The 72,089-nt window shown below is 42.9% G+C and overlaps 2 protein-coding genes across 6 annotated transcripts; one reads left to right on the top strand and one right to left on the bottom strand.

The window, feature by feature from the left end:
- The first annotated feature begins 24,167 nt into the window (after positions 1-24,167).
- Positions 24,168-51,152, top strand: LOC311266968 (uncharacterized protein). 5 transcript variants are annotated; one of them, XM_084369717.1, is made up of 7 exons: positions 24,168-24,216; positions 34,361-35,440; positions 36,305-36,519; positions 46,504-46,713; positions 47,092-47,648; positions 47,868-47,959; positions 50,349-51,152. In XM_084369717.1, exons 2-7 carry the CDS (start codon positions 34,490-34,492, stop codon positions 50,439-50,441), a joined length of 2,118 nt encoding a protein of 705 aa, XP_084225843.1. In that variant the 5' UTR covers positions 24,168-24,216; positions 34,361-34,489; the 3' UTR covers positions 50,442-51,152. The 5 variants fall into 5 exon arrangements, with proteins under 5 accessions (XP_084225843.1, XP_084225840.1, XP_084225841.1 ...); XM_084369714.1 differs by lacking the exon at positions 24,168-24,216 and adding an exon at positions 30,144-30,472 and having other exon boundaries at positions 50,319-50,400; XM_084369715.1 differs by lacking the exons at positions 24,168-24,216; positions 50,349-51,152 and adding exons at positions 30,144-30,472; positions 50,110-50,312.
- A 10,516-nt stretch (positions 51,153-61,668) lies between these two features.
- Positions 61,669-71,807, bottom strand: LOC311267148 (uncharacterized protein; the record flags this gene model as incomplete). Its single annotated transcript, XM_084370015.1, has 8 exons — positions 61,669-62,896; positions 65,506-65,666; positions 67,354-67,431; positions 67,527-67,551; positions 67,637-67,751; positions 67,866-67,975; positions 68,459-68,539; positions 71,763-71,807. 8 exons carry the CDS (start codon positions 71,805-71,807, stop codon positions 61,802-61,804), a joined length of 1,710 nt encoding a protein of 569 aa, XP_084226141.1. The 3' UTR covers positions 61,669-61,801.
- Positions 71,808-72,089: the final 282 nt, after the last annotated feature.

Raw genomic sequence — 72,089 nt, 5'->3', positions numbered from 1 at the left:
GGCTAGGAAAGATCAGCAAATTGTCCAACCCGAAGAGAAGCTGACTGTGTGCTTCAATACCACTGAGAAGGTAAACAGGGAAGGGACAACCGGGCCAGAGCTTACACAAGCAAGGGCCAAATCCAAGCTTAAACCTTACTGTCCATATTGTGACAGTCATGACCACTACCTTAACTCCTGTGAGGAATTCAAGAAGCTAAAACACCGACCAGGTCTTGCAGTGGCTCAAGGATGGCAAACGGTGTCGGAAATGTGGACACGATCACACTGAGGACCGGTGCACTCTTAAGCGCCCTTGCAAAACCTGTAAGGAAACGCACCTCACTGTTTTGCACGAGTCAGTCCACGAAACCAAGCAGAAGGTGTATACGGTCAGTTTACTTCCCACAAAGGTGTATCTGGACCGGCCCAACAGATCTCAAAGAGTAATGCTTAAAGTGGTCAAGGTCCTCCTCCATAACGGCAACCGAAGGATGGAGACTTATGCCGTACTCGATGACGGCTCAGAGAGGAGCATCGTCCTTCCTCAAGTGGTGCAACAGCTCAACCTCGTCTGCCATCCAGAGACTCTACCCCTGCAGACTGTGCACCAAAGCGTCAAGCAGCTCAATGGCGCATCAGTCTCCCTGGAGGTATCATCACCACTACGGCCATCCGAGAAGCACAAGATATCTCACGCCTTCACCGCAGAGGGACTGGCTTTCGCCGAACACACTTATCCAGTTGCCATGCTGCAGCAGAAATACAAACACCTCAGAGAGCTTCCCTTACCACCAGTGAACCATGCCCAACCTTTGCTCCTTATCGGGTCTGACATGCCTCACCTGATTACCCCAGTCCAACCGGTGCATGCAGGACCACCAGGTGGACCTGTTGCCATCTGCACTAAGCTGGGCTGGTCGCTTCAAGGGCCAGTTGATACTGTCCATCTTTCACCTGGGGTCCAGCAATGCTTGCATGTCGCCACCGCCTCAGCTTCCAGTGAGCTTCTCAGGAACGTGGAGCGCCTCTGGCAGATGGACACCTCGCCCTACAGTGACAAGGCTGCCACACGCTCAAAGGAGGACCAGCAAGCTCTTACTCTGCTCCAGACAGCCACCACTAGGGTAACAGTAGGTGGCATCTCACGCTATGCCACGCCTCTTCTGCGCCGTAGGGCCGACATGGCTCTCCATGCTCCTGTGGAAGCAGTACTCCCCAGGCTTCGCAGCACAGAGCGGAAGCTAGCTAGGAACCCCACACAAGCTGAGTCTTACTGCGCTGAGATCCGGAAGCTGGAAGAAGCTGGTTATGTATCAAGGGTCTCACCAGGAGAAGCCAGCCAGTCATCAGAGTCATGGCTGATACCACACCACATGGTCCACCACAACGGAAAGGATAGAGTTGTCTGCGACTGTTCTTTCCAATACCAAGGACAGTCACTGGATGAGCTACTGTTGCCTGGACCAACCTTAGGGCCTTCCCTACTTGGTGTCCTGCTGAGGTTTCATCAGCACTCGGTTGCTGTGAGCGGGGACATAAAGGCTATGTTCCATCAGATCCGCCTGCAGCCCATGGACACACCGGTGCTGAGGTTCATCTGGAGAGACATGCAGAGGGAGGAGGAGCCAACCATCTACTAATGGCAGGTGCTACCGTTCGGCACTACATGCAGCCCCTGTTGCGCTGTATATGCTCTCCAACGTCATGTTCGGGACAACTGTGGTGACAAGTCTAACTTGGTCGAGGTTGTGGAGCACTCTTTCTATGTGGACAATTGTCTACATAGCACCCGCACTACAGTTGAAGCCAAAGCTCTCATTGACGACCTGCGCCAGCTACTCCTGGAAGGAGGATTTGACCTCAGGCAGTGGGCGAGTAATGAGCCAGCAGTGGTCAAACATCTTCCCCCAGAAGCCAAATCGGAGCGCTGTGAGCTTTGGCTGTCTAAGGGTAGTAGCAAGAGTCAACCTTGGGCCTCCAGTGGAACTGTCTCCGCGACTCTCTAGGCTTTAAGCTCCGTCCAGCGGACCACCTTGAGCCAACCCTGAGGAACATTTATAAAGCCCTAGCCAGCCAGTATGATCCACTGGGCTTTATCATTCCTTTCACAACCAGGGCTAAAGTCCTCATCCAGGATATCTGGAAGCAAGACATTGGATGGGATGATCGGATCGAACCTCAGTCTCTGAGGGAGCAGTGGACAGCTTGGGTGGATGAGCTCTGTGATCTTATTCACATAGAATTCCCACGGACCTACGCACCTCTATGTGCAGACAAGCCTACTGCATCCAGGGAGCTTCACGTCTTCTGTGATGCATCGGAGCGAGCGTATGGTTCAGTGGCTTACCTACGCACAGTCGACGATCAAGGTCATGTCTACACCTCCTTCGTGCTAGCCAGATCGAGAGTGGCACCAAAGAAACGCCTGAGCGTGCCACGTCTGGAACTTAGTACAGCGCTCACTGGCGCTCAGCTCGCCAGGCTTATCCAGACAGAGCTGACCGTACCCATTGAGCAGACATTCTTCTGGTCAGACTCCACTACGGTGCTCCAATGGCTGAGATCAGAGTCGTGCCGTTACAAGATCTTCGTTGGCACTCGTGTAGCGGAGATTCAAACTCTTACCAATGCAGCAAGCTGGAGATATGTCGACTCTGTGAGAAATCCGGCGGATGACATAACACGAGGTCTGAGGCTATCAGATTTGGCACATCCTCACCGCTGGATTAGTGGTCCGGATTTCCTCCATCAGCCGCCAGACCAGTGGCCGACTATGCCCACACCAGCAGAGGCTGAGCCTGACTCTGCTGAACTCAGGAAGTCCACCCTCGTCTGTGCTACATCGGAGGCTCAGAACCCAGACCTTCCTGATCCGACTCAGTTCCACACATAGAAAGATCTAGTCCTGGCTACTGTCACTTCTCTTCATGGGGCGGCTGCCTCCGGCGATTGTCGGATTGCGGATGCGGCCACCCACATCTCAGCAGAGAGGCTACTCCTGGCTCAGGCTCAGGAGGAGTCTTTCTCTGGTGAGTTAAAGGCCCTCAAGGCCAGTCGACCCATTCCGGCCGACAGTCGTCTGCTCACATTTTCACCCGAATACGACGAAGCCACAGGACTACTTCGCATTGGAGGTAGACTAAGGCAAGCAAAAGATCTAGAAGCAGATGCTATCCATCCGATCATTCTGGATCCGGCGCACCAGATCACCAAACTACTGATCCAGGAGTTTGATCACAAGCTTCTCCATCCAGGACCAGAACGGGTGTTAGCGGAGATGCAACGTCAGTATTGGGTCCTGCGGGGCCGGGAAGCGATAAGGAGGCATCAGCGCAGCTGCAGGGACTGCCAGTTCTGGCGTGCAAAGCCAGATGTTCCCAAGATGGCAGATCTCCCACCTTCCAGGCTGTGCATCTACAAGCCGCCATTCTACTCCACAGGAGTTGACTGTTTTGGCCCGTTCATCGTGAAGATCGGCCGCAGGACTGAAAAGCGATGGGGGATCGTGTATAAATGCCTAACTACCAGGGGTGTTCACCTCGACCTGCTAGAGAGCCTTGACACCAATGCTTTCCTGCTGTCCTTGCGCCGATTCATCGCCAGACGTGGCACACCATTTGAACTCCTGTGTGATAATGGCACCAACTTTGTTGGAGGAGAACGGGAGTTACGGGAGGCCTTTGATGCCATGGCACCTGAGCTACAAGATCAGCTGGCAAAACAGAAGATCTCTTTCCAGTTCAATCCCCCAAGTGCTCCACATTTTGGCGGGGCCTGGGAGCGGGAGGTTCGATCATTGAAAACAGCGCTCAGAGTCATCCTCCGAGAGCAGTCAGTGCCAGAGCCGGTTCTGCACACCGTTCTCTCTGAAGTTGAGGGGATTTTGAATGCTAAACCACTCGGGTATGTCTCAGCTGACGCTGCAGACCCTTATCCCATTACGCCGCATGTCCTACTTATGGGACGTCGTGACTCTTCGCTGCCACAGGCCCTGTATGACTCCAGCAGTATTTTGGGGACACGACGATGGAGGCATAGTCAGGTGCTAGCAGACAACTTCTGGTCAACCTTCATCCGACGGTACCTGCCGAGCCTACAGGGAAGATCTAAATGGCAGACTGATGGAGACCAGCTTGCCGTGGACCAGGTGGTTCTGATAGTTGATCCACAACTCCCTCGAGCTCTCTGGCCAGTGGGCAAAGTGATCAAGGTCCACCCTGTAGCGGATGGATGCATCAGAACAGCCACTGTCAAGGTTAAGGACAAGACCTATGTCCGGCCTGTTGCTCGGCTCATCCAGCTACCCAAGATCAGTGACTCAGAGGATAACACCAACTGATGGACTTTCTCTGGGAGTTCAAATGTCCTCACGGCAGACATTTGGGGGTGGCTGTGTAAGAAAGCCCTATAGGTCAAGGTCCAACAGCACCCTCTACTGGTACAAGGACAACTGACATGTCCGGACATGCCCAGTCACACTGGAAGCAGCAGACCAGTCAGTGAGCAAATGTGTGAGGCTGCATGGACGTTCTGTGTTTCACTAATTACGTGTGCGTTCTTGAGGAGATGTAAGTTGTTTCTGCTTGTAATTATTGATAATTTGAGGACTGTTGCAGTTTTGTTATTTTACATGGGAAAGGTTGAATTGTTTACTGTGGTTAAAGTCAGTATTTAAATTTCCCTTGTTGTTTAGCATGCTTTGCCTCTGTTAATATTATGTTCATATAGCAGCTTATTTAGATATGTGTATTTGATTTAACTGCTAAATAACATGTAAAGCATTATTGTAATACAGTTTTATTCTTTCTTTACTTTCAGACCACACACACACACACACCCACCTACACACATACATACGTTGTATGTTACGAAAGGTCCACCAATCTCATTAAAGGAGTGAAATCAGATCTCTCTGTCCACGTGCCGTGATTCTCTGACCGGAATCACAGTCCATGATCTGCCGCCTCAACCAGCTAACTGTTTAAAGAGGTGTGCCCTCAAACAGTCCATCTCTCTGTTGGTTTGAAGGATTGCCTTGTCTTATATGTCTTATACACATATAATAAAACTTAGACAATATGGGTATTTGGTCTCCCTACAAGTGAATGCAGTCGTTGTAATAAGCCCATACATCCCGTATTGTTTCATCATTGTTTTTTGTTTTTTTTGTTGTCCCACTTTCAGTCTGTCTTTAATTAGTTTTTTTTAATTTTATAAATATACAAATATATGCAGGCTTTGTTCTCAGCAATTTCTTTTAACATTACACAATTATAATACAGTAACAGCTATGTTTTGATATGCTGATGTTTTCCTGCTGATTTTTTTTTTGACAATAACTTTGAACCAAGAAATCAATAACAGCTGTGTAATGTATTCTGTGAGGATAACAATAATAAAGAAAGAATTGAAAAAAAAAAGAAAAAGAAAAGTGCAAATGATACGAAAAGAACAGAGTTGTCTTCTCAGAATCTGGTTTCTGCTCTGTATCCCCCACTTTCAGGTCCTGTGCCTCAGTGTCTCAGAGTGGACTATGACCTCGACCGCGCACCTCCTGTCCAACCCCCAGCACCGCCGACATCACCACCGCCACTATGGTCTCCAGCACCACCGCCATACCCGGACCAACCAGAATCCGTCAACGTCTGCTCCCCAACAAGATATGAGTGCAGCTGGAGACAAACAAGGGGATGCAAAGCTCAGTGCCCAAACCCACAACCAAAAACCACAGCAACCCAAAACCCAGCTGTTGCTGCAAACTTTGGAGAACATTCCCCTCTTCGACCATACACTAGAAGCAAGGCCCACAAGGAAGAAAGCACAGGAGCCACCGGCACCTATCCTATGGTGGAGGTGGCAGGAGCCCAGGGCGTGCAAATGGTTTTCCGCCCCTGGTCTGATGCTGATGTAAAAGAGGCACCTGCCACTGCCGAGTACATGTGGAAAGAAATTTGCTGAGGAGTTAAAACTTTTCTGTCAAGAGTTCAGCCCGACTCTTCATGAACTGAAACGCCTGCTGGTCCTGAAAATGGGAGCAGCAGATTGGTCAAAGATCTCGGACAAGTTTCCAAGTGGCAACAAGCACTGCTTACACCATGACTGGGACGACGTGGACAATGTTGACTATCGAAATGCTATTACTATGCTGTATACAGTAATTACAGCTGCCTTCCCACCTCGCATGGACTCTGCTAAGATCTCTGATTGCATACAAGCGAAAGATGAAACTGTGTCTGCATATCACGTTCGTCTCGCTGACATTTTCAACATTTACAGTGGCCTCCAGCAACCAGAAGATCTTGGTGACACTGTCTCCACCTGGGAGGCTCACTTAAGAGACAGTTACGTGAAAGGCCTGCGCCCTGACATCCGTGCAGCAACTAAGCTCAGCTGTTTAGGCTGGCAGAACCAGAGATTTGAGGAAGTCCAAAGTCATGCTATGCACGCTGAAAGGTCATCGAAGAAGAAAAGGAGAAGAAGAAAGAAAAGACTGAGAAAGAGCTGCATATGGCAGCAATGACCATGTATCACTCTGCCCCAGCGAGAGGTCGAGGCCACTATAATGTCAAAAGACGAGGGCGAGGACGCGGTCACAGAGGGTACAGTGACTGGAGACCGGATGGGAGACATTCTTATTATGATCTAGAAGTGTGTCTCCAATGTGAACAAAAAGGACATTGGGCCAAGGACTGCACCAAGATCCTAGGTGCAAGGTCCAGCCAGGCGGACTGAGAAAGGGAAACGGGGGTGCGGCCGGACGGATCATTCTCTACTCTGACTCACCCGACTCATCTGGAGACTGGTAACACCCAAATCACACACACACACACACACACACACACACACTCACACAAATGGATGCATCATCACACACTACAGATTTGTAACAGAATTGAACAGAATTGTTATGAACAGAATTGTTATGTGATGCAATAACTTTCCTTGAAACAAAATGTTCATGTGAAATATGAAAACAATGCCTTTAAGAAAATGCCAACATATTCTCTCTCCATGAATGACAAAAGGGTTTCTTTCCTTGTTAAATCTGGTGCCACAAACTCATTGATCAAAGGCGAGGAGTTTCTGAGCTCTCCTAAAATGTCAGGCTGCTTTGTCAACTCTGCAAGTGCTTCTGGTATAGTAGTACGTGAACATTTTACTGTTCCTCTTAAATGTTCCGATGATAACAGCACAAACTTCAAACATGCATTTCTGTTGTCAGACTGCTGCCCTCTAAATGTATTGGGCAGAGATCTCATGTGCTTTTGTCTTGTCAGACAAAAGGTAACATTTTTGGGTCATGAGATTTCTAGCGACGGGAAATCACTTTCACCCAATCGTGTTGAGGCAATTCAGAACATTCCCAGGCCTAAAACCAAAAAACAAGTTCTTTCGTTCCTGGGAATGTGTTGATACTACAGAACGTTCATCCCTAACTATGCAGTGTCAGAAGCACTACTTGGTGCCACGGTGCATGGTAAAAGCCTACAATCACATGACTTAGTGACATGGACTCCAGAGGCTGAAAAGGCCTTCACAGACCTGAAACTGGCTCTACAGACCACACCTACTTTAGGACTACCTGACCATTCACACAGACTGTTGATGAGAGGAATGCATGTATGACATCAGTACTGCTCCAGGATCATGGGGGGAGACTTAGACCTGTGGCTTATTTTTCTGCTAAACTTGACCCTGTAGCTGCTGGATTGCCACGTTGTCTCCGGGCGGTAGCAGCAGCTGAGAAAGCTGTTATGGCTTCAAGGGATATTGTAGGTCATTCAGATCTGACTCTCCTTGTTCCTCATGCTGTTTCTCTAATTTTGCGTGAACAGAAAACCTCACATCTCTCCACAGCACGATGGCTAAGATACAATACTGTTTTGCTTGACATGCCTAACATCAAGGTCAAAAAATGCAATGTTCTTAACCCTGCTACATTGCTTCTCATTCAGGGTGAAGATCACAACCGTGTTGCTGTGTTGGATGAGGTGTGCACTCCTCGCACTGATTGTCTTTGCTTAACCCTGACTTTGTTTTATTTGTTGATGGCTCAGCATCCCATAACCCAGAAACAGGTAAAAAAAACAAAACAAAAAAAAAAACAGGTTGGTTATGCTATAGTCTCACTAGATGAGACTTTGAAATCAGATTGTTTGCCACCTCACTACTCTGCTCAAGCTGCAGAGTTAGTTGCTCTCACAGAGGCCTGTAAACTAGCAAAGGATAAATCAGCAACAATCTGAACTGACAGTCGTTATGCTTTTAGCATTTTGCATGATTTTGGTGCTCTATGGAAGCACAGGAAATTCATAAAATCTGATGGAAAGCCTATTTTGAATGGTGACACAGTTTCTGCATTAGTGGATGCTGTGTTGTTGCCCAGAGCCATTGCTGTGTGTAAATGTCAGGCTCACGCTAACAACAGTGATTCGGTTTCTACAGGAGATGCTGCTGCCAGAAAACAGGGAGTGAGACACACCCTGCTTCACTCTGACCCTGAAAGACACACAGACACTGGCGCTTCTGACTCTGACACACACACAGATGTTAGCGCTTCTCTCACAGACATGCAACAACTCTCTACTGCTGATGAAAAACGAATCTGGCGATCATACGACTGCACATACACTAAGGGCATCTGGCAAGGACCGGACGGCAAACCATGTTTACCAAAACACTCCTCCTTCTTCCCACATTTTGCAAAATTGACACGTGGTCAAGACCACGTGTCAAAAGGGGGAATGTTTGATCTGATAAAACAACATTGGTTCACAAAAGGCTTTACAGCCTATGCTCAAAAATCCTGTCACATCTGCACTACACATAATGCAAGTAAAACTACACGAGCCACAAGCAACACATCCACAACCAGTGGGACCTTTTGAACATGTAATGATGGATTTCATTGAACTAACCCCAAGTGAAGGCAAGAAATATTGCCTTGTGATGGTTGACATGTTTTAATATTGTTTAATATTGTGCTCTGAATTATATTATTTGTCTAAGTTACACATAACCGCATAGAGATACCAAAACTTTCCAGAATAGTGATTCAAGCGTGTAGTAAATAATGATACACATATGATGCATGTGAGATATGATTATGATCGTGAGTCCCCTGAGGTATGGATTCCCCCAGGTAATCCACCTGTGGAGGGGTTAACTGATGATGAAGACGTCTAAGGTGCGGTTAGTTGAAATAACACACGGAGACTAATAAAGTCACTGTGTGATATCATTCTCTACTTTTCTCAAGTTTATATTATTATGATGATTTCTAGTTAAAATTCTTTCCAATTTCATTAAAAAAGTTTTGATATTTAGTAACAAGTTCACTAATCATTTTTCTCTCATGTTTACAACTATACTTTTATGATTATTGTTTATTAATTTCTAGTCATAAAATATGTGATGAATAAAGATCAACTCAGGGATTTGCAGCAGAAGACGACATCATACTACCTTGTGATCGTGCTAGTAACCTCTCCAAGGTAGTGGCCCCCTCTACACGTGCAAAACGCAGGGGCTGAAGAGGAGCGAGCCTGCTTCCCTGCATGATAAATTGAATGAATAATATTCTTTAAGACACGTAGATGATTAAGATGTGTTGTATTAATCGGTGTTCGCTTTAGAATCAAATATATGCAGCGTTCTATATGAGTGTTGGTAATAATCACGACATGATCAGTAATTTCACAAGAATGCTAATGAAGAAGAATAATGATGATGATGATGAATACACGACTGAGTAAACATGTTTTTTGCCCCCTCCCAGCTTGCAATGAATACTAGGAATGTCTATGTTCCACAAAAACAGCTATCATTACTTTTCAACCATACAATATGTGATAACTTAAATTGAATCCTGAGGGAGACAAAGAGCCCTGCACTCTGATCAATTCTAGTATACAAACAAGTTATTTGTCAAAAAATTTTTCCAGCTCAGTGTGAAAAGTTGGATCAAGGGAGACATTTTGCCTCCCCTGGCTGATAGACCATGTGTGCTGTTATACTTACATTCAGATGAGTTTAACCAAGTTACTAGGTCTTATGTATTTTAAGAGAAAAGAGAAATGTTATTATTATAGTCTAAATGCTGATCCTCTTCTTGTTTTTGTTGTTTTTACTTTCAGCCTGCATAATTTAGGTGAAATACAATTTGACCGGGGCTTTAGGTTTTGTTGACCCGGATTATAAACACAGAGCCTGGAGATGTTGAGCCTCCTTCGTAGTAAAGCCCTGAGGTCTACTCTTCATGCAACAACTGCGCCACCTTGTGGCTAAACATCAACTGCACTGAAGTCATCATAACTTCATAAGTTCTCATTTTCAAATGATTATGAATACTATTATTTTCATTTGAAGCCGGGTTAGTCTTGACTGTGGGTGTTGAGGACCTCTGTGTCTGCTAGTGTCTATAATACAGTAATATTTTTGTCAACATTATCAAACGGAAGAATTTTTATTTTGAAGAGCACAGGGCAAGGAAGCACACTAGCCAATCAGGGGAGCCGCCCACTGACGGAAACAAAGTATTGAGTGGTAAATTCGTTTTGTAAGTAAGAACCAAAAAACGAGAAAACGAGCTGAACTTTTGATTTTCGTTTTTTGTCCAAAAACGAAAAAACGAAAGAAAAAAAAAAGGCTTATTTATGGGTTCTGCTTGTGTCAATTATTCCCAGAAAACAGACTGATAAAACGTACCTTGGTCCTGACAGGCTTTCTTTAGTGATGAAACGCTCAATAAAATAATCAAACAGCAATTTGACCTCATATTGACCAGCACCTTCAAAATATCATGCATGATGTCAACATCATCATTTTCTGCAATGTTGAAATATAGCCATGTATTCAGTATGCTATTTATCTTCATGCCAGAGGTAGAGGTTAATGTTGGATCATCTACCAAAGTAGAATAATGTGGATCATTCAGAACTTGTGATCTTCAGGTCAAATACGGGGCATCTTCTGAGAAAACTGACTGAGCTGATGATTTGTCAATTAAGCAAAATCAGAACAGAAGTACAGAAGTACTTTGCACTGAATGACTAAAAAAAAAAACAAGAGTAATATGAATACCCAAGTTATCACCAGTAACTCGTGCAACAGGGCCACGTACAGAACTCGGCAAATGGAACAGCAACCCCAGTAGTCTCTAATATTTTCAAGTCCTTTAATGAGAGTTTCAGTATTTCATCAACGCCGTATTTTAGCATCTTGTTCATGAAACAATGAAACCAGACGGCTGTTCATTAAGACAGAATTCACTCTTTGGGGAAGCCAACTTTATGTTTACCTTTTTGAACTGAGAGGATTAGCACACTAAAATTCCTCATAGTACAGTTGAATTGACCTGAAAACAGAGGATGATTTTTGAAGTAACTTCCATCACAGAAACCCTCATATTTTTCACACTTTTGTATCAGCTCACATATCAGAATCAGAATCAGAATCAGAATTCCTTTATTTGTCCCGCAAATGGGGAACAGCAGCCAAAGGATAGTGTCACACTTAAACAATAATAGAAAGTAAAAAATAAACAATATAATAAGAGAAAAGAAATAGAATTTAACTCGTGTATACATAGTATCTACAATATGAACTTGGTATTTACAATATGACATAGTATTTATAATATGGACAGTGTAAGTATAAACAGTTTGGTATTTTTATTTACAAACAATAAATAATAACTATGGGTATTAAGAATTGTCCAATTAGTGCAAACCAGAAAGTGTGTGGATACGTGTAGAGTTTTGTATTGCACAGTGCACAGTGAGGTCTACTGGGAGCAGTGCTGGTTGTAGAGTCTGACAGCAGCAGGAAGGAAGGACCTGCGATACCTCTCCTTCACACACTTTGGGTGTATCAGTCTGTCGCTGAAGGAGCTGCCCAGTGCGGTGATGGTGTCCTCTGCAGGGGGTGGGACTCCTTCACCAGCAGCAATGACAGCTTGTCCATCATCCTGCTGTCTCCCACCACCTGCACTGGATCAAGAGGGCATCCCAGGATGGAGCTGGCCTTCTTTTTTTTTTTTTTTTTAGGATTTAACCCTTTATTTCTCGCTTTGTCAGTACAGCATGAAACACATGAACACAGATGCCTACAAAAACTTACATCCCTGACAAATATAGCTCTTATTCTTTTTGTTTTTTAGAACTTACTCTCCACACATACACGCGAAAAAAAAACCAAAAAAAAAACACCAAAACAAAAACAGACGAAAAAGAACAAAAAACAAAAACAAACAAACAAAAAAAAAAACAAACAAAAAAAAAACCCCAGAAGGTTTACACAGTCAAAGTACCAAGGGGGATCAAACACAGCAATACGCCGACAGCACATCAAGCTCTAGGAATGCATCCCGAAACCTCAGTCCATGCCAGACCACAGAGGCCACTCCGGAGAGCCCGGGCCCCATCGTCTCCAATATGTTCCAGAAAGGGGTCCCAGATTTGAAAAAACTTAAATGGTTTATCATTAAGCCAGAAGCTTATAGCTTCTAGGGGGAGAAAATCCATAATACTCCGGATCCAGTGTGAGACTGTGGGGGCAGAGTCTGAAATCCACTGTAGAAGAATACATCTCCTTGCATTAAACAGCAGCACCTTGAGCAGCTTCAGTGAAGGGGGGCTGAGGTTCAAAGCTGCCGGTTGTACTCCCAAGATACAGGAAATAGGTTCCAGGGCTAGTTTCCTCTTGAAAATAATGTCAATTTCTTTACACACTTTGATCCAAAAGTCATTAATAAGAGGGCATTCAAAAATACAGTGGAAGTATGAACCTTCGATAATTTTACATTTATTACAGTATTTTGAAAGCAGAGGATTGAATTTGTTACGTTTCACAGGAGTAATTTGGAGCCTGTGTACAACCTTAAACTGCAACTCCCTAGCTTTGTTGGTAAACAGGCAGCCTGCGGAGCTCGACCAAACACTGTCCCACTCATCATCTGAAATAACCTCTCCAAAATCAGCTTCCCAGAGAGCCCTAACATGAGCCGTACATACGTTATTTGGGCTCGATAGGGCCCTATAAAACCTGGAAATAAGTTTTCTGGAGCCTGGGTCTTGGATGGCCTCCTCCACAGCCGAAAGAGAAAACCCATTAGGGTGTAGTTTAATAATAGAGGTGATAAAGCTATGTATTTGTAGGTATCTAAAATGATGGTTCTGTGGGAGGTTATATTTCTCTCTCAGCTGCGCAAAAGACATCACAACATCGTCTATCAACAAATCACCCACAGTCTCTATACCCTTACTGGACCATGAGGAGAAGGCGTGGTCTGTCAAGCCAGGGCGGAAGTCTGGATTTAAGCGGATAGGTACGAGGCGAGAAATAAAGCCCTCCTGGCCCTCAAGTTTTCTTGCCAGTCTCCAGACCCTCATAGTATTCTGTAGCAAAAAGTTGCCTTTTACATTAGGCTGTGTCCATTTCTTAGATACATATAAAATGTTACGGAGAGGAATAGGGGCCACTGGGGTAGCTTCTAGAGTGAGCCAAGTAGAATCAGGGTCACCTCTGAACCAATGCCAAAAATAACTACAAAGGCAAGCAATTTGGTAACGTTTAATATTCGGAACTGCCAGACCCCCTTCCTCGAAAGGGCGATGTAGGGTGGTCAGTTTCAGCCTAGCACGTTTATTTCTCCAGAGAAAGGAAGATAGAGAGCTATTTAAAACTGAAAGTGATTTCCTTGTTAAAAGAACCGGGATCATTTGAAAGGGGTATAACAACCGAGGAAGTATGTTCATTTTGAAGAGGTTTACTCTCCCCAAAAGAGACAGTGGAAGAGCCGTCCAGCGGGCTAAGTCTTCTTTAATCCTACGAATAAGGGGCACGAAGTTGGCTTTGTACAGGCCAGAGAGGGAGGGAGTAATATGTATGCCCAAGTAGACAAAACCTGATGGGGACCAACGAAAAGGGGCAGAGGAATTTGAAGACCACGACACATTAGGGGTCATTGGCATTGCCTCGGATTTAGAGTAATTAACCTTGTAGCCTGAGATTTTTCCGAAAGATCTAATTATCTCCACTGCTCTTACAATAGAAGCCTCAGGGTTACTCAAATAGAGAAGGACGTCGTCCGCATAAAGCGAAATTTTGTGCTGTAGAGGACCCACCTGTATACCAGTCACTAGTGGATCAGTTCTAATGGCCTCTGCCAAAGGCTCCATGGCGAGAGCAAACAAAAGAGGGGAGATTGGACAGCCCTGTCTAGTGCCCCGCCTCACTGTGAATGCAGGGGATCTCATGCCATTTGTAATAACCGAGGCACAAGGGGCAGCATATAGAAGCGATATCCATTTAATAAAATTATCACCCAAGTTAAATTTAGAGAGAACATGTAACAGGTAAGGCCATTCAATCCTGTCAAAGGCCTTCTCTGCGTCGAGGGAAATCACAAGAGATTTGACTTTTGACTGTGTGCCATGTTGTATAAGATTTAGGAGTCTCCTTACATTATTATAAGAGTTACGACCTAGAATAAAACCAGTCTGGTCTAATGAAATAATATCTGGGAGGATACTTTCAAGCCTTCTGGCCAGTATTTTAGCAAGTAATTTTCGGTCCACATCCAGCAGATGTGAAGATGCGATTTAAAATTGGGGTTTTTCAGAAGATGATTTGGGAACCGCCACTGTGCCTTGGGGCGTTGTACTTTACTGGACATGACTAAAAATACTGGTGAGTGATCGCTAATAATAATGTTACCTATTGAACAGGAGCGCACATTCTGCAGTGCAGATTTAGGGGTAAAAAAATAATCAATTCTAGAGGATGAATTGTGAACCTTAGAATAAAATGTATACTGCCTGTCAGTGGGATGGAGAGTCCTCCACGTATCTATAAAATGGATGTCGTTGCAGCAGCCAAGTAAAGACTGGCCCTGCCCTATATTAGATTGAACTTTTTTACTAGCTCTATCCAGCCGTGGATTTAGGTAACAATTAAAGTCGCCAGCAATGACAGAGGATTCAACAATCCAATCCGAGAACAAGGAAAACAAGGAAAACACTCCGGCACTCCCCATATAATGTCCCTTTAATCATAACATACCTGCCCGCACTATCAGCTCTAACCTCCACCCCTGTCAGGGGCAAGGACTTATGGACCAGGATGGCCACACCCCTGCTCCTAGTGGTAAAAGAAGAGGAATAAATCTGGCCCACCCATTCTCTCTTTAGTTTTGAATGTTCGCTGTCATCCAAATGAGTCTCTTGGATCAGAGCTATTTGAACATTTTCTCTCTTTAAATAGTTAAGTATTTTCTTGCGTTTAATAGGACCGTGAATCCCATGGACATTCCAGGAGCAAAGTCTAATTGTCCTGTTGTCAACCATAATCCCAATCGGCAGATACAATAAATGTTGCTGAAACCCCCGATATTATGTCAAGACTCTGTGGAGAAAACCTTCTGACCAGACAAAAAATAAGACATAAAAACAGTAAAAACAGTGTGGAGAAGAACAAAACCCCAGCCCACCCACCCTCTACACCCCAAACGCCTCCCCAAACGAAGCGTCTACTACACCTCACACCGTGCATCCTAACTGCACTAAACCAGTGCTCCAAACCTAACAATATATAGCACCAAAGTCTAGAGAAAAAGAAAAGAGAACTTGTCATGGACATTATCTGTATACATTTTCAAAATGAAATACTTTCAGCACTCATCACACTTAATCAAATAATATAATATATTAAATTGAATTGGCGGCTTTAAATGGGAAAACACAGTTTGAAACAGTTGTGAAACAGATTTAAGCCGTCCATATTGGATAGTCTGTGGGGCTGTCATGGGGGAAAAACAAACCATGAGCCCGTGAAGAGTCAGCCGTTGGGAGCGTCGGGGTGATGGTCTCCGCGTAAAATCTCTCTGCCTCATCCGGAGCAGCGAAGCTGTATCTCCCGCCGCCGAAGGTCACCTGCAGCCGAGCCGGGAACAGCAGGCCATATCGGATGTGGGCAGCCCGGAGCTTCTGCTTGACATTGTTAAAAGATGCCCTCCGTTTAGCGACTTCAGTAGTAAAGTCCGGGAAAATATGCACCGATTTTCCACGAAATGTGAGCGGGCCTTTCTCCCTGGCCAGCTGGAGGATTTGCTGCTTTACTCTGAAGTGGTGCACCTTCACGATCATCGGTCTGGGAGGAGTGTTGGAGCCCGCGCCGGGCCCCAAAGCGAGGCGGTGCGCCCGGTCCAGCATCTCCGGTCCCTCTGGAATATTCATGCCCAGCGTCTCAGCGAAGAAGTCGGTCATGAATGCCGTGACTCTAGGCCCCTCCATGTCCTCCGGGATACCGACCACGCGTAAATTCTGGCGGCGGCTCCTTGACTCGAGGTCCTCGGTTTTCGCCATTAGCAGCTTGTTGCACTTCTCCAAGGTCTCACACTTTGCCTCCAGTGTAGTAATCCTGTCATCACAATCCTGTAGCAAGGTTTCCACCGCCGTCATGCGTACCCCGAATGACTGTATAACAGACTGCAGAGTGCTCATCGAAGAGCGGGTTTCACCGCGGAAACTTTCAATAAGTTTGATAACCGCCGACAGGGACGGGTCCCCCTCCTCCTCCTCCTCATCGCCATGCTTGGGTGACGGCGGGTGGTTAGCCTTCTCGCTTACGTGCCGAGGTTGAGCTCGATTTGAGCATTCTAGGCGAGAGCTAGCTTTCCCAGCCATATCTGAATGTTTCATAAATCATCATAAAATTAAAAAACAACCAAAGTAGTAGAGTAAAATGACGTTTGGTGTACTATTAATGATTAAATATACAGGAGCTGGCAAAGACGTGTCTACACAGTGGCCATGTTGACACGCCCACCCAGAAGCCCTTACTTAATCGGAGCTGGCCTTCTTGATAAGTTTATCAAGTCTCTTCCTATCTGCTGCCGAGATGCTGCTGCTCCAGCAGACTACACCATAGAAAATGGCTGATGCCACCACAGAGTCATAGAAAGTTGTCAGGAGTACCCTCTGCACTCCAAAGGACCTGAGCTTCCTCAGCAGATGGAGTCTGCTCTGACCTTTCTTGTATATTGCTGTAGTGTGATGAGACCAGTCCAGTTTATTGTTCAGGTGAACTCCCAGGTACTTGTAAGACGTCACCATCTCAATGTCCGTTCCCAGGATGTTCACCTGAGTGCAGGGTTGTTTGCGCCTGCGGAAATCCACCACCAGCTCTTTGGTCTTCCTGGCGTTGAGCTGGAGGTGGTTCCGCTGGCACCAGTCCACAAAGTCCTGAATAAGTTCTCTGTAGGCTCCGTCGTCCCCGTCCCTGATGAGGCCGACGATAGCAGAGTCGTCAGAGAACTTTTGTAGATGGCTGTGGGGTGTTTGGTGGGAGAAGTCAGCAGTGTACAGGGTGAACAGGAAAGGGGCCAGGACTGTTCCGTGTGGGGCCCCTGTACTGCAGACGACCGTGTTCGACACACAGTCCCGAGTCCTCACATACTGTGGCCGGTTGGTGAGGTAATCGAGGATCCAGGACGTGAGGTGTTGGTCCACCCCCGTGAGCTCCAGCTTGTCCCCCAAAAGTGCAGGCTGTATGGTGTTGAAAGCACTGGAGAAATCAAAGAACATGATCCTCACAGTGCTTCCAGGCTTCTCCAGGTGAGACAGTGATCTGTCCAGGAGGAAGATGATGGCGTCGTCCACTCCGATACCAGGCTGGTACGCAAACTGGAGCGGGTCCATAAAAGAACCCACCAGAGGGCGGAGATGGACAAGGACCAGCCGCTCCAGGGTCTTCATCAGGTGTGAAGTTAGAGCAACTGGTCTGTAGCTGTTGAAGTCCTTAGGGTGAGGGATCTGTACCACGCAGGAGGTTTTCCACAGCAGCGGCACTTTTCCCAGCTTCAGGCTCATGTTGAAGATGTACTCCACAATCCTGCACAGCTGGTCTGCACAGGACTTGAGGAGCCTGGAGCTGATCCCGTCTGGACCCGTGGCCTTCTTTGCCTCCATCTTCCTCAGTTCATTCCTCACCTGGATAGTGGAGAGGGACAGATTGGAGCAGGGGGGCTGAGTGTCGGGTGGGGGAGGTGGGTGAATGTCAGGGGGGGCAGTGGGGGGAGTCTGCAACATGAAAGCAGTGGAGAGGGAGGTAGAGGTGAGAATGGGGCAGGAAACAGGGGGGATGGAAGAGGTAGTGGGGGGCAGCAGAGATGGGAGGGGTGGGTGTCTGGTCAAACCTATTGAAAAATAGGTTCAGGTCGTTCACCCACGTCTGATCCCCGGCAGCCTGGGAGTCTGGTTTCCTCTGCCCTGAGATTGTTTTAAGGCTTTTCCAGACTCCACTGATGTTACTCTGCTGCAGCTGGTCCTCCATCTTCCTCCTGTAGCTGTTCTTCCCCTCTCGGATCTTCCTTCTCAGCTCCTTCTGCACAGCCTTCAGCTCCTCCTTGTTTCCTGACCTAAAGGCCCTCTTCTTCTCCTTAAGGAGAGCCTTTATGTCAGGGTTGATCCAGGGTTTGCTATTTGAAAAACACCGTACAGTCCTGGTGGGTACAGTGTTTTCAACACAGAAGTTTATGCAGTCCGTTGTGCATCCTGTTAAGCTGTCAATGTCCTCCCCATGAGAAACACACAGTTCTTCCCCCAAAGTAGAGTCAAAGCAGTCCCTCAGAGCCTCTTCAGACTCCTCAGTCCATGCTTTAACTGTGCGGGTCTCCACTGGTTGCCTGTTTACGAGGGGCATGTACACAGGCAGGAGATGAACCAGGTTGTGGTCAGATCTTCCCAGAGGAGGGAGGGGGGATGAGTTGTATGCCTCCTTGCTGTTGGCTTAGAATAAGTCCAGTGTTTTATTGTTTCTGGTGTGGCAGGTGACATACTGTGTGAATGTGGGCAGCGTGGAGGACAGAGAGGCATGATTGAAATCCCCAGAGATGAGGAAGAGGGCCTGTGGGTGCTGTGTCTGCAGTGAGCTTGTGACTGAGTGGAGAAGGTCACAAACTGCATCAGCGTTAGCAGAGGGAGGGATATACACATCGATCATGATCACCTGTGTAAACTCCCTCGGGAGGTAGTACGGCCTCATGCTAACCGCTAAAAGTTCGATGTCCTTACTGCAGACCTGTTCTTTAACAGTGATGTGCCCAGAGTTACACCATCCGTCATTAACAAACACAGCCAGCCCTCCTCCTTTCCTCTTACCGCTCTCTGCCGTCCTGTCTGCCCGCCGCATTTGAAAACCGTCCAGATTAGCGTCCGTGTCCGGGGTCAGCGCTGTGAGCCACGTCTCAGTGAACACCATGATGCTGCTCTCACGGTAGTCCCTCTGGTGCCGGGTCAGCGCCGTTAGCTCGTCCATCTTGTTGGGGAGAGATCTTACATTCCCCATGATGACAGACGGGAGGACGGGTCTGTAGCGTCTCCTCCTGCTACGGCGAGCAGCTCCGGCACGGCACCCGCGTCTCCTCCTCTTCAGCTCGCGGGGGACATCGGGCCGCTCGAGCGGCGGCACCGCAGCGCTACTGAGGGCCAACAGCTGATCCCTATTGTAAACAATAGGGCCGCGTACAGGCTCCCCGGACACGGCGGAAAACAGCGAAAAAAGCAGAATTAAGACCAGAGCGATAAAAACAACTCGGGTCTCCATACTGCCCGGAGAAAGAGCTCCAAAAAGTACAAAAAGTTATATAGAAAGAAGAAAAAGCTCAGAGGTGAGCGAGAGCTGCTGTAACAAGCTGCCACTCACGCGGCGCCATCTTAATAATAAAAAAAAAAAAAATTATATATATATATATATATATATATATATATATATATATAAAATATATTTTCATTCCTAAAATGAACTGGAGTGTTTTCAGTATAGGAATATATATGAATGTGTCATTGATTGGAACTTGCTCATAGGTTCCAGTTTTGATATTTTGTCTGGTATCATACCTTACTCCATGGTGTAGTTCAACTGGCTGTACAGTACCCCATTTTCCCTGAAATATTTCTTCCATTTGCTATCCGAATTTAACTGGTTAAAAGGGTTGTCTATACTTATGAAACAATCCTCTATGGCTGTTCTGGAGGGATTGTCAGCTGGGAGTAAGTTTAACACTTGGTTCTGAATGATAAACTGCAAATCTCCCACAAATTCCTCTAAATTCTCAATCATAGAAAGAACTACAGTATTTGGCACATTGCTTCCTTAAAGTTTGTCTATAATGGAGGCACACATATCTTTGTTGTGAGTTGAAACTGAATAGCCTGCTTCAGTACTTTGGCATTGAGACGACTCAGACGGTGTTGCATTGTTTAAATACTGAGAATTATTCTGCTGTTGGGCGTCATCGTCTGATGGTTTCTCTTTAGGCTCACATGTGTTGTCAGCAGGAGCATGTGTCTTAACTAGATGTCTTCTAAATCCAAGATAACTTGAGAATTGCAAACAACAACCTGTTTGACACCGTTTTAGTCTCGACTTTTTCCCAGGATACAGTCCATGAATTAGTTTGAGTTGCCTGAACAAAGTACAGCCGTACCAAAGGATGAAGCGCAAAGGACACATCTCAACATTTTTGCTGTATAGGATAATTACTGTTTGTTCAACAGCCTTGCTCTCAACTCTTTGACTTTTGGAGTTTCTTATGTTGTACTGACATCAATATTGTACAGAATAGTCTGCAAAAATGTGTACAGGCTGGACAGAGTATCATCATATTTCACACTGAAAACAAAGTGGGACTTGAATAGCCTGTCAAATGCTCCCAATGATGCACATGACTGACACGGAAGAAGCTTTCTATCCAAGACAATGTAGAAGCTGGAAACTGTGCTTTTGTCCCTGTGGCCAGAAGATATGGTTGGGCATTTCCTTTAGTTGTACTGAAGTGATCCTCCAGGCTCTGACAGGACTGAAAAACAATGAAAAGTATATCTATATAAGCAATGAGTTTAAAAAAAATGTAGCATGATCCATATTATTTGGAATTGGATCACAATGTCTTTGCAAATCTTGTGAAACTTCACCAGATGATCTGTCGCCTTCCCCACACTGACCTTCTTGGGTCGCTTCCTTCCAGTTGTGGAGTGAGAAGATGCAGAAAACAAGTAGAGAAGTTATGTCGCTGTCCCGTTCATCCCACAGTGTAAATGACACAACTTAGGTATGTAGGCTACTTTCATTTGATAGAATAGCACAGCCATAAAAACACAGTGTCTTGAGTTTGAATTAATTCACAGAGTAGAAATATCATAGAGCCTCAATGATGAGCTGCAACAACAAAATACACAGGATACAGGATGTAGATAATACTGTTTGACAGGATTGTCAAATTCAAATTGCCATTCAAAATCTGAATCTTTGAATGGCAGAATTAACACTGTGCTATCTGGGGCAACAGATATCAAGTTAAGTTGCCTACAGCTCAGTGCAGTCAGAACAAAACTAAAGTGTTGGTCACTGGTACTGAAGCCCATAGAGCCAGACTGAAAGTGAAACTGCAAGCACGGCATTAAATCTCTCTCAACAAGTTAAACACTTGTTCTGAGCTTTGAGCCTCACATGAGAACAGACCCGGCTGCAGAAAACAATTTAAGGGGGGGCATTACATTTTTTCAGGGGGGCAAACTTTTTCAACCTACATTTTATTTGCTTCAGGCTGAACAATGGCTCTGTGACCACTCCTACAGTGCGGAGAAATAATTTTCCTCTTACTAAAAAGGGGCAGTTCATCCCAAAATATAAAAAACAAACAAACAAAATAGTGTAGTGCTGTGTCCATGCGTAACGCATGGATTAAAACAAAAAAAAAATCTTTTGACTGAAATGTTTTTTCGAGCTGTAGCCAAGTCATATTCCAATTTGTAATTTGTGAAACATGTTACAGGGCATTTTACTTGACACGTGCTAAAAAAATAAGATAAGATTTACAGCCTCACCCCACACCATGTTCTCTAATGCAGACATCAAGTTTAAATATTTGACCAAGTGTTTTACAGGAGGATGATCTGAACAGCTGTTCTATTCACACTTACATTTTTCTTTGTCTTTTCAATGTAATTTTCAATCTATGAAATCAATCTGTGCCTTTTTTTGCCAAGCTTCTCTCAAGTTTTACTCTTTCAAATAATCAACCATCTACAGAACTTGTCAGTACGCTATTTTTCTACTTCTTCTCATCATCATCATTATCATTAATTATTATTATTAATAATATTGTTTAAAGTGAGCATCTTATCGTTTAACAGAAAAATACATCATACAAGCAGCAACTTTTGCAGCCTTGTCAGTCTGATGGCGAGTTCTCACTTTCTGTCATCACTAACATGTTAATAATCAAAGAAGCTCTGAGGCTTTGTTCTATATGTTATAATACAAGATTTCAGCATTGAGCTACAATCAGGCTACATTCATGACTCTGTACAGTCAAACTAACCAAAAACTTATTATTGATCATCAGTATAAAGTTTCAGGGCTGTAACCATGGTAACTCACGGTGCCAGAGGGGAGGGAGAGACGCTGAATGAAGCCGTTTACACAGACACACTGCAGACAAAGTCCAGACTATAGTTGTTATTTCACACATGTAGCACACAACAGGAGACTCTCCGTGTCAGACGAGTTCTCACGTGCTGACTAAACTCAGCTGATAACGTAGCAGCGCGACGAGTCCTTGCTAGCTAAGCAGCTAAACTTTAGCGCCGCTCCGTGTTGAGATCCCGCCCTGTGTGGGTCACTGCATTGTCATTGGTCAGGCGAGCACACTGTTAACGATACCATTGGCTGTAGAGTGTGGCAATCTGTCAATAAACATCAGCCAACAGTTTTCCTCAGATCTACATTGATCTCACAAGTCGCCTCTGTTAAGTTTGAATGACGGAAGTCCGTCGTAGCGACGGAGAACTTTAATCCATGCGAACGCCACAGCTAACTAGCGAGTCTATGAGCAACTGCGACCATGAACGTCAAGTACTAACAGCGTTACCCTCTCATGAGTATGACTCAGTGACCCGCCCCCCCAGCACCTGTAATTGGCCAGCACGTTTCCTTCGTTCGTTGGTTGAATTGTATGATCGACAAACCGAGATAGGAATAATAGAGCGTTGGCCACTCCGAGGTAATAAACAAAACCCAAATAAAATAAACAGCTTCCAGCCCAGGGCGGGCACGGCTGACTCTGTGGGCGGGCACGGCCCGCCAATGCCCGCCCATGCCGCCGGGACTGCATGAGAAACATAACTAAGACGGCATTTTATCATCTGCAGAACATTGGGTTTGTCTCTCAAGCCGACACAGAGACATTAATGCAAGCTTTTATTACATGCTCTACTCTCTGCTCTCCCTACAGAGAATATTACTCAGCTTCAGTTACTTCAGAACTCAGCTTCACGTGTCGACGAGGACTAGAGAGAGAGAGAGAGCACACAGCATTAAAATCTGTGCACTGGCGTCCTGTGAGCTCCAGAATTGATTTTGAGATCCTTTTACTCGTTTATAAAGCTCTTTATGATCATGGTCCTGACTATTTACGTGACAAGTAATGTCATGTGATGTCCCCAAGGCTCATGTTGTTCAGTATTGTCTTGTTATCTGCAACTGTTCTGTCAAAATACTACAGCGGTGTGACATCAGATTATAGCTGCATCAGTACATTACATAACAGTCTTACCCCCACACGACATTGCATGCAAATCAGTATGATATCACAGATCACAGCTTTTCCATGCCTCATACGAAACACAAGACTTTTACACTGCAAACACATCACACACAAAATCACAGTGATGCTACAAGGATCGCAGATAGACAACCAGTGCATACAGCAGATTATCAAGTTGAGTTTCAATGCCAAAAAAATAAAACACTAATCCTCTGAAAGGTTGGATAAGACGGTTGCAGATGACAGATGTGTTTCAATTGTGTGTGTGTGTGTGTGTGTGTGTGTGTGTGTGTGTGTGACAGAGAGAGAGAGAGAGAGAGAGAGAGTATTGTGAATGCCTATATCCGTCCTATAATAAGTGTGTCAATGTGAGCCTGCACATGTGTGTGTTGCAAATATGGCTAAAGCTGCTGTTTTATGATTGGCTGCTGCCCACACACACTCAATATGCACCCTGCTGGCACTGAGATGTGAGGGAGAGCGAGGGAGGGAGAGAGTCGGGGATATAAAGGGGGATGACAGAAATAAAAAGGAGGAGAGAACCACAGTGCTATAGGAACAATTATTCACTTTTCATAGCAGAGCAACCAGCTAACATCACACCACTCTGACAGCTGCAGCAGCAGGTAAGACACCACTTTCCTTATGTTTGCTGTGCATTGAAAGTTTTGTGCAGGCTGTGAAATACATTGACCAGGACTAATAACTGTGAGAAGTATTTCAACAGGAGATTGTTTGTGGTTTTCTGTGCAGTCTATACATTCAGAAAGAGATCCATCAGGGTGTTCTGTTGTACAGTTTGCTGATGCAACCTGAAAGATAACACAATCTAGTGTGTATTTCATGCAAACTCATATATTAATCTTGTCCAGGTGTGTTTTATTTTCATTATGGAAGCCTGAAGCCAAATCAAACCAAAGATAAAGCTTTTAGTAAGCATGTACACAAAGTTCCTGCAGAATATTGACATGCAGCTCAAGACTGTCTGTAAAGACTCGGAGTAAACATGATATGACAAATGATAGACAGACATGCATTTATATATAAATAGTGCTTTTCCAGTCTACTGACTACTTAAAGTGCTTTACAACACTTGTCACATTCACCCATTCACACCCATTCACACACTGATGGTAGAGGCTGCCATGCAAGGTGCAGGCCTGCTCTTCAGGAGCAGCGCAGAGATAATACATGTTTTTACATTTTAAATCAAACCCATCCCACTGTCAGACTTTCACAACTGGTCAAGAAATAAATCGTTGTCAATCAAGCACAAGTTTGGAATTCTTTGTTCCACCAATGTTTATTCCCCTCTGAAAAATGTCTTTTTCAAAGGGGTTCTGGTCAAAACAGCAGCACACTTATAAGAACAAACAGACTAAAAGCAAGCAGCAAATGACATGAAGACATGAAGATTTACCAGTGTTCAGTAGCAGGGTGTGTGCAGTCAGCAGTCAGGTTGTCATCAGTCCTATTTTTATAATCTTCCATACTTATCACATCAGCAAGTTTAAGGTGTCCCTGCAGTCCAAGATGAAGCTACAAAAGCCTTCACCAAAGACAGTGTGGGTTCGAAGGTGTGACGTGACGTGACGTGACGTGACGTGACGTGACGTGACGTGACGTGACGGGAGGCAGGTCGTGCAATGTGGTCACATGTATATTCACGTCACTATACATGTGAAAAAAAGACTGTTTAACTGATTGCTTTTGTCTCTTCACCCGAGGGCTAAATTCATGCCTTATTTCGTCCCATGGCTCCATCGATCTGTGAGTGTGGAGTACAGGAAACACTGATGATGTTAATACACAGTGAAAGAAAGAGGAAGGGTGTTTGTGTGTGTGTGTGTGTGTGTGTGTGTGTGTGTGTGTGTGTGTGTGTGTGTGTGACAGCTGGCAGCACAGTGTCATCTAGATGTGACCTTGTCTTTTATCTGCTAGCTAAAGGGAAAAGCATGTAATGATTTACATGGTTGAGCAGTACAATGACTCTAAAGCCGTTCTGATATATCACACACACATAGGATTACCCTCCTATATGGGACAGCTTGATTAAAAGTGGAACTTGATGCAGTCAGTGAGCTCTGAAATGACAATGGTGACAAATCAAAGTCAAAACTGTTGAGATGAACAGCATTGTTCCCAAAGACAGTTGGTGTTGTGAAAATGGTCAAACAGTATTTGTCATTTTCAGTGTCTGACTGTAACGTACATTTACTCAAACAAACTGAACGGAGCGGACGGGTTGAGCAAGCATAGTGACAAGTGCAGCACATCTGGCAGGGCTGTTTGCACATGCTCACTCCTGCCCCCTTTTTTTGCCATATTTTATTAAAGAAAATGCAGCAGGGCAGTGTACAAAACAAGGGTAAGGCATGGAACATAAGGCATTCTCAGTTTTTTTCCTCCATTTTCTACCCCATGGTCCTCCTGCCCCTTTTTAATGGGAGAAATCAGTAATTGGTAGCACAGCGAGAGAAAGGGTTAAAACAGGGAGACTCCCACGACAGTCAGGAGTGTTGGCAGGTATCCGATCAGATAATCGGCCTGTCTGATCATCTGATCATTTACTTTTATTAAATACTTCACTTATTTAGTTATTTATTGCCAGAAAATTATTTAATATCAGATATTTCATACTTTTACTCAAATACGAGTACTGAATTAATATCTTAACATGATATCTTTACTTTTACTCCAGCATGACTTTTTACAACAGTTGTAATTTTGTAATTTTCAGCCTGAATTTTTAATTATGTTGCAGTTCTGACGGCCTGTAATCAACAAACACCTGCTGTGGCATCACTGACTGAGCTGACATGTGGCAGCTAGCAACAGATTTACTTAACTGAGGAGATTGAACAGGCTGTGTCTGACACAAAGTACCAGCCATCAGCAACTATAATCCTCAGCCTTTACCATATAACACATATGGATTTCATATTGATGATTTCAAATGAAAACATTGAGGCAGGCATGAAGAAGATACTTGGTCCTGATCCTGGCACAGCCTTGTCTTCTTTAAAACACTTAGGGACTATAGTGAGAATTCACCCAACATAATAACAACCTATTATGTAATCTGAATTACTCCTGTGTACATTTAATCTATGCTGCATTTAACAATAGTCTCAGAACTGCCCAGTTCTCCCTAGTTTGTATTTACTGTGAGGCTTTCAGAGCAGATTGTCACCAGATTAAAACCAAAGCCAGTTCAATAATCATTTTGGAGCTGAAGGTCGAATCTGAGATTTGCTTCCAATAGTGATGCCAGACCACTCATCTGTCTCTCTTCCTGTCTGTCTCCATCTTTTGCTATTCATCTGTCTGTCAGTCTGTATCCCTCTCCCTAATCTGTTGTCCTTATTAAGGGTGGCTGGCACCCAGTCCTTTGTTTTGTGTGTGTGTGTGTGTGTGTGTGTGTGTGTGTGAGTGTTTGCTCTGTTCAGCCAGATGTGATCTGATGTCCAGACCCTGGAGCCTTACCTCAGCTCACCTATCTCACAAACTCACTCTCACACATACAGACATAACAGTCTTTCAGTCCATGTTAAAGGTCATGAAGTGACCAGCAGGGTCATTGAATCTCATCAATCACTTCTCCTGTGACTGCAACAAAGGCACAAAGGTTTGGATATATTTTGTACATAGCTCCTTTACGTATGATGTAAGGAATGATGTACATGAAGAAAGAGGAACTACAAATGAAAGGCTGTAGGGAAGGAAGGAAGGAAGGAAGGAAGGAAGGAAGGAAGGGACTTTGAGAAGGGGTAAAAGAGGGAGGCATGAAGGAAGTACCTGACCAATCACATTAATATGTCGTAGCTTTGTGACCCATGTTGGTGTTGTTCCTACTTCAAAAGGCAATGAAGTTGCAGCAGACTGAGGGATTTGTATCCCACTGGAACACTGTTCACTTATTTTTACACTAAATTCAGCTGTTATTATTGGTTTCTTTCAGCTTTCTGTCCGTGTTTGGTTAGGTTTAGGGTTAGCCACAAACAAGGCTTAAAATCTTCTGACTTCCTGTAAAAAGGGTTAGGGTTAGGGTTTTTTGTTGCAACAGACATGGTTGGAAGATGTCCCCATGTGTCCTTTAAAATGTCCTGCTTCGAAATGTTGCAACGCTGTGGTCCTTTGTCCAAAATATCTAGTGGTGTCACACTTACAAATGTTGAAACACAGTCTTGAACTGCGGTCACTGGCTTGGCAGCCTTCCCAGGTGAACCTCCTCCACCCTCCATCCTGTCATCAACATGATTCATCCCCATTATAATATATTACAAATGAAAAGAGGCAAATAATAAGGCGGGATGTTGCCCCCGTTATTGGTAAAATGACCAGAATGCATCACCCATCCCCCAGTTGTTCAGTTCAATATGTTGGTCTAGTCTTCCTGACTCATTGATCCTTTATCTGACTGAGGTTAGTGACAGTCAGAATCTGTGGCCCCGACCAGGGTTGGGCCAATACATGATTCCATCGTCCATCGCTGATGGCTGACAGTCATCGACTACTGAGCCCTGTACCATCATGACATTGTGATTTAAAAGGCCCCCCACCAGGTAGCAAAAAAAGTAGTGTGTCCTCTCAGAGCTGCCGTAAGGCACGAGTTATTGACGTTTGTGACATGTGGAAAGGAAATTTGCTTTAGAACGTAACGGCCTCTTTATTACTTTCTAATTAAACCTGCCCAGTTTGGCAAAGCCAAGATGCTCAGTTACATAGGTAGCCATAGTAGTGTAATGCAGGAGTCATGCCCCGGCTGCATGCCAAAGAATCCTTGAGCAAGATATTGAACCCCAAACTGCTCCTGACGAGCAGTTGGCACCCTGCACGGCTCCTCTGCACCAGTGTGTGAATGTGACAGTGTTGTAGAGGCTCTGAGCGTCAGTAGACTGGACCAGGGCCGGCCCTAGGCATAGGCGATATAGGCGGTCGCCTAGAGCGCCATCTGCTGGAGGGGCGCTGCCAGTCACCCTCGAGGGAGAAAAAAAAAACAATAATAATTTTAGATTGCCATTGGCACCCTCCCTTCGTGTTCTGTCTTGAAAATAATAAATACAATTACAATTACATGTTTCTCACTTGTGGTGCTGAGTCACGTGACGTGTAGTCATTGGCTGCGCACCTCAGAGAGTCAGATAGGTGTCACGTCAAGTGACAGACAGGTTGTTTTATTATTTTGCGAGATGAAACAGCCGTCAAAGCCCTCAGGTGCGCGATACCAAAAGAGAAGAAAAGAGGAGGAGAAGTCCCAATATAAAGGTAACATTATGTCATCTTTTTTTAAATGCCGTTTTGTGTGAAGACGTTTCATTTGTATTAGCTTGCTAGCTAGGTTGAAATAAAGCAACGCTGGCTTAGTACGCTAGACAATGACACTGATAGCTACTACGAAGGATAAATGTCTCATGAATCAAAGTAGAGGCCGCAGGTTGTACTCTGTGTTGTTTACTGTGAAATAGTAGTGAATCTTTTATTATAAGGTAATTATAAATGTTATGTTGAACACACCACTAATGCAAATAACTGCTGCAAGCTGCAACAGTTGTTTGTCCTATTCTGTCTGCTGTAGTTTTTTGTTGTTTGTACTGTAATAAGTGAATCTACTCTATATCTGTCTAGATGCGCTCAAAAATTATTTCCAGACGCCCCTAACAGCTGCCGGAGAGGGGCCTTCTGATGCAACATCCACACCACTCTCTGAAGCATAAGTTTAGCCAATTGTTTGTGGTCTCTGATGCACTGCTATGTTGTTGTTGTTATGATTATTATTATCATTATTGTTGTTGTTGTGACTGAATGGTACAATTTTGTCAGCAATTACAGTAAATTTAGGTTTTAGGCAAATAAAATGAAGTTTATTTGTACAGTACCTACTTTATCAAGCCTTAATTAATGTATTAAATGAAGTAGAATGACACAAAAAAACTTAACAGTATGGATGTACTCTATGTTTGAATAGAGCTACAAGTCAGGCATCATGCAGCAGCAGCGCTACCACATCAACACACCACTCACCTCTGAAAGTCACCTTGAAGCAGTGAGTTATGTAATTGGATGTTACAGCTGCAGTCACATTACTGAACAATACTATGGTTATTCATAATTTATGCTTCAGATGTGTTTATTGCCTGATGTGCTGTTATTTGTAAATTAGTTGAAACACATGCTGGAAAGAGTGACTTGAAAGTTCATTGTTGTTGTTCAAATAAAACTGTTGTGAGCATTCAGATGGTTCAGATGTTTTCATTTGTTCTTTTGTTGGGGGTGGGCTAGGGCACCAAATGGGCTAGAGCCGGCCCTGGACTGGACCATCCATCTACCTACTTTACTGAATGTTGTTGTACTAAGAGTGTACCAAATCGTGACATCATCACATCTCCTCCAATCAGAGCGTGTATTCTGTGAATGTTACATCCCTATAGGCTTAGCCCACTTGTAAGGATGGCTATCTTCTACAGTGTGGGAGCCTGGAGGGCCCGCCGGATGCAGCACGCGCGTGCAGGTGGAGGGATGACGGATGGGGTGAACGAGGCAGAGCTACAGTTAAGAGAGAGAGAGAGAGAGAGAGAGAGAGAGAGAGAGAGAGAGAGATGTACAACAGTCTGCCAATACAGATTTATCTCTTCTGCTCTGATTCACATCGCTCAGGTCGATGCTTCCTCTCTCTCTCTCTCCTCACTCCCTGCCTCTCTCCACCACACACACACACACACACACACACACACACACGCCACAGCCTGCATGCGTCCCTCCTCGCGCCAGCGGGTGGCCGCCTGGCTGCTCGCGCTGCCGTTGGGGAGAGGTGGAGAGGAATGCGCGCGCCGCGGCCGCCTGGAGATGATCTCGTTTTGGCTGCTGTGCTGGAAGCTGTTGGTAGGTAAATGAACCAATCACTGACACGCGTTAATGAGAAGTCTTTTCCCGGGATCTATGACCTCCTCCGCGTGCGGCGGAGATTTGGGGACGTTTTGACTGACAGCACGTAGCCTTTGCGCGAGGTGTCTGCGCGAGGCTTTGGCTTAGCTTGAGCTACTATCTAAACGCGGTTTCTTTGCTTTTGTTTGTGCGCTTATCTGTCACGATTTTGTTGCTTTGCCCGATGTGAGGATGTCTTATATAACACAGTTAGCTCAGCGGTCATCTGACTGAACAGAGCAGAATATTATCATGACAGTGTTCAGACAGACTATAAGACAGCAGAATATTATCATGACAGTGTTCGGACAGACTATAAGACAGCAGAATATTATCATGACAGTGTTCAGACAGACTATAAAACAGCAGAATATTATCATGACAGTGTTCGGACGGACTATAAGACAACAGAATATTATCATGACAGTGTTTGGACAGACTATAAGAGAGCAGAATATTATCATGACGGTGTTCAGACAGACAATAAGAGAGCAGAATATTATCATGACAGTGTTCAGATAGAATATAAGACAACAGAATATTATCATGACAGTGTTCAGATAGACTATAAGAGAGCAGAATATTATCATGACAGTGTTCAGATAGAATATAAGAGAGCAGAATATTATCATGACAGTGTTCAGATAGAATATAAGACAACAGAATATTATCATGACAGTGTTCAGACAGACTAAGACAGCAGAATACTATCATGACAGTGTTCAGACAGACTATAAGACAACAGAATATTATCATGACAGTGTTCAGATAGAATATAAGACAACAGAATATTATCATGACAGTGTTCAGATAGACTATAAGAGAGCAGAATATTATCATGACAGTGTTCAGATAGACTATAAGACAACAGAATATTATCATGACAGTGTTCAGACAGACTATAAGACAGCAGAGTGACAGATTTGACTAACCACTGAACAGAATCATCGATCTGTGAATGGTTATTGACGAGGCAACATGCCTTCACTTATTCTCATCTTTGATAAAACACATGATGCCTGAACCTGCCCTGACCCCCCCCCCCCCCCCCCCCACACACACACACACACTCAGAGGTGTCTGATTAAAGGATGGTGATGATGTTGTCTCCAGCTGTTGGTGCAGGACAAACAGAGTTTTGAGATGAGAACTGATTCCGTGTAGAAACTGGCCTTCATATGAATCTGAAGTTCAAAGTGCAGTTGCGTAATGACAGAGGTCAGAGTGGTCTGCCAGTAATCCAAAAGGACGCTGGTTCAATTCCAGGCAGGCAGTGATCGGAAGCATGGATTAAAGCTGGGAGCTGCTGTCCAATCCTCCCCCAGATGTTCCCTGAGAGCTGAAGAGTCGAGAATAAATTGATTGAAGCACCTAAGCACTGTAATTAAATCTCCTTCATACATCCTCTGATGAAAAAGTGAAGGTTTCATGTGTGATGCACAGTCTGTGCACTCACTAATCACGTGTGCAGCAGTACATTTAAACTCATCTCGTCTTTTTTTACTTGTTACAGCCCAGCAAGTGCAGATTTCATCCAATCAGCTGTCGCAAGTGTTAATGCTGATGCACAAGAAATGAAGAGACCTCTTCATCATCAGCTGTGATGTACTTGAGATGAAGCCTTGCTGTCACAGTTAGCTGAGGGTTTCAATGATGACGAAATATTGTCTCAAATGATGTTCTGAAAGAATGACACATGAGTTGAATTATTATTATTATTAAACTAGTCAGACTCTGCATAAAAAATGCGTCACTCAGTTTTCCCCTGGAGGCTCTAAAAACTGTGCATGGAGAACCTAAGATGCTGGCATGTTAAATTAGAGTCAGTCAAAAGAAACATTCAGGATTTCTGTTGACTCTTATCATCACTAATCTTTTTTTCTGAAATGGTCTAATGTAATCTTCTCAGTATGCTCTGTGCAGTCATTTAGCTCTCATGTTTGTCTGTAAATATTTTCAGCTTACGGGGCATGGATAGAGGTTTTGGCACCTTTCATAATAAACTTGTGTACATCTGTTCACATCAGTACATCATCAACTATGACACAGCTCCAGAGGTGCCTGTAAGATAACTGAGAAGCGTTGCTGTTTAATCTGTGATCGCTCTCCTCACATTGTGATTAAACTGAAAGAGAAATGACTTCAGCAGCTTGCCTGCCTCTGCATCTATACTTAGTGTTACCATAGCAACACCTCCCATCTGTCACCAGCACATGCCTGGAACGACAGACCATAATAATCTGCTAACCCACTCACAGCCAACGCATTGCCACCATGGAAACGATATGAAGGCTTTAGTTTAGCTCATCAAACACTAACAAGGCGTATACACTGCTCTCATCTACAGTGTGTGTACAGCTGTACTGTATGTGTGAGTGTGAGTGTAGAACTGCGTGTGTATCAGGTGTGTCTGATGATTCAATTCAGTATCATGCCCATTATCAGGACTTAATGGATGACGTGGAGGCATGAACTGACTGAGCAACAGGAGATAAACTAGTCCGCTCAGCTCATTTAACCCTTCAGTTCAGCTGTTAGCCAGATAGCTAATGCTATGCTAGCAAGATTCAAAGTAAATAACATTGCGTACGACAAACAGTAAATCTAATTTCACAGCATTGTGAAACAAAAAGGCTCGCTAGCTAACAGCCAAGTCATTGTCCACAAATCAATACAAATGTTTAGCACAAATGAAGATCCGGCTGCAGCCTGAAGTAGAGAGTTAAATGTGGGAGGATCTTTGATACAGGAGGGATGGGGGGGGGGGGGGGGGGGGGGGAATGCACATAAAGACAGTTTACCAGCTTTTTAAAAATCAAACACGTGGAGGCTTCTTGTCACACCCTGTGGTGTTCAGAGGATGATGCACTGAAGGACTTCACTTCTTGTTGTAAATATTATAATATATTATTATATCATATATATATTTAGACTTGTCTTTTTTATGTGATTTATTTCGAGCGTCGAGGTGTCTGCAGCCAGCTGATACCACTCATTGTAGACACAGGATATAGAGTGTTAATTTAGAACAGTAAACAGGAAGTTTCGACAACTACTACAGTAGTACTACAACTACTTGAGGACTTCACACCTTCCAGCCAATCAGAATGGAGAATTCATCCAGACCATGGTACAAATATATATAATGAATGATTAGAATGATTAGGTTAATTGTTTAGGACAGTGCACTTTATGAAACAACCAGAGTTGGCCCTGCTGTGTTTGATGAACTGATGATTGTGATTGGTGTTTTGCTCTTTATGTCACTCAAAGGCAACAAACTGTCATCAATCCAAGAACCATTCAGTGTGAAACAGACAGACGTCCTCTGCCTCTTTGTAAATTAGAGTTTGCAAAGGTCTTGTTTGAAGTGTCATGAGATAATTGTAGCTTTACTTCTGACATTGCAGGTTCTGCGATGTGACTATTAACATGCCCACACTGCGATCTCAATGCTGAAAAAATATATTATGCAGCCCTAATTCTAGCAATTTTTATTTTATAAGTGAAACAGTTGATTTCAATTATCTAAGAGTTTGATTTAATAAATCAAAATGATATGATAAGTGTAGCGTAATTTTGACGTAAAATCCTCATTTAAATCAACATTTTTAGGGTTTTGTTTTATCCAATGAAATGTTCTAATAATGAAAACCTTTTGATTTAAAATGTTGTCTTAGTACCTCAGAATTAGTAATTAGAGTAATTAATTACTCTAACTACTAAAAGTAATTAGAGTAATTACTTAGAGTAACTAAAAGTCTATATTTGTGTACAAATGCTGTTTGAAGAGCCACGAAACGTTTGTATAGTGATCAGGTTCTAATGAAGTGTTTGTGTCCACAGAGAGCCACCGCTGGGCTCAGGAGGGCAACACCTGAGCTAACGGATGGTAACCAGGACGACGGCAGGTCCAGCGACAATAACCCTGTCAACGACTCTCTTACCCCAATACAGCCAACAGAACCAGTTACCATGGCAATTAGCTCATCGCCGCCGCTAACAGAGCTGGAAAGAGAACATTTGGTTAGCTGGAACAGCCGAGAAATAGAGGAACTCAATTACCCAGAGGTCCATGGGATGCAGCAGCCAAGCAGGAAGGAGCAGGAGGTCGAAGAGCCTGCAGAGGGAGACGATGGAAAAACAGATGGAGATAAGTGTGACTATCTTGTCTTTGAGATTGGACAGAAGGGAGGAGAAGAAGTAGGCAGAGGAAATGGATGTGAAGCAGAAACAAGGAGTGAAGATTTAGCAGGAAGAGGAGCTGAGGGAGGAGTTGAAGGGAGAATAAAAATAGAAGGTGAGGATGAAGTGATTGGAGAAAGAGAGAGAGAAGACACTAAAGAAGAGGATGGGTGGATAGGAATAACGGTGGGAGAGATGAAAGACGATGCTCCGGCAGAGCCGCTCTTCATCTCTGACAGTTCAGTCTGTCCTTCATCATCAGAGCCCCTGGGTGTCACATCCCATCCTTCAGAGCAGCCTGTGATGGCAGCCATGTTGCAGGAGGCCTGGGGTCATGACCTTGGCAACAGAGATGACCTAAGCGACGGTCACCTTAGCGACTGCCTCCAAGCTGAGCTGGCTATCGTGTACTCGGACAGCGACGCAGGGGAGGACCAATGGGCAGCTCTCGCGCCCTGTGATGTCACCAGCCAGGAAGAAGCAGGTGGAGAGAATCATGATAGCCTCTGTGATATGGACAGCAAGGAAGAAGAGAGAGAAGAGAATAAGGAGAGAGGGGAGGAGGAGGATGAGTCAGTAGAGACTAGAGCAGAGGAGCAGAGAGAGGAGGAAGTAGAGAAGGAGGAGAGGAGGGGAGGCGGGGATGATGATGACGAAGAGCAGATGAAGACGAGGAGAGATGTTTTCCTGCGCTCTCCCTCTGTCAGCTCCACAGCCAGCTCCACAGACCCTGACAGGAAGGTAAGACCACCTCCTCTGTAGCTCGGAGCGCAACTCTGGTTTGAGACATACATTTTAGACTTGATCCCTCACAGGACATGTGATGTTGACCGATCAGGTGTTTTTTACTATGCCACATTTTCAGTAAGAAAGTGAAATTCCCCCCAGAGCCAGTGTATGGTTTGAACTACTGTAGAAACAAGTTGTTGCATCGTGGCAGACTCCATAGAAGATGACCTGCTCCTTGCATCTGTCTGTCTTGGAGACTGTTCAGTCCCAGTCTGGTGTCCACAACTGTTCACTCTCACTCTGCTGAACCTGTCTGAGTGAGTGAGGCACCATTGCCCGAGGTGACTCCCCCCCGTGATCCAAGGTCCTGGACCTGGCAAACTCTAGAGCTCGGGCTACATGGCTAACTGAGCCATGAGCTAATTAGCTAATGCTAGCTAACTACAACCAAGGATAGCTTGCAAAGAGCAGCAGTTGATGGTTGATCTGGTGATATGCTGCCCCCTGTGTTTTTGAAGCTATCCTTGAATTCTGGCCATATTTTACAAATGACACCATTACAATTCCTCAAAGTGCCTGTGAAATTAAACGCATCTGTTCCTTTTCAGTTCCATTAGGTGTTGTTGCCCCCTGTGGGCCACTGTAGATAAGACTCCTCCAATACTTGAGTTGTATTTTCATATTCTGCTTTGTTCTTTGGAATCTTCTTGTGAAGGTCTGAGTCTTGTAGCACACCTGAGATTTAAGTGGGTCTCTGTTCAATTCTAAAGATGTATGTGAATTAAAATGCTTTTCTACGTTGGGTTTCTTTAAATGTGTATTTTAAGACTGAAAACATCTTCTATTTGTAATCTAATCCAGAACCTTTCCCATCAGGTTCCTGTAGATTTCTGTGTCCACCAAGACACCCTCAGTGAAAATGTCTCCACTGAGCATGTAGACTTTCTGTTGGCTCGCAAGCAGTGGAAGAAGATGGAGGAGGAGGTCAAAGGTCAGCCAATCCCCAAACCAGGGCTCAGAGCTCAGGGGAGCTTCCAGGGCACCCACACTTCACTGTACCCCCCGACTCGCAGCCCCCGCCTCAAACAAAGGTAGGAAATACCAGAGCTACTCACACAATTGCTTGTTTTTGATTGAGCTTTCTCAGGCAGATTTTTTTCTGCATACACTAATTCTAAAATCAAACTCAACTTCAATTAATTAATTTATGGTTGGTAATAAGCAAGAGAGAAGAGATCGGTTTTTAGCCTGGATTTAAAAATCTCAACAGAGCTGGCCTCCCTAATCATGGCTGGGAGTTTGTTCCATAAATGGGAAGCACAGTGAGAAAAGGCTCTGTTGCCTGCAAGTTTCTTAGTAGCCGAGGAGTTTTTAGAAGGCCAGCATTTTGGGATCGGAGAGTAGCTCCATTCAAACTGCCCTTTGAGTGCGGGGATCCTGCACCAATTCTCCGCATCCTCCTCTGTGTGAAAGTCTCAGATGCAGAGACGGTGAAATTTCACTGCGCTTCTCATGCGCATCCGGAAGTAGTGTCAGAGGTAGTATCAGCGGTAGTGTCAGAAGTAGTGTCAGAGGTAGTATCAGAGGTAGTGTCAGAGGAAGTACCTCTCATGCGCCTCCGGAGGTAGTATCAAAGGTAGTATCAGAGGTAGTGTCAGATGTAGAATCAGAGGTAGTGTCAGAGGTACTGTCAGAGGTAGTATCAGAGGTAGTGTCAGAGGTAATATCAGAGGTAGTGTCAGATGTAGTATCAGAGATAGTATCAGAGGTAGTGTCAGAGGTAGTATCAGAGGTAGTATCAGAGGTAGTGTCAGAGGTAGTATCAGAGGTAGTGTCAGAGGGGGGTCGCGCAAGATGGCGACTGTAGCAGACGTGTTGTGCTAAGCTCTGCAGCATTACATGAGTATCTGATGGTAATTTGACGAGGCCAACGATTTGAACGGCTTGTTAAACAGCTAGACGTCAACCAAACAAGGATAGAAGAGTTTCAATGACAGTTTGAAGTCTTTGACGACGACCTACGGACATTAACTCTTCGACACGTGCGACAACTAAGTTACGAGCTAGCCTGCGAAGCTAACATCAACACTGCACCAGTGATCCGAAATGACAAAAAGAGACGCAAAAAAGGTCACAAAAGGAAGTCTAGTGATGAACATGGAGCCAGAGGAGAGCTTCTAAGGCTTGTGTTCTCCTCTTCCCAAGACTCCCAGCCAAAGTCCAAATCCGAAGAAACTGTGCGGAGACAACAAGGAGAAGGACACGGTTTCTAACTCCGACATCCTCCAAGCCATATGTGAGTTAAAGCAGAGTTTTTCCGCCTTTGAGCAGCAAATGAATCAAAATACTGCGGACATTAAAGAGGCAAAAGAAGTGATGAAAGGACTTAGATTTCAAGCTAAAGAAACGGAGGATTAAGTGATAATGCTGGATAAAAGAGTGGACGAACTGAAAGAAAAAACGAAGAAGGGGAAAGATATAGCAGAAGATGGAATCTGCGTCTCATCAACCTCCCAGAAAAAGAAAACGAAGATGTGAGGCAAGAAGTCCTCAAAATATTGAGCCAGATTGCACCGGATGAAAAAAGTAAGCTGGGATTCCTGGTTGACACGGTACATAGAGTGGGACGCCCGAGGGATGACAACAAACCGCGTCCAGTCATCATCCAGTTCAACATGCGGACCTTCAGGATCAAGATCTGGAGAGAGTCACGCAACGCTGACATCCTGAAGAAGATGAACCTCCGTATCGCCGAGGACCTAACCCGCTCGAGAAAGACTGCAGGAACAAACTGTGGCCTTTGGTCGAACAGGCACGTAAGGAGGGAAAGAAAACCAGATGGCAAGGGCCGATCGTCTTCATCGATGGGGTAAAATTCACTGCGTGAGAAGCCAGCTTCAAAGACTATGATACCTGTTAAAGTTTAAGAAAGTTTATTACAAGCAAAGTTATGGCCTCAAAACTGTTAATTTATACGCCAGATACTCATAATGTTCAGAGCATTTCTAACCTTTTCCAAAGGTAAAGAGCTTCAATAAGCTCTTTTCTTGTTGTTGTTATTGTTGATTGTTCTAGTTAGTCAGCATCCAGATTTGTATTTTTTCTATGGCAACCAATAATTTCATTAATCTTAAAGTACTCTCTCTTAAAGGATAAGTACCGTTTTTTACAACCTGGACCTTATTTCTGGCAAAACATATGGTCATTTACTCACCCAGATAACTTTGGTGTCATTCGGCGTCGTTCGGACGAAATTAGATCCAGTGTAGCGGCGATATATCCATATAATGGGAGAGACGGGGCAGCGACACACAGCCTCTATAACGCATTATCTGCCACGAAACTAGTTAATTTCATCAATATTTTGTTATGAAATGCTAGCGCTATTCCCCTCTGAGTCCGGGCTCGTCCGTTATCAACATCCGGGGTCAAACTAGCAGTAGCAGCTACAGGTAAACAAGCCGCGCTGTCGCGGGTGCGCGCGCAGCTCAGAGACGACATCTTCCAGGTCAGAGGTAGTAGATCAGCCTACAGACCCCGGATGTTGACAATAGACGAGCCCGGACTCAGAGGCTAATAGCGCTAGCATTTCATAACAAAATATTGGTGAAATTAACTAGTTTCGTGGCAGATAATGCGTTATATAGAGGCTGTGTGTCGCTGCCCCGTCTCTCCCATTATATGGATATATCGGCGCTACACTGGATCTAATTTCGTCCGAACGACGCCGAATGACACCAAAGTTATCTGGGTGAGTAAATGACCATATGTTTTGCCAGAAATAAGGTCCAGGTTGTAAAAAACGGTACTTATCCTTTAATGTCAATGGTATACGCAATATTACCAAAAGAAAGGCAATTTCTCTGCTTTGTAGAAGGTCTAATGCAGATTTATTTTTTTTACAAGAGACACACTCGTGTGATGATGATTGTAAGTTCTGGAAAAGTCAATGGGGAGACCAAATTTATTTAAGTCATGCCTCTAATAACTCAGCAGGAGTAGCTATACTGTTTAATAAATTCAAAGGAGATGTTATAGAATCTCACTTATCTGAAGATGGTAGATGGATTATTTTGCTGCTTAGAGTAAACAACGTGATTCTGGTGGTGAATAATATTTATGGTCATAATAATAATGCTCTAGCAAAAAATATGTTTGTCCAATTGACAGCAAAGCTTATAAAGCTCAAAGAGAAATATAAAAAGGCTCATTTAATTATTGGCGGTGACCTAAATGATGCAGCTGATGACTTAATGGACAGATTGCCAACAAGAATGCCTTCAAATTTGAGATTTAAAGTGATATCATACTTATGTGAGCAACTTAATGTTATAGACGCCTGGCGATACTTTCACCCTTACCAAAAAGAGTATACATGGATTGACGCTAGTGGTTCTTTACAGTCTCGAATAGACATGTGGTTAGTATCTTCTTACACTATGCAATATGTTTCCGGAACATCACACAGTTATGCCCCATTTTCAGATCACAAAATGATAGTCATCTCCTTTGCTAATCCTCTAGAACAAAAAGCAACATTACGTGGTTATTGGAAATTAAATTGTAATTTACTGAAAGATGAAGATTTCTGTAACTCAGTCAAAGCAATTGCTGGGAATATTTTTAATGGAAAAGAACTTAGTAATGTACAAAAATGGGAATTCTTTAAATTTAAAATCAGAGAATCAGCCATTAGACACAGTAAAGAATTGAAAAAACGCAGCAATCTTAAAGAATCTGAAATTATGAAAGAACTAAATATCCTAGTAAACAAAAGTTCCCCTACTCTAGAGGAAGAAATTAAACTGATAAAATTGAAGGACGATTTAGATCGCTTATATATTAATATGACCAAGGGAGCCTTTGTACGCTCCGGAGCTAAATGGTTAGAGGAAGGTGAGAAGAATACAAGCTATTTTTTCGCCCTAGAAAAAAGGAATTACAAGAGAAATAACATCACTTCTCTAAAAATAGACAACTCTGTAACCTCCAATCCAACTGATTTAGCAAACCACACTTTTCATTTCTACTCTGATCTATATAGCTCTAATTATAACTCAATAAAAGGTGAAGAATTCATTAATAATGTTAAAGAATTTACTCCTCAAATATCGAACAATTTTAAATTGGATTGCGAAAAACCAATCTCTAAAACTGAAATTCTTGAAGCTGTAAACAAAATGAAAAAAGGTAAATCTCCAGGAATGGACGGTCTTCCTGTCGAATTTTACCAATGCTTTTGGAATATAATTGAAAGCCCTCTTTTTGAAATGCTGAAAGAATGTACAAACAATGAAGAAATGACCACAACCATGAAACAAGGTATAATAACATTGCTTCCCAAGCCAGACAAAGACCACCTTCTATTGGATAACTGGAGAACCATAACATTGCTAAATGTTGACTATAAATTACTCTCACTAATTTTCGCCAGGCGTTTAAGAAAAGGTTTAAGTGAAATCATAAATGAAACTCAAACTGGTTTTATGAATAATCGTCACATAAGCTGCAACATTAGGTTTATCCTGGATTTAATAGATTACTCTGAATATGTTGATTCAGACGCTTTAATTTTATTCTTAGATTTCTATAAGGCATTCGACAGTGTAGAGCATCAATTTCTATTCAAATCACTTCAAACCTTCGGTTTTGGTGAAAGGTTTGTCTCCTATATAAGAATGCTCTATAAAGATATCAGTAGTTGTGTCATGCTATTCCCCAATACTACAAAAAGATTTTCAGTTTGTAGGTCGGTCCGTCAAGGCTGTCCCTGCTCTCCGTTTCTCTTTCTTATAGTTGTTGAATTGCTTTCAATACAAATTCGGCAGAGCAATGCATTTCAAGGTGTAAAGATATTTGAGAGAGAGATTAGGATAACTCAACTAGCAGATGATACAGTCTTATTTTTGGAAAATAAACAACAAATAGAGACAGCACTTAGGATAATAGACACTTTTTCTAATGCATCAGGTTTAAAACTTAATTTAACAAAATGTGAAATATTATGTCTCTACAATACAAATGAAACACTAATATGTAAGATACAAGTTAAAGAAAGTGTTAAATATCTCGGAATTCATATTTCAAAAAATCTTACTGAGCGTCAAACAAAAAACTTTAAACCCAAAATACAAAAAACTAAAAGTATATTCAATATGTGGCTTCAAAGAGATTTGTCTCTATTAGGAAGAGTTCTTCTAAGTAAAGCAGATGGTATCTCTAGATTTGTATATCCTACTCTCTCTCTTTTTGTTCAACAATCCCTTTGTAAAGAAATAAATAACACCCTTATTAACTTTGTCTGGAAAAACAGATGCCATCATTTAAAAAAAGAGATCTTAGCAGGCCCGAGAGGTGATGGCGGCATGGAGTTGTTAGACTATACGGATATGAACAATACCTTTAAGATGAAATGGATAAAAGAATATTTGAAAAAGCCAGAATCTCTTTGGTACTTTATACCACAGAATATTTTTGGGAAAATTGGAGGGTTACCTTTTCTCCTAAATTGTGATTATGATGTCTCAAAGTTACCACTAAAATTATCTAAATTTCACCAACAAGCTCTTTCAGCAGCAAAACTCTGCTTTGTCCACAACTTCTCTCCGCATAAAACTATTATCTGGAACAACGAGTTCATAACTAGGAAAAATAAATCACTATACCTGAAACATTGGATTGACAAGAAAATAATTTACCTTAAGGATTTACAAAATGATGAAGGTGAAATTTTTAGTTATGAAGAATTTCTTAGATCCAAAATCTCTCCTGTTACCTATAAAGAATATCAAATGGTGATAAACGCTATTCCCAGTGGAATTTTCCAATTGATAAAAGGTCACTTTGAAAGGCAAGAGACAGAGAAAGTTGACTTTACCCTCTTTATTAATGGTATAAATATTATGAGTCACCATTGTAATAATAAACATGTAAGGAATTATTTTTTCAGGAAAAGGAAAATCACACCTAGAGGAAAATTTGTATGGTCCTCCTCCTTCTCTGACATTAATTGGAAAACAACATGGCTCCTTCCACATAAATTTGTTATATCCAATAAAATCAAAGAAGTTCAATATAAAATTATACATAACATTTACCCCACTAACATATTTCTGTCAAGATTTGTCAATATTGATGTTAATTGTGTATTTTGCAATGCTGAAGTAGAAACAATTAAGCACCTCTTTTTTGAATGTCAAATTTCCCAAATTTTTTGGAAAAAAATTGAAAATTACATCACCTCACACTCCAACCTTCCAATTAATTTGGAAGCCAATGATGTACTATTATACTATAACAATAAAGAGAGGAAAAATCAACACTTAATTAATCTGATTATTCTAATGGCGAAATTCCACATACATAAAGCCACATTTTCTAAAGGTCGACCTTTCTTTCCTGCTTTTGAAATTGAATTCAAGAACTACCTTAAATGTATAAAAAGAATTGATAATAAGAAATGTATACAAACTGTTAACATTTTTCAAGAAACATTTGGAGAGATTTAATGTTTTGCCTGTTTTTCCTTTTTTTTTTAATTTTTTTTTTTTATCATTATGTTTAATTTATACCTGTACTGACATACGCACTACATTCACTTTATGTCTCATGTATTTACTTATTATTTATTTCCTAATGTGAGATGCCAGACTCTGTTTGTATTTTCAAATTCATTGTTCTGACTGTAATTGAAAAGTGTTTAAATAAAAAGTAAAAAAAAAAGAAAAAAAAAAGAGGTAGTGTCAGAGGTAATATCAGAGGTAGTGTCAGATGTAGTATCAGAGATAGTATCAGAGGTAGTGTCAGAGGTAGTATCAGAGGTAGTGTCAGAGGTAGTATCAGAGGTAGTGTCAGAGGTAGTGTCAGAGGTAGTACCAGAGGTAGTGTCAGAGGTAGTGTCAGAGGTAGTATCAGAGGTAGTATCAGAGGTGGTGTCAGAGGTAGTGTCAGAGGAAGTATCAGAGGTAGCGTCAGAGGTAGTGTCAGAGGTAGTATCAGAGGCGTAGCATTGGCGAACCTAACCAGTGTGAATGGATAAGCCGGCGGCACGGAGCAAGGGCGTGTCGATCTGATGGTGTTCACAGTCTGATAACTAAACAGGTCCTTCACTCAACAAAATAAAGACAAATGTCCCACAAAGCAACGTGACAGGACCAAACAACAGTAACGTAGTAACTGGTCGTGTCTTTGGCAACTTATATGAGGAAAAAAATAACACAGTTATACGTGGAGAAGCCTCTGTCCTCCTGTCTGTCGTCCTGTCTGTTCTCCTGTCTGTCCGAGCGAGTCTTTGTCACATTTCTGCCCGAAAAACAGCATCTGTCCCCAGCAAAAAACGTTAACACACCATGTGTTTGCCTCCTTCCACAATTGTGTTGTTGTAGTTACTGTCTCATGGTGACGGTCAGCCCTCCCGACCGAGACTTCAGTTAACTTTCCCCCAGAAAACAGCCTCCCTCCCCACGAGTGAGAGTCAGACAGCGGCCCGTTTACTGATGGCAATTATGTAATTATGTAATTTAGAGCGAAAAACGTAATTTTGTCACTTTCCAGGATGTTTGGTGGGTCAGGATCTCAATCACAACACATTATAACAGCATCCATATGATTATAAACAGTCAGCGGGTACATGTTTAGATTAACAGGAGGACACCAGGGTAAACACTTTGAAAAAAAGACACGTCATCATCATGGCGTGTACTGTCACGCCTCTTTTGGATCTGCAGTGCCAGCTTTCTGTGTGAACAAACAATGGTGGAGAATCGGCGAACTGCCACTGCAGCGATAATGCACTGTCTCTGTGTGAAAAGGGCTACTGTGTGCTGGCAAATAAGGTGTGATGAGGACAGATAAATATGATGGTGCTAGTCCAGGATAGGTGGGGATCCTTGTAGCCACATCCGGAACAAGTTGAAGGCTTCTCACATGTAAGTAAGTTGCAGTAATCAAGTCTGGAGACAAAGGCGTGTATCAGGGTTTCAGCATCAGACAGATTTAGTATAGATCAGACTTTTGAAATCATGCAGAGATGAAAGGAGGTAGTTCTATTAATATCTTTAATATGTAAGTCAAATGCAAGGGAGGAATCAAAAGTGACATCAAGGTTTTTGATGGAGGGGCTATGGAAAAATAACATTTTCAAATTTAAGGGACGTGACCCCAAACAGATGACTCTTGAAGGAGGACCAACAATAAGCAGTTCAGATTTATCTGCATTAAGGAGCAGGAAGTTTGAGGGCATCCAGTCCTTAATAGCACATAGACATTTTTGTCAACATTCGATATTTGAGACTGTTATGTGTGTCATCCACATAACAGTGAAAATTGAACTTATGAATGATAGCACCGAGGGGTAGCATATAAATAGAGCAGTGGACCCAGGACAGACCCCTGTGGGACACCATATTGCATTTTTAAGCAGTCTGAGGTCATGTTGTTGTGGACTACACAGTGTGTCCTATCAGTCACATAAGAGTTAAACCAAGACAGAGCTAAGCCTTAAACACCAATTTGGTTCTCAAGCTGATATAGGATGTTATTGTGATCAATGGTTTCAAAAGCTGCACTTCCAGAAGTCCAGAAATAAAAGCAAAGAGATTTGGTTTGAGTCAACAGAAAGCAGAATATCATTGGTCACTTTAGTAAGTGTTGTTTCGGTAGAGTAGAATGAGTTGGGAGTTGGGATGCAACGGTTCTCTCAAGGATTTTGGAAAGGAAAGGAAGGTTAGAGATGGGTCTGTCATTTTTGAGGATTTCTGGATCAAGGATTGTTTTTTTGAGTAGCCGTTAATAACAGCAGATCTAAAGGCTGAGGGCACCACGCCAGTGGAGAGTGATGTGTTGACAATGATGAGGATCGAGGGACCTAGAATTGGAAGAAGTTCTTGGAGAAGTAGTGCAGGGAGAGGATCTAGCAGACAGGTTGAAGGTTTGGCAGCGAGAACCAGTTTGGTAAAGGCGCTCAGTGAGACCGTTTCAAACTCAGGGAGTTTACAGTTCCACAGAGGAGCTGAGGAGGAGGGTGTAGTCCAGACATTGTGTAGAGAGCAAACCATCAATTTCATCTCTAATTATGTCAGTCTTACAAGTAAGAAATAAAATAAAATCATCAGCAGAAAGTACAGCAGAAAGGGGAACAGGAATTGATATGCCTGGAGTAGTAGGAGGTTTTTGTGGATGAGAGTGCACATTTATATTTCAGTAGGTTATCGTTCCAGGCAAGACGGAACACTTCAAGTTGGTAGAACACCACTTATGCTCAAGATTTTGACGGTGAGCATTTCTCCAGTAAGACAAAGCCTGTGCTCTCCTCCACTCCGGGTGTTTCTTCCTCCTGAAGCTCGGGCTCTGACCACGGCTGTCTCCTCCAGAGCTCTCCAGCTCTAGCAGCTGTCTGCAGGTTAACACTAACAGGGTCGCTCATTAATCCAGAACATAATGTGTCCCTCCCATCCAGCCTGTTAGTACAGTTACCTGCACAGAAAGACAGATGAGCCTGTTTGTCAGATATTTGAATTAAAACAGCAGAAACATGTCTGAGAAGTAAAGATCAGTGACTGGAAGTATCTGAGCAGCAGACAGTCTGCCCAGCAGACAGCTCGCTGCTACCTGTCACTCAAAGAGGCCACGCCCCAAATTATGCATCATTTTAAGCCTTAATATAATTTAATCGAGTGAGTTATATAAAAATTCACCCCCCGTGCAGTTGTCATGAGCGGGACAGTTAGCTCTAGAGACCAAGGCTGTAAACATGTTTATTTCTGCTGTAGCTGGACATTTTAACATGAACTGCTGTAGCCTCACGTGGACATTTGTGGAACTGCAGTTTTTGGTACTTCCACGTTTGCTTCATTTCTGAGCACTGGAGGTTGCTGTTTGGTCCATAAGACCCCTTGTTTTATTGTAGTCCCCTCTCTCTTACCATAGGTCAGATAAAAACAATGCAGACTACACAATGATCACATTTATCACATCAGAAGAGACAAATTCACTCATTTCAAAGAAAAAAAATAATGTTTTGTTGACTTTTAGTGTTAATCTTAACATGAGCTGGGTTTCCTCCTCTTCACTCAAAGGGAGATCCATCCACCAGTGCCAAGGGAGCCCCCCCTCTCCTCCACCCTGTCCCCCAGTTCAGAGGACTCAGGCCTGGATGACTCGTCATTCCGCAGCCCTCTGGAGGAGCCAGAGACTCCGGTGGAGAGGGAGATCCGGCTGACTCTGGAGAGAGAGGAGCGACACCGCAGAGAGAGGGGGATGATTGCACAGGGCCTGACTATATCCAGGTAACAGACATGAAGATGGTAGTGTTTGTATCTGCTACGCTCCCAGCCAGTGAGCTCTCTGTAGTGACATACACTGGTTCTTCAGGCTTGGCCCACTGTAGCACTGTACACAGCAGTATAATACAGTGTTTGTGCTGTAGTCAGGGTATTATAGATCAGGTTTGCATTGAGAGTGTTCAGTAGATGTGTGTGGGGCTGGAGCAGGTTGAGAGGGGGATAGGTTAGGAGCGATATTAAACCAGCTCTATAAATATGGATTATTGTAATTATTGTTATTATTGAACTTTATTGATAGCTTTGTTTCTTTCTACTGTGAACAGGATAAATTGAGCAAAAATGACATTTGTTATTTTTTGTTTTTGTGTTTTCTGTGTTCAGACCATCCACCCTTCAAACAGGACGATCTCCACCCAGACCTCCCGCCTGCCGCACCCCTACCTTGTCTGTCTCCCCGTCCCCTTCCTGCTCCTCTTCCCTTCCCCAATCTGTCTACCATGAAATGACAGCCAATAATGTTATTATCTTGGAGCCTGACTACTCCAGCTCTGCCTCCAGGAACCGTCTACTCTCCTCTGCAATCGGGGGCCTCTCCGATTGGCCGGCAAGCCTGGATACGGTGCCTTCTGCCAACGTCATTGTTGTGGAAACCTCCAATCTGATCATTCGCAGCGCTTCCGAGTTCTGCCTAAGCCCTGTGTCTATGGAAACCCAGGAGAGCACTTTCTCGTCAAATCCATTTTTCAAACTACGCTCTCTCAGCAGCCAGTCGCTGGTGGAGCAAGAGATCCGCATGGTGAGGCAGAGGGAGGAGGAGTGGAGGAGGCAGAGGGAGGAGATGTGGAGGAGGAGGCGGGAGGAGGAGTGGAGGAAAGGGAGAGAGAGGTACGACACGGTGCTGGTGTCTCCGGGCCTGAGCGATAACATCACTTTCAGTGGTACGTACAGTCATGAACAACTGGACTCCTCAAAACAATCCTGTCCCGCTGCAGTTCAGCTCAAATGATTCACTGTCTAAACTTTCTAAAGAGGTGGTGGAGTTTTCAACCAAACCAACTGAACTAGAAAACATTGCTCTTCTTCTTCTTTCTTCTTATTGAATGATAATATGATAATTATCTTTCCCCGTGATAAAATGCTCTTTGTTTTTATGGCAGTGCCAGAGGTTCCAGACAGATGTGTATCCTCCCCATCGTCTCCCTCTAGGACCCGCAAAATGGAACGATCCAGTTTGTCTTGTGACCACAAGGTTGGCTGACACTAACACATACACTGTTAACACGCACAAACACACTAAACTATCAGTCTATTCCCTGCTGCAGCCTCTATCCAAGAAAACATATATCTAAACTGAGTTAAAAATTGGATTGGTAAGTTATTTCAGAAGCAATTTTTGTTTTATCTGGAGGAAATCTCTTTTCATCCCATCAGCAAACATAAAAAAAGGAAAAGTCAGATTTCTGTGGCTTCTGCAGCCTGCTGATGTGCCAGTCAGATCAAATGAAATGTTTGGACAGTCTTCCTGCTCGTCTACCTAAGTACCTTTCTACTGTGTGCACTCTGCCCCTGCATTCACTGTGCATGACCAGAATCTATCATACATTAGCTATTAGCGATAGCTATTACTAGCTCGCTAGTGGCACAAAAATGGCAGAGAAAGTGTAGCCAGAATGGTTACACCCCGCTTTTCCGAAACCCCGCTGTTCCGAAAATAGACTTCCATTCATCGTAATGGTTTCCCATTTTTTCTAAAGACCCCGCTGATTCCGAAAAGGCTATTGTGGAACCACTGACCCTAACCCCTAACCCTAACCATATTGGGAAGTAATTGGAAGTTGAAAGTCGGATTCGGAACAGCGGTGTGTCAGAGTGGGTAGTGTCGGAATGGAGGGGTTTCGCAATGGCGGGGTTTTGGAACGTCAGGCTGCTCCCAGCCAGAATCTCTTGCTACTAACACAGCCATGCACAACGATAGCAATGTTGGTTGTTTATGTTCATTATAATAATGTTAGGTGTTTTCTTGTATGGGAGGTGGTTGGGTACAGTGATGACAACAGTGATGTGTTGCCCTCACAGTACCGAGCCCCTGAGCCAAAGAACCAGTGAGCAACAGCAGCTAACAGAGTACTACAGAGCACAAAGCACACAGTGCTTCAGCCCAATTAAAGAGTTGCTGCGGCAGCATTCGTGACGGCCACTTTGCTTGGTTTTTATGTGACACAATATTTATGTATTTTTTTACCAGAAAAGCTCAGTCAGCTTGTTGAACGTAGCGAACTAGCTGCTAACACATCTCCCAAATGGCCAGCAGCGAGGGCTAAGAGGCAGTCTGAAGTCAGGCAGTACACCTTCATGTGTTTCTGAGAGCGGCTCTGAAGGGAGGAGAAGGGGTTTTCTCAGTTGGATAAGGCCAAAATTTAGCTTGCTTTTTACAGTCTTACCAAGCCCAGCTTTAACTGCTTGGACAATCTGTAGTTTATTCTAGTTAAAGTTCTGAGTTCTCCACATTGGCAGTATGGCACCTCTGTTTACATGTTTACCTCTATGTAAACTGTGCTGCAGGCAGCTGAGTTCATTTGAAGTTATAGCCTCAGTGTAACTGTGATGTTTCTCAGAGAAACACACTTCCATGCTCTCTAGTGACCAGGTTTCAGAAATGTTTCGTTATCTAGCTCCAGCTGGAGAAATCAGCCTCAGTAGATGGCAATTCAAGTCAAGTTTATTTATAGAACAATTAATTAATTAATTAATATTAATATCATAGTTCAAACCATCTGACGGGCATCCGTCCAATATTCGCTCTATTCAATCCACCTCTGTTTTGGTTTCCACCAACTCCTGAGAAAAATATCTGGCTGTTAAAAAGTTAAATTTATTATGTTGATGAGTGCAGCTTTAATCACATGTACATTACATATTATACAGAACACCAGTGAAGAAACATCTAACTTTATAATATATTCTATTCCCTTACAATAATATTCACTCACACGTAATATTTAATATCCTTCTTTATACATTAAAAGATGCAGTAATGACTTTTGGACTGGATCTACAGAAGCCTATAGGGGACCTTCATAAAATGATAATGTAAACCTGAAAATTAAAATGTAATTCCACAATAGCATTATAATTTTCACATATTTGTGTTATTTGAGTAACAATTTAAATGAAAATGCAATACTTGAATTTCTGTTATCATTTTCATAGTCCCCTATGAGCTTCCATAGTATACTGTTAGACTGCAGCTGTATTTCACTGTGTTGCTTCATGTATCAGTGCACAGCATGAAAACCATATTCATGTTTATTCTTGATGTTGAGTAATTGATTTTCACCCTTTGCTCATTCACTCATTTGGTGTCTTTTTTGATTGTGAACTTCCTGATTTGTTAATCAGCTGGACTGATTACATTTTTAATCTCACAGTTCACAATTTAGCAAATGTTTTCATTACTGAACTCATTTAATCATCTGCCCATCGCGCTTGCATTCATCCATCCACTCATCCCTCCAACCATCCCGCCCTCTGTTCATTACCTGTTCTGCCACATCCATCTATCCATCCATCCATGAAACCATTCACCTGTCCATCCGTCTTCATTCCAGTGGTTTAGCTGAATCTCCCCCTCCCTCCAGTTCCCCCCTTCCCTCTCTTCTGTGCCACGACGACAGAACACCATGGCACAGCGATGGGAGGCTTCCCTGTTAGCCAATCAGAAGAAGGAGTAAGCAACGACAGCACCCAGCTGTTAACCTTTTAAAAGCCAAAATGAAGTCTTTTTTCACCTTCTGTCCAGAAAACTCATACAGTCCTTTTCTGTCAGCAGCCAATGTCTACTGCAATGTCTGTCAAAACTATGGCTGAAAAGCAGTGGGCCACTAATCTGCAGTTTGTGGGCGGCCACATGAGAAGAGAACTGTTTCTGTCATGAAGCCTGGTGTCAAAGACTGAGATCAGTTATCTAGTATGGGTTTCCAAAAGTTTAGAAGTCTTGCTTTCAAGCCAAACTAGTCTTTTGCATGATGTCTGAAACAGTATGACACAACATAACTGCCTGCCATGTCACAGTTTAGACACACACACACACACACACACACACACACACACACACACACACACACACACACACACTCTGGAGGACTTGTAAGGCACATAGGAGGTGTGAGTATGAAATCACAATCACAGTAATAGAACTGTTTTTGACATGTGGCCTATATTTTAAATACTCTTTGAAAGTCACACTCTGCTATATTCTCCTCTGATATTTAATATTTACTGCACTTTGATTTCTAGATGTCAATCAACTATACCAGTGCACCTGTTTATTGATATGTATGAATTTTATGACTGTCTGTAATGCAGTGATTTTCAAACTTACATTTTAATTTCTGATATTAATTTAGTGTGTATTTTAAAGTTACTGACAACATACAGCTTTTATTTTAAAATGTTGTAGCTATGCATAGCAGAGGTTTGAGAAGGTATATGCAAAAATAATTTAGCATGATGTGTTTAATTCCTGTGTTTTAAAGGGGCTCTGTGGAACACAGTTGTTGTGCTTGAGGTCAGTCATTAGTTTATGTTAGCATTTCTAAACGTTATGTTAGCTTCTGTTGCTCTTTGTTAGCAGAGCGGAGACATTCACTGACACAAGGCACTCAAGAACATGTCACAAGTCACATGTTTCGGACTGTCAGGGAAAATCCCACCACAGTCCAGCAGCATTAAACAGCTTCGACAGGTCTGTTGTCTCTACAGGCTTGTAGAGACAACAGAGAGCGACGGGGAAGGTCTCATTTTTCACTTCATGTTACAATCCGCTCACATATGGACAATAAAAAAGTGATTAATACATGTAAATTGCTAAAACTCATTACATAGAGCCCCTTTAAACTTTGAAAATCACCGCCTTAGTGGAATGTTACAATGAGCCTTTGTTCAAGAGAGTGTGGAGGTCCCAGGTTTCTGTGTTAGCCATGTTGGCTTAACAGTGTGAGCTGCTAACTGATCGCTATTTGGGCCACAGCCTCTCAGACGGGGTCACCTGTACCCTATATTTCCAGATTAGGGTTCAGTTTTCTTCAGGCTTCTTATAAACAAAGTTAAAAGAGCAAATAATGTATATGTTCTTTTTGAGGATACTGCAATGTCAAAGTTGCAAGCTTTACTATTTTTCTGTACTTCTCCGTCAGCATGTAATGGAGGCATACATCAGAAGGCATGGACATTTAAAAAAAAGCTGTTGATGTTCTACATAAAACCAACCTGAGCTCATTTTCAAAGGTCCCACATTGAAGAAAAAGTGAGATTTCTGTTTCTTTTTCATTATAAAGCAGCTATAGATGTTAAATAATTTCTGTTAAAGCATCAGTTCAGAAAGTGTGCCTTTAAACGAGCCTTCAGGACACATGATATAGGACATTTAAACAATCAGCTGGCTACTTAATACAATGCTATGTCTGCTAGCTCTGTTTTCTAACCTCTATCATAAGAAAAGTGGAAGAAGTATTCGTCAGGCACAACAACAGGCTCTGATATTGTAATAAAAATAGAACAGTCACATCTGGTGACAGGAACACTACAAGAACAAAGCTATTTTAAAAAACTTCCAACATGGATGCCAGAGAGAACAAGATCTCAGAAGAAACGTGTTCAGACTGAATACAAAGTGAAGGCAAACTGGGGAGAAGAATGTACTCCATTAAGGTACCACTGTCAGGACAACAGGACAGAAAGTGTCTCAGCTGACAGGACAGGCAGGCTGCATACAGTCTGTGAGTCACCTCCATTAGTGGCCAGCTGACAGGACAGGTAGGCTGCATACAGTCTGTGAGTTGCCTCCATTAGTGGCCAGCATCCAGGTAATGTCTCTACAGTGGTTACAGTCCATGATTGGGATGAATAAAGAGGCTGTAAAAACTGTAAAATCACAAAAATGTATGTGAATTTCTTACATGAAGTCTGAACACACCTTTCAAATGAGCTACAACGTCACAATGGCGGTTTCATGTATGTCATTAGCACACATTTGCAGCCCACTGTTTAAGCTTTGGTTAGCCTGTTGCATACAGTCGAGGACACACAAATCAAGCTGGCCTCACTCTGCCGAACTGTGGCTCTGCAGCTTTAGCAAAACAACTTCTGAACGAATCAGTTTTTCTTCTCCTGAAGTCTAGTGAAGATTTTTACATATTTTGATTCCTAAAAATAGATTTATTGTATTGTATTTTTGCTGCATATATTTATGAATTGAGCAATGCTTATAAATCCTTAAAGCTTTTCTTTGTCAAAGGTTTATAATATATTGTGTCAGAATGACTTTTTGAAGTCTGCCATGTTTTTTAGGAGATGACTTTTATGTGTGGTGTGTGCATGTGTGTACAAGTGTGTTTTATAGTAATCCTTCCTATACATTTGCAAGTCAAAACTCACTTTAGTTTGGTTTGTGTGGCTCCAGAACAAGCTCCCTCACTGGGTGTCTCTGTTAACTCAACCTAACTCAGCTGTTGAGTAAAGATGCATTCAAGTCAACTCAGAAATAGGATGATTTTAACTGTCAAGGTGAAATAATACCAGGCGAATAGAATGCTAACTGCAGCAGTTTCAGTTTAGCTTCACTCTATTTTGATTGCGCTATAAGCTGTTATGTGTTTGCACGACTGTGTTACAGTATGAAATACAGTAGAAAAGGATAACACTACCTACGTAGCTAACTCACTACTGCTGTGAGTCACTGTGCAACCTGAAGCTGTGTCAGTACATACCATGTAGCCTGTGTCTGTCTTTACTGTGCTAAATGTTGAGAGGCTAGGTTTCATTTTTTTTTCATGTTTATCTTCTATAAATACTACATGTTATATATTTCATATAAAAGAGTCAGTCTACTTCCTTCTTCTTCCTCTTTATACTGGCTGTAAAATGGTCATGCTCTAGTGCAATTACACTGAAAGAGGTTTGATATGAAATCTGTGAAAAATGCTCAGTTTAGCTGAAAGGATTCACAATTTGTCCAATCTGGCCTGAATTTTAGTTTTAAAACATTCAAAAAGTGAAGTGATGTCATGAACGAGTGTGAGGAAACAACAATCTTGACGTAATGTCTGTGTTGTGGACATGTCTACTGAAGTTAGCATAACCAGTCCTCTCTCCTAATAGCACTTTGTACCTCAAGAGACTCATAGCAAACCAAAATGGACCAATTAAATCTGTGTCCTTTAAATGATAGCCAGTAGCAAGATTTGGTTATTGTTTCTTAAAATCGACTAAAAAAATTATTTATTTGGTCGTAACTTATGAATCAAAACCTAATCAGCAGAATTTCTTCTACCATCTTCAGCGGTGATCCAGACTGAAAATCTGCAGAATTCAGAAGACGGGAGATGAGAAATGATTACAGCTAACAGTAACTGTTTCATTGTTCACAGCATGTGAGTATTATATGAAGGTAGACCAGAAACAATCTGAACATATCCTTTAAGAAAAAAAGTCTTGGAGCTTTGAGGTCACAGGAGAGTCTGAGATGTATTGAATGCACAGTAATAACTTCTATGTCAAAAGCAGATAAATAGGTAGATACAATAGACACACTGTATGATAGCACATAACATACCTGTGCACTCACTGTTTGTCCCGTCATGTCATTGTATCCACCTCCAGACCTGTTCAAGTTTCTGCACCAAATGAATTAAGATACTTTAATACTCCATAACTCTGCGTTTAGTTTTAAGAAGAAAGTGCATTTAGTCATAAAGTTCTTTAACATTTCTGATTGTGTTGATCCCACTGCTCAGTGAACACAGAGGTCACACTGGGTCACACCAAAATATTCTGTTTGACTTTGTTATAAACAGCTGCCCTTACTTACTATTACAGCTTCTCCTCACTAGTGTCATGTATTCTGATTATTCTGTTTATTTCTTAGTTTGTCTGCCAAATGAAAGTTCTGCTGATGACGTCTTCAATAAAGTGTGTGACTTCTTAAACCTACTGTGTGTCTATAGTCTGTTCATTTGTCAGCAACCATTCTGATGGTCCGGCACAAACATCTATCGATCTGATATCACTCTGTGGCTGCAAGGGACAAAGTCCTTTTAGAGCGAGCTGTTGTTGCTGAATAGGTTAAGTAGAGTACTCTGACCCAGGACACTCGGGTTTATATCCTGAGTAGAACTTATTATTGAGACTTGCATTTCTTTTCCAGTCTACTGAACGCTGAGTTCACTTCATTCTCAGAATTGTGACTTTAACTCTGAGATTGAAACTAGAATTCTGAGATAATCATTTTTTTCTCAGGGCTGGACTCTTCTTCCAGACCATCAATGTGAGGACAATGAGTCAGATGTTTCAGGAGGATGGCTGTCTTACAAAAGAAGAAAAGACTGAGGTACAGAGAGACCCAGGCATTGACATTAGAAAAACAAGTAGAGGTAAATCTAACATGTTGGTCCATTTGTGATGCTGGGCAGAGACTGTGGATGAAGCAGCACCATGGACAGAGGACACAATGATATGGAATATCTGGAATAAGGACGAGGTTCTGATGTATGAAGGCAGCAGTGGAGGTAGAGCAGCAGGCTCACCATGAACTGGTTGGTGTGGTCAGTCTGGGATCACAGCAGATAGACTTCACTCCTCTGTACCTGACACACACACACTCACACACACATACATACACACACTTTCATGAGTGCAGCAGTCTGCTGTTCAGCTCTAGCTGACTCAACATGTGCTTTGCTAAAAGGCTAAATGTGATAACGGACATGATTACATCGACTCACACTACAGGAATTTGTAAGATGAGGACTCGCAGGTGTTTCAGCTTGGATTTTTCAATTTTAAGATACAGAACATGAGATTATAGATTCAACCAAACAACCATGATCCTGGCTGAAAAAAGGAGGTGGTGGAGGTGGAGGTGTTAATTTAAACTGTGGACTGATTCTGTCCTGCAGCCACAACAAGAACACTGGACCCACTGTCCTCAAGGACTAAATCATGTTGTCTGCCTGTCAGCGCCAATGATACAAGTACTGTCATTAATTTCATCGGACATAAAGCTGTCAGCTACAGGATGTGTCCTGCACACACACACACACACACACACACACACACACAGAGAGAGAGAGAGAGAGAGATAGAGAGAGAGAGAGGTACAGTATAATTAGATGACATCAGTGTCAATATAACTAACACAGACTGATATCTAGCATGACTTTGTGGGGACATCTGAGCCGATTCACATCATACAGGATTAATGTCACACACACACACACACACACACACGATGATGATGAGGTTTTTAGGGCAACACACACACACAGAAAGCTGTTATCACCCATCAGTAACAAAGGTTTATTAGCATCATCATTACACATGCACATGCATGCACATGCACAGTAGACATGTACAGTTCAAACATTACAGTTGGTATAAATATGTGACAGCATCGGCATGACATGAACACAAAACAAGAAAAAAAACATTCTGTACAAAAGCTGTCATTCTTGGATTGGATGTTTTTAACATAATTATGATCCAGTCAAATATTTTATATCTGTACATGTTGGCTTTTTCAAATGTTGTGAGAAAATAGTGTCACGTAACATCATTGTGGTTATTCTAAGTTTGACAGTGTGTTGATCCAACGTTTCTATTTAAAGCTGCATCACGTCTCTGAGCAGTTTGTGATTCTGTAACAGGGAGGATGGTCCAATGGAAACAAATACACATCATGTTTATAGATAAAACATATAAATGTGTTGTTCCAGAGGTGGTTTAGTGTGAGGGTGCATCTTCAGCAGCACGCACACTACTGAGTGATCATAGAATACTACAGTACATCTCCTACATGTTGCTATGTGTCACTGTGATCATGAAGCTGACTCTATGGATTATATACAGACTACATATATAGTATATAGTGTAGAGTATTTATAGTTTAGTGTTACAGATCAGAGAACCACAGAGGTACCACTGAGGCTCCCTGAAACTTACTTGGCAAACTAGAAGTGCACATGCACCTGCATCTACAGCATCTACTCATCAATATAAACTAGGTCACATCCGCACCTTCACACCAGCAGAGGGAGCTATAGGACAGCAGCTCACTGGAATCTGTCTGTTTTCTATACATTTCCACATATACTTGTCATTATTATGTGCTGTATATATTCTGTTTTTTAAAGTTATTCGATAACTTGAATATACCAGTAGTTAGTATTTTTAAACACTGCATGTTTGCATTTATTCATTAACAAGCTTAATATGCATTATGAAAGAGTACAGAATTATTTAGATAGCAAGAGAAGTGCATTGTGCTGCAGGTGGTTTGAGAATTTCTTGTAAATATTTCAATATTTGTTTAGCAGTGAAAAGTGCTCACCATTCAGTAAATGTTCTCTTCCAACAAAGAACAAACAAGCTTTTCAGAAAGGATGCACCATATTACTTCAGCCAATACCAATAAGTTAACTGAAATTGTTGGACTTTAGTAAGTTAATGAGCTGTAGTTTATTCATACCTGAAGGTAAGAAAAGCAAAGATGGATGACTTAATATTCCACAGCTTTAAGGTTTGTTGTGTTCAAACAGACGTTCCTCCCTCTGAACCCTTGTAGCAACAGTTTGTCTCTCTAGTCTACACTACACCTGTACCCAGGTGCAGCAGTGACATCATGAGTGTAACAGCAGTGTGCTGCTGCTTCTTCTTCTGTGTTTATTGGTGGATTGAAAACCAACTTTCAAGATACAAACAGCCACCGACTGTATCGGTGTTTGTACATGCTGTGTTTGTTAAGTGGATAAAGGAAATCAGGCTTCATATTATCGTCTCCATTTAACAGAAATCAAGCATCCTTACTTTTGCCTTTTTGCCACCTTTCAGGTCTACAGCGGGCAAATGTTTGATGCTCACATTATAAATATATTGGTGGAGTACTGCTTTTAATTAATAAACAACTGCATATTACCGCATCCTGCAGACACAGAGCAAGACAAGCATTACTGGTGCAGTGACTCTCCTTCCAGCTCTGTTTGGTCTTTATGAACTCCTGAGTCTCTCTGGCTGCTGAATGCTCCACTATGTTCACCAGCTAGTCTCTGACCGTGCTTGTCTGCTGTTTGAGGACACCCTCTCTATCTTTAAGAGTAGACTTAAGACCTTCCTCTTCGATAGAGCTTATAGTTAGGGCTGCTCTTAGTTATGCTGCTATAGGCCTAGTCCGGGGGACAATGACACACTGAGCTTCTCTCTCCTCCCCTCTCCTCTCCTCTCCATCTGTATACATTATGCCTGTATACATGCCCCATCTCTGCATGTCACTGACTTACTTCTTCCCCGGAGTCCTTGTGCTTTCTAGTCCTACAGGCTCCCATGGATCCTGGCCGCGCCGGTCGTGGATCGTGGATGCGCCCACTGCTATGGCCCTGCCTGATCGTGGATGCGCCCACTGCTATGGCCCTGCCTGATCGTGGATGCGCCCACTGCTATGGCCCTGCCTGATCGTGGATGCGCCTACTGCTATGGCCCTGCCGGATCGTGGATGCGCCTACTGCCATGACCCTGCCTGACACCCACCACTACTGTCGCTAATATTAGTCACATCTCTGTTACATACGTTCCACTACTATTATTGTAATGCATTACTACATACCATCCTTACCATTAATCACTACTACTGTTATCACTAGTAATCACATTTCCATGTGCATTTCATTATTATTGCTGTAATACATCTTTATGTACTTTCACTCCTGTCAACCATCGCTTATAATTGAATACACAGGAGGTTAGCACCCTGGTATAACTCGGATACCCGCAAATTGAAGCAAACATCACGGAAATTTGAAAGGAAATGGCGTTCCACCAACTTGGAAGAATCCCGCTTAGCCTGGAAAGATAGCCTTAAAATATATAGGAAGGCCCTCCGCAATGCCAGAGCAAGCTATTACTCGTCATTAATAGAGGAAAACAAAAACAACACCAAGTTTCTTTTCAGCACTGTAGCCAGGCTGACAGAAAGTCACAGCTCTACTGAACCATGTATTCCTACAACGCTCAGTAGTAATGACTTCATGAGCTTCTTTAATGATAAAATTTTAACTATTAGAGACAAAATCCATCATCGCTTGCCCTCAACTGGCACTATTGTATCTTTAAACACAGGAACCTCAGAAACAGTTGTATATTCTGACTTATATTTAGACTGCTTCTCTCCCATCGACCTCCACCAACTAACTTCGATGGTTTCTTCATCTAGACCAACAACTTGTCTCCTAGACCCCATCCCAACTAGGTTGCTGAAAGAAACTTTACCTTTAATTAGCACATCTCTACTAGAAATTATCAACCTGTCTCTATTAACAGGATACGTACCACAATCCTTTAAACTAGCTGTAATTAGACCGCTCCTTAAAAAGCCTAATCTTGATCCAGAAGCTTTAGCCAACTATAGACCTATATCTAACCTCCCTTCCTCTCCAAGATCCTTGAGAAAGCAGTCGCCAACCAGCTATGTGACTTTCTTCATAAAAATAGTTTATATGAGGATTTTCAATCAGGTTTTAGAGCACATCATAGCACTGGTGAAAGTTACAAATGACCTCCTAATCGCTTCTGACAAAGGACTTGTCTCTGTCCTGGTCTTACTAGACCTTAGTGCTGCATTTGATACCATTGATCATCACATTCTACTACAGAGACTGGAACACTTAATTGGCATTAAAGGACCCGCATTAAACTGGTTTAAGTCCTATTTATCGGATCGATTTCAGTTTGTACATGTTAATCATGAGTCATCCCTGTATACCAAGGTTAGTCATGGTGTTCCTCAAGGCTCCGTGCTTGGACCCATACTATTCACCTTATATATGCTCCCTCTAGGAAATATAATTCGGAAACACTCCATAAACTTTCATTGTTATGCAGATGATACACAGTTATACCTATCAATAAAGCCAAATGAAACTAATCAGCTTACTAAACTCCATGCATGTCTCAAGGACATTAAGACCTGGATGACCTGCAATTTTCTGCTGTTAAACTCAGATAAAACCGAAGTTATAGTACTTGGTCCTAAACACCTTAGAGATGCATTATCTAATGATATAGCGAGTTTGGATGGCATTAACTTGGCCTCCAGCACCGCCGTCAGGAATCTGGGAGTTATCTTTGATCAAGATATGTCCTTCAACTCCCACATAAAACAAATTTCAAGGTCTGCATTTTTTCATCTACGTAACATTGCAAAAATCAGGCCCATCCTGTCTCAAAAAGACGCAGAAAAGCTAGTCTATGCATTTGTTACTTCCAGGCTGGACTATTGTAATTCTCTATTATCAGGCTGCCCTAACAAGTCTCTAAAGAGTCTCCAGCTGGTCCAGAATGCTGTAGCACGTGTACTGACAGGAACTAAGAAAAGAGATCATATTACTCCTGTATTGGCCTCTCTGCACTGGCTCCCTGTAAAATCAAGAATAGAGTTTAAAATCCTTCTCCTCACTTACAAAGCTGTTAATGGTCAGGCACCATCATATCTCCAGGAGCTCATACTACCCTATCACCCAACTAGAGCATTACGCTCCCAGAACGCAGGATTACTTGTAGTTCCTAAAGTCTCCAAAAGTAGAATGGGAGCCAGAGCCTTCAGCTATCAAGCTCCTCTTCTGTGGAACCATCTTCCTGTTTTGGTCCGGGAGGCGGACACCCTCTCTACCTTTAAGAGTAGACTTAAGACCTTCCTCTTCAATAGAGCTTATAGTTAGGGCTGGGCCACCAGCTCTTAGTTATGCTGCTATAGGCCTAGTCCGGGGGACAATGACACACTGAGCTTCTCTCTCCTCCCCTCTCCTCTCCTCTCCATCTGTATACATTATGCCTGTATACATGCCCCATCTCTGCATGTCACTGACTTACTTCTTCCCCGGAGTCCTTGTGCTTTCTAGTCCTACAGGCTCCCATGGATCCTGGCCGCGCCGGTCGTGGATCGTGGATGCGCCCACTGCTATGGCCCTGCCTGATCGTGGATGCGCCCACTGCTATGGCCCTGCCTGATCGTGGATGCGCCTACTGCTATGGCCCTGCCGGATCGTGGATGCGCCTACTGCCATGACCCTGCCTGACACCCACCACTACTGTCGCTAATATTAGTCACATCTCTGTTACATACGTTCCACTACTATTATTGTAATGCATTACTACATACCATCCTTACCATTAATCACTACTACTGTTATCACTAGTAATCACATTTCCATGTGCATTTCATTATTATTGCTGTAATACATCTTTATGTACTTTCACTCCTGTCGACCATCGCTTATAATTGAATACATTGTGATCTCGTTGATCTGCTCTGTACATGCGACATCTATTGCACGTCTGTCCGTCCTGGGAGAGGGATCCCTCCTCTGTGGCTCTCCCTGAGGTTTCTTCCGCATTTTTTTTTCCCTGTTAAAAGGGCCTTTTTTTGGGGGCAAGTTTTTCCTCACTCGAATCGAGGGTCGAAGGACAGAGGGTGTCGTCTCTGTACAGATTGTAAAGCCCTCTGAGGCAAACTGTGATTTGTGAATTTGGGCTATACAAATAAAATTTGATTTGATTTGATTTGATTTGCAGCTGAGCAGCTGGTGCACAGTGGCGAGACTTAAGTGTACGGTTAAAGCTTGAAGTTGAAATTTTGGATGGAACCAAGACAACGAGCTCTGAGGGGCTGGAAGCTCAGTAGACTTGCAGAGCTGGTGTTAATTCTCTGTGGGCTCATCATTTTAAGTGACTCCTTTCTCTATCATCGAGCTACTTGATTAATTTAATGTAGAAAGTATTGACTTTCCAGGTAAAGCTGGATTTCCACTTGATGCACAGGGTTCACCTGACCCCCGCCGCAGATACCTGTGGGTAGGTTATGATGTCAGCAACCCAGCAACACTACACATCTGTATTGTACATGACATGATTTCACTTATACAGTATCTGTTCGACTCATCACACACTGCTTATGTCACGGGTCAAACAGAGACTCTTGGTGGGCTTGTTTGCAGTTAGTCATCAGGTTAGCAGACTGATATAGACACTCAGGCATTAGTAAGTCCAGTTAGCAGACAGTACAGCACAGTTTGTGTTTTTTGGGGATCTTTCTGATATCTGGTCCCACCTGTCTCTCCGTCCTCTTGTCTCCTATTCCCTCCATGCGTCCCATGATTCCATTAGCTGAACTTCCTGTTGGATAACTATTGCCCCTGAGTGTGGCCTGGCTCTTCTTCTCCCTCATGCTGTTGTTAGCAGCGTTGTCTTCGTTGTCTTCGATGATGACCAGCTCGGCCTTCATTGAGCCCTCAAACTCTCGACCCTGCCCGCTGTCATCCTGAGCCATCTGGAAGCCCATGAAGATGGCTGTTATTGGCTCAGTGGTCTCTGTGGAGTTCAGGATGGTGTAGGGAGTGTCTTCTCTGTAGAGGGGGTAAGGCACTCTGTCAGAGTGGGCAGAGTCACACACAGCAGTGGGGGGGTTTCCATCATGGCTGTGATAGGAGGGTGGGTTGAAGTGATAAAGTTCTTCTTCCTCCACACTGATGTAATCCTTAAGAGGAATATAATTGGCTGGAGTGTAGCAGAGCAGTGGTTGGCAGGTGGACACCACTTCCTGGTCATGTGATCTGGGAGGAGGGCAGCCATTGGCTCTGCCTCCACCTACCAAACCATTGCTTGTGATGATGTCGCTTGCAGGCCAATCTTCTTGAACACAGTTTCTTAGCTGGTATGAACTGTAGTGACAATCACTCTGGTTGTCATAGTGATTTCCCAACCCCTTGTAGTTTCCAAGGCGATGACCCTCCCTCAGGTTGCTTTGGTTATCTCTCTCTTCCTGCCTTCTGTAATGGCTTTCTTGGGAACCAGAGCGATGACCTGCCCCTGGTTTTCTCTGCCACTTCTCCCTACGGCTCAAGTCTTTCTCCGAGCTGTTGTTTCTGGGGAGATGGTCACCACAGTGACCCCCCGGGTGTCTGAGGTCACACCCCAGCACTCTATCGCTCTCATCTTGGTGCTTGTAAAAGCAATGCTCCTCCCTCTTGCTGTGGTTTTGGCGGTAGTTTGGTTGGTGTACTTGGCGATGTATTGTGGCGCTTCTCAGCAAGTGTTCCACCTCATTGGCTGACAGCTCGGACCCATAGCTCTGCTCACGTGACCCCTAAAAGTGGAAAAAAAATATGGGACATTATTAGGAGAACACAAAGCAAAGTCACTGTCAAGAAGCAGATGATTTTCCAAAAACTAATAGTTGCTGCGCAGAAGAAGATCAAAGTATTAGACAGTTACAGTTACTCTTGGTAATCTGACATCAACCTTTTCTTTGTATTGGTAGCCGATAACAACTCTATGGGTCCTAAAGTGCATGGCGCTAGTGCATTTAGGGCATGTCCAAGTCCAATTTGCTAGTTAAACAGTGGATAATCTGGGAGCAAAGTGTGACGCACAGTGCAAAAGGGTTGTATTTAGAGTCTTCATTAGTCATAGGTGTGTTTTGGACGGAACATATATTAAACCAATCAGAGAGTCCTCTGCCATTCATTGAGCATTGCTATTTAATAGTGGCACTCGTCTTCACAGAGGGTCAGGGATGTGGTCCTCTGCTGCTGGACCCTCTGCCTCAACAGCTCTGTTTGACTGCATCTGAAAAAACACACTGATATTTAACTGAGGAGGAGGAGAGCTGCTGCTCGTCCCTCTGTGTGTATTAGTGATGCATAGATCATAGCAGAAACCAGATGTGTATCTCTACATTAACATGCACATTTGTGCACGAGGAACAGCTGATTAACTTGATTGATTATTTGAAACTCCTGACAGGATCAGATAGTATTTCATGTTAATCAGTGTTCTGTGTTCTTCTACACATCAAAGGTCACACAGTCCAGATTCATACAGTAGAGTAGTTTGGAGTGAAGCAGCTGTCCTGATAAATCCTGACATCCTGTCTAAAAATATTTATTTTAGAAGCTGAAAGTTTAATTTTTGTTTCCTTTGGAGAGTTTAGAACTACAGCTTTTAGTTTTGTTAATTAAATGTGCCACGATATTTGTTACAGTGACATGTTTAAAATAACTGACAGCAGCCTCTCTAATCATAAGTGTGTAGGAGCATCTAATGCATCCTTTAAACAGCAGGAAACAGACGGCGGTTTGACTTCAGACCAGCTTTTTGTTGGTCTATAACGCTGTCACTTTCTGCTGCCTCAAGATACCTCCATCAGGTCACCTGACCACACCTCACTTTAAGACCAACACGCCCAGGGGAGCACAGGTGGGTGTAAGTACGTTTGCTATTTACACAATGTAGGCGCAGGGCATGAAGATGTCAACTGCGTTGGTCTGAAACTAGAGATGACACTTCTGCAGCTGACCTTAAGCATTGCTTGTAATGACTTCCTCCAAGTCAATGAAGAAAAAAATGACAGTCTTGTTCCGGTCATTAAATACATCAGACTCTAATGGTAAACACGCTCACCTCTAGTATCTTATTCTAACATAACTTTGAATCATGTACGTAAGGTAGTTCAGTTCAGTTCAGTCCTGTTCATATCAACTTTGTATTGTTTCCAACATCCGGTCATTTTAATTATTCTCTGACTTGTAGAAAGTTCTTCCGCTTTACATCCTCTGCAGAATTGATTATTGTTGTTTTTTTTCACAAAACCCCCTGTTTTCTTAGCTCTTTGCACCAGCTCCCATTGATCTTAGAATGGACTTCTGTGTTTGACCTGTTACTTTTAAAGCACTGCATGGTCTGCATCACTTTTTACAAGGAAACAAAAAACTTCATGTTGTGATTTAATGCTAAATTTACAAGAAGGCACCAATGATTTAGAATTTGTCGTAGCCGTTTAACAAAGTTTGTTTAGTTTCTCCTCAAGAAACAACTCTTAAATCACTACATTTGTTAAGGGAGTCTGGTGATAGTGTGGTTACTAGTTCAATGATTGGATCAGTTGAAACAGACGGGGTGTTCACAAACAGCTGCTGCTGACAGTGGCAGGTTAACAGAGACCAAACATGTCATTTAAATCACATTGAACCACACGGAGTCAGACAACAAGTGCTGTGTATGAGAATCCATTCTGCCTCTTGTTGTGGCTTCTTCTTCTTTTTCTCCTGCTTCTTCTTCTTCTTCTTCTTCTCCTTCTCCTCCTTCTTCTTTCACAGAGGACATCAGTTGAGTAGATGGTCCTTCACTGTGGTCCAGGACACCAGTGTGTACACAGTGCTAATTGAATGTGGTCACATGCGGCACGACCACCTCTGAATGTGGTCTGAGTGATCCCATCTCAAATGCGACCTTGATGCGTTTGAGCTGTCCACTTGTCATTGGATCAGTCAGGACGAATTATTATCATTATTATTATTATTATTATATTATTATTAGTTATCTCATCTCATCTCATTGTCTTGTCCGCTTTTCCTGTTCGGGTCGCGGGGTGTTGCCGCTTTATCCCCCCCTCATGGGGGGTTGCGGGGCTACTGGGGCCTAATCCAGTACTCAAGGGGCGAAGGCCAGGGTACACCCCTGGATGAGTCGCCAGCTCATCGCAGGGCCCGCTGATGGCAGAGGCTGCCTCGCAAGGTGCCAACTGCGCATCAGGAGCAATTTCGGGGTTCAGCATCTTGCTCAAGGATGCTTCGGCATGTAGCTCGGTTCCGCCCAGGGGAGCCCCTGGCACGCCCCTGATATTATTAGTTATATTATTATTATTGTTATAGTTATTATTATCATTATTATTATTATTATTACGAGAGATAATACCTCTTGTGAGTTCAGGGCATAAACACACTTCCTGCCGTCGTCGTAAACCTTGAGCCCTGAGTGTTGGTGTATCTCCTCTGGGGGAACTGTTGCAGTAGAAAGGACTGTGCTCTCCCCAGTACACAGGTTTTTACTCACATTGATCTGCATGGCAAACAGTGCTGAGACACAGAGGGAAGACAGACAGACAGAGTCCATGTTAATATGACTTACATGATTACACCAGTCCAGGTTACCTCCATGATTAGCAATGACCACTTAAGCTGCTGTTCCTACACTTCAGTTATATTTAGAAAGGCTGTATGACCAAACATCACTTTTTAGTGAGAACAGAGGTCATTTAGTACTTGCTGTAACAGACTTCAAGTCTGTTACAGCCTATAGAAGACTCTCCCAAGTCTCCTATCTCAATCATCATCAGATAATGAGTGTGTTTACATGCGCACTAGATATCCCGCTTTGGTTCAGATTTTTGGAGTTTACCAGTTATGCCCAATATGCCAGTTTCAGAAATTTGGATGAGCCCAAATCCTGGTTCTGAGAAGGAGAAAATGCAAAGCTGCAGTACTTGGATGGAAACCAGGATAGTGTGACAATTACTGTCTGCCATGTTTTCAGGTGCACGCTCACCCTCAACCTTTGATACTATCTACATTGGTATTTCCACCTGTTTCTGTTCACACCAGGGACAGGTCTGAAAATCTGCCAGTGGCACTACGATGAGGCCTTGTCCAGAATCACTTCACTTCCCAGAAGGACACTGTACAGCAAATTCTGTTTCTGTTTCTGTGTAGTCATATTCAAACAATCCTTCACAGGGCAAAACTCAAATATTTTGCAGAGCTAGATCTGGACCGGCCTGGCCCCTCTTCAACTGGGCTGAAATCCTGACCGACTGTGAAACCAGGTTGCATCAGACACATACAGAGAATCTTCACAATCACAAGTGTGATCATCAGTGAGAACAGGAGGTGAGTTAATATCCATCAACAGTAATTGGCCTATGCTAGCTAATGTTAGCCTCAAGGGCTAGGTTTGTTAACCGTTGCTTGTCAACATAGCCAACTGCTGGATATCTCTCTCATTGGATATTGTGAAAGTATTGATGTAATGACAATTGCTGTCGTCAAGATTTTCAATCCTAGATATCAAATGCGTTTGATATTCATTGGGGCGGCCCCGATGAGTCTGAAGCTGTTCAGGAGGTTTGAGACTGGATCAGTACACACCTAATATTACCAAATAATCTGGGCTGACCTTCAGGACCGACCAAGCTCTCTGCCCAGATTTCTCCTCCAGTTGTCAGGAAGGGCAAATCAGGGTTAAATCAGCCTTACACTGCTGTAGTCTGAGCTCGGCTGTACTTAAAGCATAGAGCCCAGAAGACTCCTGCAGAGCAGTCACCTCTCTGCTGTCCATCCCTTCATGTTTTCAGAAGTTTGTTAATATGGCTGAATACTAAGAGTGGTGAAACATTCATCACCATTTTCTCCTCATAGATTATGTTTCCATGCAGAAAAGTCAACAATCAAAATTTTAAATCCCTTTTAAAACCCTTAAGTCCTTAATATTGTGATCGCCTGCAACAAGTTTGTAAGAGCGGGCCGTACATTACTTATGGCTGAACCAACTGCATGCTGAAACATAACAGATGTAAAACACGTGTCATGTTTAAATTCGAAGCTCGGCAACTTATTAAGCTTTGGTGAGAATGGCTGAGCATGAGCACAGATAATAAATTCATCTGTTTGTTTTAATCATAGATCAAACAGGTTCAAAGTAGAAAGTCGTAACACAGCTAACTACAAAGAACAGCTGACTTGACAGAAACAAGTGAAATGGTCTCACTCTTTCTTGGTGTGTTTGGTTCAGAGTGTTTGTTGGATTCTGGGACATCAGGGATCACTGTGGTGACCTGTAGAGGCTCTGTGGGACAGAAAACACAACTGTGAACATCAACTCATCTTTGGTCTACTTAAAACATCCCATATATCAAATAAAATAAATATATCATGACTCACCAGGAACAAAGCTGTCCTGGATTTCCTAGAAGACAGAAACAAATCAGTAAAAACAAGGTAATGAAGCCATAAATATATAGCTGTGAGAGTGTGTGTGTGTGTGTGTGTACCTTGATAATATCCTCTGAACTTTTCTCCACAGCCTTCAGTCTGTTGAGGATGAAGCTCTCGTTGGTAGAGATCATAGACTCCTCTCTCTCCAAAGCCTCCACCTCAGTTTCTATCCTGATGAGGAGTGCAGGTCAGTCCAGCCTCATACTGGTGTGTGTGTATGTGTGCCACTGTGTGTGCTACAGTGTGTGTGTGTGTGTGTGTCACTGTGTCTTTGTGTGTCTGTACCTGTGGATGCTGAGCTGCAGTGCTCTGGTCTGCTGCTGGTCAGACAGGAAGTGTGTTGCATTGTGGGAAGCTGAGTCCTGTAGCAGCCACTGCTCTCTCAGAGCTTTTTTCTGATGATGTCAAACAGAACACACACTTCAATAATGTGGATGAAGATCTGTGAACTAGTTAATATTGGCGTCTCTATATGACCTACATCAGCAAACAGGACCATCAGTTAGAGGACCGGGTATCTCTATATAGAGTATTTATATTGTTCTTAATGCCTGTCACTGGGCTGTATGACTCATAACATTTAAATTATTTTCATGGCAGCGTTCTGAGGATGGATTGAGGAAAAAAACTGCTCTATGGTCTGGTGGTGAGGTACAGCACTAAAACAGAGCTGACTCTGACTCGCTGCCTGAAACAACAAGAGATGAGATGATCTAGTAGCAGCTTTAAATACTGAAAGAGTCAGTGGTGACCTCTGTGCCTGTCACAGCAGGAAGAACAATATGAAGACAAACAGATGATAACAGATAACAGTTTATCTCATACCTCATCTGGTGCTATTGTTAGTTTAAATCAGACAGCATTTCAGTGTACTGTACCTTTAGATGCTGTAATTTCAGTTTCTCCTGGTCCAGTTCCAGTTTCTTCTGTCTAATGTCTTCCTGAATGCGATGCTTCTTCTGTTACATTACAGTCAGTGAAATAAGTGAATGTACAGAACAGTTATATTCCAGTCAACTGAGGGGAAACAGGTGAAGTCAGCCAGAAAACAGGAGATATACAGTACCGTGCAAAAATTTTAGGCAGGTGTGAAAAAATGCTGTAAACCAAGAATGCTTTTAAAGAATGGAAGTGTTAATAGTTTATTTTCATCAATTAACAAAATGCAGTGAATGAACAGAAGAGAAATCTAAATCACATCAATATTTGATGTGAACAGCATCAGTTCTTCTAGGTACACTTGCACACAGTTTTTGAGGGAACTCAGCTGGTAGGTTGTTCCAAACATCTTGGAGAACTAACCACAGATCTTTTGTGGATGTAGGTTTTCCTCACATCCTTCTGTCTCTTCATGTAATCCCAGACAGACTCGATGATGTTGAGATCAGGGCTCTGTGGGGGCCATACCATCACTTCCAGGACTTCTTGTTCTTCTTTACGCTGAAGATAGTTCTTAATGACATTGGCTGTACGTTTGGGGTCGCTGTCCTGCTGCAGAATAAATTCCTCCTTGATGGTATTGCATGATGGATAAGTATCTGCCTGTATTTCTCAGCATCGAGGACCATTAATCCACCAAATCTCCAACTTGCAGAAATGCAGCCCCAAACTTGCAAGGAACCTCCACCATGCTTCACTGTTGCCTGCAGACACTAATTATTGTACCGCTCTCCAGCCCTTCGGCGAACAAACTGCCTTCTGCTACAGCCAAATATTTCAAATTTTGAGCACCTGCTGGCATTTTTCTGCACCCCAGTTCCTATGTTTTCGTGCATAGTTGAGTCTCTTGGCCTTGTTTCTATGTTGGAGGTATGGCTTTTTGGCTGCAACTCTTCCATGAAGACCACTTCTGGCCAGACTTCTTCAGACAGTAGATGGGTGTACCTGGGTCCCACTGGTTTCTGCCAGTTCTGAGCTAGTGCACTGCTGGACATCTTCTGATTTCGAAGGGAAATTAGCTTGATGTGTTTTTCATCTGCTTCCTTGGCTGACCACTGAGTCTATGATCCTCAACGTTGCCCGTTTCTTTGTGCTTCTTCAAAAGAGCTTGAACAGCACATCTTGAAACCCCAGTCTGCTTTGAAATCTTTGTCTGGGAGAGACCTTGCTGATGCAGTATAACTACCTTGTGTCTTGTTGCTGTGCTCAGTCTTGCTATGGTGTATGACCTGTGACATGCAACTGTCTTCCACAACCTCCCAACCCTTTCAGTTAATGACTGTGTTTCAGCCTACATGTGAAATTGATGATCATTAGCACCTGTCTGGTATAATTGGTTGATGATACACCTGACTATAATCCTACAAAATCCCTGACTTTGTGCAAGTGTACCTATAAGAATTGATGCTGGTTTGAAGGCAAAGGGTAGTAACACCAAATATTGATTTGATTTACATTTTTCTTTTGTTCGCTCCCTTTGCATTTTGTAAACTGATAAAAATAAACAATTATTATTTATATTTTTTAAAGCATTCTTAGTTTACAGCATTTTTTCACACCTGCCTAAAATGTTTGCACAGTACTGTATGTTTAGAAGGTGTTAACTTCAGATAAGGATTATGGCCACTCTGAAAAATCTGAGTTCAGAGTCTCTACGGAGCCATGAGTTGGTGAAATGAGAAATATCAACGTCCATTTCTGATGATGGCTGCAGCAGATCACAGCTGGATCAGCTGTTAGTCTGCTTTAACAGCTGTAGAGACGTCAGATGAATTTGTGCTAAAAAATGCTATTATCTATATATATTTAAATTATAACACAGAACTCAAACTTGAAGAGAGATTTGGATAATCAATAAAGTCAAACTGATGTGCTGTGTGCGTTATTGTTCACAGCTCTGTTAACAGAGAGACACACTTATATGGTTTCTTATAGTTATATATAGTATGACATTATTTCAGCCACCAGCAGCTCCTCTGATATCAATCACAATGTTTAGTTTTATGACGTGGACCGCCCAACACAGGTTTCTGGCGGTGTCCATGGATATAGGCCTACCTGTGATCTGCTCATCATCACTGTGAATTAAAGTTACAGTGAATATAGTTCAGACCTACACTTGGAAATTGGACTGTGATGAACTTGATTCACAGATGGCTTAAAATAAAGATGTTATTTCTTTTGCATTATCTCAGCTGCTGTCTGTGTCCTACATTATAACCATCCTGTCCTTTATACTTGTTTAAATATATTTGAAGAGGGGACAAACAGTTTACTGGATGATCACTTTTTATACTGTATTTATACTGTGAACTGTGTATTCATACTGTGAGCTGTGTATTTATACTGTGAACTGTGTATTCATACTGTGAGCTGTGTATTTATACTGTGAACTGTGTATTCATACTGTGAGCCGTGTATTTATACTGTGTGCTGTGTATTTATACTGTGTGATGTGTATTTATACTGTGAACTGTGTATTTATACTGTGTACTGTGTATTTAGACTGTGTGCTGTGTATTTATACAGTGCACTTTGTATTTATACTGTGTACTGTGTATTTATACTGTGAGCTGTGTATTTATACTGTGAACTGTGTATTCATACTGTGAGCCGTGTATTTATACTGTGTGCTGTGTATTTATACTGTGTACTGTGTATTTATACTGTGTGCTGTGTATTTATACAGTGTACTGTGTATTTATACTGTGAGCTGTGCATTTATACTGTGAGCTGTGTATTTATACTGCGTACTGTGTATTTATACTGTGTGCTGTGTATTTATACTGTGTGGTGTTTATTTATACTGTGTACTGTATGTGTTTATATATTGATTCATGGTTTATCTGTGTTCAGTGATATTCTGATGTGAAATCATCATGTAATAACTCAGGATGTGACTGTGGTGTCTTCTGGACACTGGAAAATATTTTCAGGCTAAATGTTTCCGTGAAAACTGAAATGAAAACATGAAACATGATGCTCAGGAACGATCAGCCTCACGTGTTTAAACTACTGTGTTTTAATTAAGAACGTTTGCATCAGTCACCTCTCGGGCTCCGTACGTACGTCTCTGTGAAAAACAGTCAAAACTCATCACTCTAATTTAATTATATTATAATTATAATTTTTCAGTGGCCTTATTGTCTCCCACAGTTCAGGGGAGTAGAAACTATAGGATTAGCTACAAAACACCAACACTGGTTCTGGAGTGGATCAGACTGAAGCAGAGTGAAGTCTTACAGTGATGGCCTGCAACCTCTTGTTGAGCAGGTCGGACTCCTCCATCCTGCGTCAGAACAGACACTGAGGGAAAGAAAACATGAGAGTGTGGAGAAAGTGGACAAGAAAGGAAAGAAATTTGTTCCACACTTCCACGATGAAATACAGTTATACTGCATTTAACTACAAGATTAAAGTAGCTGTTACCAGCTAGTAGCTGTACTGTGGAAGCTGTAGCAGTAATGACTGTGTGTACGACACAGGAAAACAGTTTATATAATGATTGACTCATTTTAAATGTACTGTACATTGAGCAGCTTACAGCTGACAAACAGTAAATGCTGTGAT

This window comes from Pagrus pagrus (genome assembly GCF_965226575.1).
Source record: "Pagrus pagrus genome assembly, chromosome: 12".
NCBI classification, from domain to species: Eukaryota; Metazoa; Chordata; class Actinopteri; order Spariformes; family Sparidae; genus Pagrus; species Pagrus pagrus.
Note: the sequence above shows the minus strand (reverse complement) of the source record. Positions and strands in the feature narration are given on the sequence as shown.

Excerpts from the sequence above, each read along its gene's own strand:
- LOC311266968 (XM_084369713.1), top strand. The coding sequence starts at position 30,341 with ATGCGTCCCTCCTCGCGCCAGCGGGTGGCCGCCTGGCTGCTCGCGCTG. Across the intron at positions 35,441-36,304 it reads CCACAGACCCTGACAGGAAG|GTTCCTGTAGATTTCTGTGT; the intron begins GTAAGACCACCT and ends CTTTCCCATCAG. Across the intron at positions 46,714-47,091 it reads CAGGGCCTGACTATATCCAG|ACCATCCACCCTTCAAACAG; the intron begins GTAACAGACATG and ends TTCTGTGTTCAG.